The 57,740-nt window shown below is 45.3% G+C and overlaps 3 protein-coding genes across 4 annotated transcripts; 1 reads left to right on the forward strand and 2 right to left on the reverse strand.

The window, feature by feature from the left end:
* Nucleotides 1-3,419: 3,419 nt before the first annotated feature.
* LOC149341121 (lysosomal acid glucosylceramidase-like) lies at nt 3,420-18,633 on the reverse strand. Its single transcript, XM_089542836.1, has 10 exons — nt 18,606-18,633; nt 15,851-16,036; nt 14,136-14,300; nt 13,531-13,664; nt 12,122-12,294; nt 11,041-11,284; nt 5,966-6,190; nt 4,150-4,313; nt 3,855-3,992; nt 3,420-3,543 (listed from the first exon to the last, which is right to left on the reverse strand). The coding sequence occupies exons 1-10, from the start codon at nt 18,631-18,633 to the stop codon at nt 3,420-3,422; spliced, it is 1,581 nt and encodes a 526-aa protein (XP_089398962.1).
* Nucleotides 18,634-28,321: 9,688 nt separating this feature from the next.
* LOC149341122 (lysosomal acid glucosylceramidase-like) lies at nt 28,322-39,430 on the forward strand. Its single transcript, XM_089542999.1, has 10 exons — nt 28,322-28,463; nt 30,557-30,742; nt 31,228-31,392; nt 32,027-32,160; nt 33,078-33,250; nt 34,829-35,072; nt 35,536-35,760; nt 37,783-37,946; nt 38,598-38,735; nt 39,289-39,430. Exons 1-10 carry the CDS (start codon nt 28,412-28,414, stop codon nt 39,392-39,394), a joined length of 1,587 nt encoding a protein of 528 aa, XP_089399125.1. The 5' UTR covers nt 28,322-28,411; the 3' UTR covers nt 39,395-39,430.
* Nucleotides 39,431-43,410: 3,980 nt separating this feature from the next.
* On the reverse strand, nt 43,411-56,671 carry LOC149341123 (lysosomal acid glucosylceramidase-like). 2 transcript variants are annotated; one of them, XM_089543001.1, is made up of 10 exons: nt 56,517-56,671; nt 53,336-53,521; nt 51,606-51,770; nt 50,880-51,013; nt 49,406-49,529; nt 47,337-47,599; nt 45,550-45,774; nt 44,631-44,794; nt 44,078-44,215; nt 43,411-43,560 (listed from the first exon to the last, which is right to left on the reverse strand). In XM_089543001.1, exons 1-10 carry the CDS (start codon nt 56,566-56,568, stop codon nt 43,455-43,457), a joined length of 1,557 nt encoding a protein of 518 aa, XP_089399127.1. In that variant the 5' UTR covers nt 56,569-56,671; the 3' UTR covers nt 43,411-43,454. The 2 variants fall into 2 exon arrangements, with proteins under 2 accessions (XP_089399127.1, XP_089399126.1); XM_089543000.1 differs by having other exon boundaries at nt 47,337-47,580; nt 49,357-49,529; nt 56,517-56,669.
* Nucleotides 56,672-57,740: the final 1,069 nt, after the last annotated feature.

The following is a 57,740-nucleotide window of genomic DNA, read 5'->3' on the forward strand; positions in this document are numbered from 1 at the left end:
TATGCTGGGTTTCCACTCGCTGTCCTGTAGGCAGCGGATATCCGCGGTAATATGCTGGGTTTCCACTCGCTGTAGTCCGATAGGCGCCCATAAAAGGTGATATATGGTTGGTCCAGCGCCTGTGTCACGTGTAGAATTCTTCAAATATAGAAACTGCGCAAAAAACGGGACATGAAAAGAAGCGCACGGGGTCATTAATTAATGTGCAGCTGACATAGCACAGAACACGCGCGACCTTTGCGTTCCGCCTCCATCGAAACGCGGCCGCCGCGGCCAGGATTGAACCCGATACCGCTAAGACAGAACAGTCAACAATCTCTCGGAGAAAGATGGGGAGGGGCTCGCGATCTACCGACGATGTAGTCTGTAGTCAGTTAGGATGTGCACAAATATTCTGTGGAGGACCACGCGCACAGATGTGAAACGAGCTACAGCCGGAATCGTGTGGCTGGAGCTTGTTGCGACGTCCTAAAATTCACTGTCTATTTCGTCGTCGACAGTAGATGTAAGCATGAAGTTCACCGCACCAAAGGTGTGGTGTATTCCAGGACGGTTCATAGGTGGTGGTAGGTTGCACTCGTGTCTTGAGGAGCCTCCCTAATCAAGCACTTTTCTCAGTTTTTCGTATTGGCCGACTGCACTTTCGTTTTTACCGCTGTATATAAAACGTTTTTTTTTTTGTGTGTGTATCGAAATGATACAAACACAAAAACTGAAACGAAGCCAAATTTTGCTGTAATCGAAAACTCGTCCATAGATCATACTTTTGCTGAGGCAGTGAAAACTAAACGTGCCCAGTAACATCTGGCAATCATGCGATCAAATCATCTGTCAAATAAAAAATGAGTCAGGTCCCGCTGATGTATGGATAAAAATGAGCCAAAATGCACTCGTGAGAGCTTTCTCTGTCAGCTCCAGCCTGATAGGTTGGGCTGTTCGGAGTGTGGTTTCATTTATTTCTTCCCCAGCTCCACTTTCTCACCGACTGCGAATGTGAAGGTATGGGCGGAAGATCTAAACCCAGACGACGGCAATAACAATGAGGTCATTAGCCCCGTCTCCGATGAATCAAGGATGCGCCTGTGCTGCAGTGAACGTTAAGGCGTTGACTTGAACTAGTTGGCAGTGCATTTTCAATTCGTTATTACAAGCGAAATAGCAGAGACACAGAGGAAACGACAATACAAGCTATTTTCGAGTTGTTCTGTGCCCTGTAGACGTTCATTTCCCAACGCTGATGAATTTAGAATGCTACAGTGAAGTAAAATATATCCAAGGTCTCCCACACTTTATCCAGATTACTTCTCTACTCCCGACGTGTGTACTCTAGAAAATAAGGTCGCAAACGTCAGTGTTTGTGACAGATGCGTGCTATTCTCATTAAGCTTGCTTGTGTTGAAGCACAGCAGTGCCCCGTATTGTACACGACCCAATTGAGAGATGTGTACACATCTGAATGGGTAAGCAAACAGGATTATGGCACGTTTGGTACAGGTTTTTCGGATTAATGTTTCAAAACGACTCAGGCTATTCGGGCGTCGTAGTACAGGGCTCTGGATAATTTCGACTACCTGGGGTTATTTACAATGTAGTTTAGAGTTGCTTTAACTAATTGTAAAACATATACCAGTAATTTAACAGCTTGGATAGCGCTACGACTTTTCCGGATAACGAGCGTTCGCGTTTTGCTAAGTTTGGGTTTAGGTGAATTTCGTTCATTTCAAAAAAAAAAAAAAAAGCACAGACCGCGGTAGAGAGCTGGCGTAAGCATGCTAAGCTTTGCAGTGCCGGCATAGCTCATTCTAGATACTGACCTTCGTTGCAAGAATAAGTCTCTTCTCGGCCAAACGCAACTATCGGTCGGCAGCGACGCTCGGGCGGCAGGGTGCAATCCTCTTACTGTTTACAACTTTAGTACCAGTTGCTAGAGCCTCTTTATAGTAGGATACAACTTAAAAAAAAAAAAAACAGCAATTGTTAACACTATGCCACGGTCCGCGGTGTCCTATATTACTCCGCTAGCCAATCACAATAGTAAACGAAAACAGGTTTTTACTGTTTTGCTTTATTAAACAAGCCTGGTATAAAAATTCTAGAGCTTACAGTTTTTCTTCTTGTGATTAGCTTCCTGTTTAGGCAACTGGAAAAGTTTAAACAACGTACTACTTTTTTGCCGTGGAGTAATTCTGTGCGGCGGTCCTGAATGTGGGTGGGCTTCGCTGCCGACTTGAGTTGTATCCGACTATAACATAGAACGGGCAGACTGAATCTAAAACCAGTTTTTGAGTGATTCACCTTTACTTCTTCCGGGGCTTGAAGCAAAGAACGTCATATTAGTTGCGCCAGTATTAGCTGAATCGGATATATCGATATTGTTATCGGCCTCTCTCTTAGCACTGAAAAGAGGTGCTTATTACAAGCAAGGTAACGGCCCTTGTACTTCCTGCATACAGCTGTGCTCAAGAGAAGTTCCAATACTATTTTTTAAATCCTTTTTTACCCTATTTCGGTTACTTTATTTCTTCAAAGCGTGAAACAAATACCCTTCCATCTGTGTTCTTTTGTAGCAACACTACGCGAGTCGCCGAGCCATTTAACGGAGCTGACGAAAGGCCATACTGCGCATGCGCGAGGAGCAGTGACGTCACACGGCGCACAGCTGGCGCGCCGCCGCCGTCACTGCGCGGGTGACTCAGAGGTGCCGCCGCCGCGCTCGCCAGTTACGCATGCGCAGTAGCGGCGCATAGCTAGCGTGCCGGAGCCGCCGCCGCTGCCGCGCGCTCTCCATCGCCTCTCTCTCTCTCTCCTCGTTGCTTTCTCAATCCTCCAGGTTTAACCAGAGCTAAACCACTGCCAATTTTTTTTTTTACTAGTACATCTGATCCTGTCTCAAACAATGCGTTCAGTAAATGGATGTTTGTCTTGACCTGGCCTGCATGCATAAGTTCCAGAAGAAACACAGGAAAAAGCTGTACATGCTTAGCTATGCTGCTGTGCTTTTGAGAACAGATAGCCCAACATATTTTGGCTAAAATCAGTGCTTACAAAAGTCGCGATGCAGGGACACCAACCCCATCGCAGCGAAAACGTCGTATTTCTCCACGCAGATTCTTGCAGGCTGCCTTGGTTCTCGGTACAAGCTTGCAGGTAATAAGAAAAGCCGCACCATGGAGACACAGTGACGCACTGCTGGACAGCAGTGCAGCTCCGCAATTAAAACTGCAATTACAGTTGCATTCGAATCGTGGTTAAAAAAGTCAACCCTTCACCTGCTGAGCCACTTTCTTCTTTTGCAGCAGTGGTAGATGCTGAGATCCCAGAACAAGATTCGTGCAACGTGCGGTACTGTTATGCAACTTCACACTAAACAAATGAACGAGAATATATTTGAGAGGGAAAAAAAAGGAAGTCGTAGCTGTTTAATGAGAGCCCGTTCGTCGTGGCCGCCAAATAAAGGTAGTTATTGACCGTTTTCTGATGAACTTGAGAATAGTTCGAGAGCCAAATAAGTCCTTGATCTTCAGCCTGCGTTCTCTGTTAGCCCTGAAAGGGGTGAACAAAATAATGTTGAGTTATTAGGCACTCTAAAAAGTTCTGTTAGAAGGAAAACCTCACATTATGCATAACCAAGCTCTAAAAGTACTTCCTTGTTCGTGAGCAACTGTAAAGCACGATATGCGCGCTGAAGTCATCGTTGTTCAATAAATAAATCCAGCATATCTTAAAAAATGGCGTCAAATTGTAAAGGCTTCCCGAATCTCAGATAATTGCGCAAAACACAAGGGTTGCGGCGCTGGCGATGCTGCTCAGGGACCGGTTGAAGTCGAGCTGATATTTTGCGGCTGTAGACTTACTTGTTGAGGACGACGACGACGATTGCCGAGTCGGGAGTCCTGAAGGCTACATACCGAAGCTTATTCCTGCGCGATTTTTTGGAACGCACTCGCCTCAAACGGGAGTAGATCCTGACACTTCCCCTCGGAATGAACTTGCTGCAGGGGAAAAGAAAGATTAGTGAGAGCCCTGGAATGCAAACTTTGATGAAGAATCGAAGGCAAATTAAGAACGCAGCCCCTAAGCTCGTCTGCAGAGAGCATATGCAAGGAAGGTGCATTTTGAGCCTTCAACGAACGCACTCTACAAGCGTACCTGAAGTGACCCAGGGCGTAGTACATCGGCTGTTTGTAGAACTCCTTAGCAGTGGCGTTGACGATGATGGGTGAGTCGGCAAAGTTTCTGGCCCAGTTGGGGCCACCTTGCGTGTTGAGCACGAGGTTCCAGTCTGTCCAACCGCTAGTCCAATGGTTGACATCCTATAGGTTCGTTGGAGAAGAAAAACTATATCAGAGGCCCATTATCTTTTGAAACTTACTATTAAAATTATTTTTAATGACGTCATAAATTTCTGCGCGAAAGAGGGAACGGGAGAATACTTGGAAATATAAGTTTGAAGGACACCTGCTAGCTGTGAAAGTAATTATAAATTCCTGAGAAGCGCCCTGGTTTGGGGCTACTAATAACCTCGAAATTAGAAGGCGAAAACCAAACCGTGAGTAAAAGAAATTAATAAGGCACCGATACGTTATTAGAGATATGGCGCTTCTAAAACAATAAACCTGAATGCAGACTTGAGATACGTGCTAACACGTTGGTTCAAGCCAATCCTTTCATTTCATGGCGGGTGCTCTCTGCGTGCACTTCCAATAATTTTCGCCCGTTGAACAACAGCGATTGGTGTGTGTAGTCACTCTCTGCTTAACAAACAGCCTCGTGTTTACGCCCTCTGGTGCACTACTGCTGGTGGTTTTACGTCTGGGCATTTAACGTATATTCGAGACTGAGTGACAGGATTCAACGGCACACAATGGGCGAGGGCAATCCTGTTCAATCCTGCCATGCAATGCCAACATGCCTAAGCTGCCACTTCAGTTGGAGATTGAGCTTGCTGCTGGCTGCAGGTAGAATTTGCATGGCGACAATTGGGCCAGAATTCTGCCGGCAATGGTTCCATCGAAGCACCACATTTAATAATAATTAAAGACAAGAGTTTCTGGCACCGTTTAGCGACCGAGCGAGATCTCTGTCACCACGCATACAAGCGCCCACATTAGTTTGCTTCAGCTTTAACCTTTTGTAGCACAGCGCAGTGCCCTGAAAAAAGTTTAGGAAAAAGTCGAAAGTCTCTCTCCTAATTAATATGGCTCCTACAAATTTAATAATCCCTTGCAGAGAACCGTGTGGCATCCCTGTCCTCTTGTCAAGGTGGCCTTTATCAAGCTGTGTGAACAGCTTTTATTAGCCCAGGGTGACCAGCCACATTTTCCTGGTAAATAAAATTGATCGATTGATTGATTGATTGATTGATTGATTGATTGATTGATTGATTGATTGATTGATTGATTGATTGATTGATTGATTGATTGATTGATTGATTGATTGATTGATTGATTGATTGATTGATGCAGGAGCTGCCTTTCTTCGTCGAGGTTTCCTCGGCAGTCCTGTCTTGTACATTCAGGCTGGAGTACGAACAGACCCAGTGCGAATGCGGTGTTGTGGAGAGTAGAATGAGCCTTCCTCAAGCATCCTGTTTACGCAGGGTTGCACCACAGGGATCCGAAGTAGCTTATGAAAGCTTCTTTAAAGAATCGCCTGAAATCTTGAAAAACCTTTGTTAATAGTTCAACAGAGAGCACTTAATAGGCTAGGCTGTACGCCACCTCGTTTCCCATGGTGCTCATATGCTAAGGAACATACTGAAAAGTTATAGAGAACTCTATGAAGAAAAGCGAACAAAGACGTTGAGTCCGTCATGATTACCCCAGGCTGAGCTGAGAAAGACTTAAGTCTTCTCAAGGCCATCTCAGTGGCAGCGCTGTCGGCCGTTGTGGAACACACAACACGGGTAAGAGAGGCAGACGAATCAGCGTCCAGAAACGGCATATATTCACCACTTTTGTCTCACCTGCAGTATATCGCTGGCGTACTTCTCAGCTCGTTCCCAGCACCCCAGAGCCACGTTGTTCCAGGGCGTAATCGATGTGCCGGTGCAGGCTTCGGTACTGAGAATGAACTTGTCGGGGAATCTTTCGTGCACTCTGTCCAGGATGCGTGGGCTGGTGACGCTGTCCAAATACCAGTGAACAGCGATTCCGTGGATGTACTTGGACGCTTTACGGTCGCTTAGCACCTGCAGAACGTGAAGCGAAGACTCTGACTCGAGATCTGTCCGTGGTTATGGACTCTTTTGGGGGGAAAACTTAGGCAAAGGCTCAAGATAAGGTCGCCTCGTGGGAGGGTACAAGTGAATAATAAACCCGCAATAGATTTGTAGCTGTGCGGACGCGCTTTTTTTTTTGTAATTTTAGGTTGTAGCGGGCACACCTGAAACACGCGGGACCTCACAATGACTGACCGAAAGCGCTTTTTTTTTGTTGGCTTAAGTTTTTTAACTGGAAACATGTGCGGGTGTCCCTGGATGCTTGAGGCAAGGAGAAGGGACCTGGGATATCTGGCGGTCGCCTACTGCATACAAGGCCATCTTTTATTTCATGCTAATATAATTATTTATTTGAAATCAGCTAACAAATTATGAAGTTAAGCCAGAAGTCTGGAGAAAGGTGTTAGTGAGCGCCTAAGGAACGTACTAATAGCATAATTTTGGCAAACGTAGGTGCACTGAGACAGGTTTTTATGCTGTTAACTATGGTATCTGTTTGGGCTAACTATTGGTGAGACTTAGAAAGGGTTACACGGCGCTGGGGGTGTACATTTTCTTTTATATATTGGTCTTCCTGCGCTGAGAAAACCTAACTACATATAATGCGCTTTAAACAAGATGCGGAAAATCTGGAATGCCTACTCGTTTCACGTTTTGAAAATTCCTAATTTGGAGACTCCGCTCTCAACAAAGCTTCTCAACTGGCCGTCGACACAATGCGCTCAAGCAGGAACCGGTGCGTTAAAAATTCTATTTCATTACGTGATTTCCAGCGCTGAATGCCTTCACATCGTCGAAAAACATTCACCATGAACCTGCATCTTTATAAAATGCCCCACATATGATTTCTCTTGAAGCTCTATTACTTTTCAAAATCTATTTGTCTCTAGTGGTTGAAAGGGCGATCAAGAACTGTTTAAAAATTTTACAGATCAGCAATAAGTAAAGGATATTCCTACTGGCTCTAAGAGTCGCATACAATACTGCTTTCGTATAACTCCTGCAACATGAGTGAGTTTACTTTAAGCCCTTTCCTCACGTCTTGAAAGGCACTCTGTAGAGTTACTCGTTGTGTAAGGTTACTACATGTTAAAGTTGTACTGAAGAGGAATCTGTACTCGTCTTTTGGCCGCGGGAACTCGATCTACGCGTTCCCAGCATTCTTAGAAACTTCGATTTATTGCCCTGTGGGGCCGCTTCCCCTAATAAAATCGGATTAACGTCCGGCTCCCGCCTTTTTTTTTCTTCTTGAACTCCTCACATACGGTGGGAGGAGTCGACTAACGCGTAGAGTGCCTTTCAGGCAGTCGCGTGGCGACTTTGTTTTGGCTTTTATTTTTTTGTTTTAGGTTTCCGTGAATAAATAGGTCTAGTCATAGACTACATAGCTGCAAATTAGGCTCACGGAAATAAAAATACGCGTGGACTCTTCTTTCACCGACCACTACGTATCACTCTACCGATGGCAGAGCGGAAAGCCGCCACTTTACTGGCTGATAGGTCTCCTCCCACCGTTTGCGAGGAATTCAAAGAAAAAAAAAGGCGGGAGCTCGACATTAATCTTATTTAAATTAGGAAAATCTGCCGCACAGGGCAGTAACTCGAAGTTTCCAAGAACGCTCGGAACGTGTAGATCGAGTTCCAGCGGTAAAAATACGAGTTCAGATTCCTCTTCAGTGCACCTTTAAGAAAATTTATAAAAAAGTTATTGAAGCGAAATTCGCTTCACACCTGGCCGCAACAAAACCTGAAATCAAAGGTAAAGCAGAATCCAAGAAGTCCGGCAAGGGCAGATCACAGCGATTGGCAAAAAGCGTACACTCGCCAAAAAACTGCTTGCAAGAAAAATACACATGTACTACGCTTTTTCTAAACCGCTTATAAATAATTTACGTAACCAAAAAGAAGGTTAAGTTGGGCTAGTTGGTTGTAATCATGGTCTTTCATTACTGCGCTTTTGACAGTACATAAACGCAATAACTGAAGACCATGATTGCATACCACATCATTTCGTGAATTAAATATTCTCCCGCTCAACCACGTCTTGGATTATTCATTTTCACAAGTATTTTTTTTTTCTAAAAAAAAGGTGTTTATTTCCTTAACGGCTGCCTCATTATGCTTATTTCAGTCATCTCGCTTCTCGCATTTTCCAAGACATTTTACAGCAGCGATAAGCATATTGGAAACCTTCTGATCTACTTTTGACATCATCGCAATCCATACTCACGCAGCCGTATTAGGCGCTTGCACGGATTCATACTGCAGCCTGCCGTTATGGAAACACAGATTACGCTGGAAGCCACCTGGTTTAAAGAGGCGTCATCGTCGGCGGCACTGTGACCTGCTACGTCAGCTCTCACGTGATGACCTCATTCACTACAAAATGAGTAGTCGACATACACGGCGTTCAGCAGTATAGCTACGAGCCCGTTGGAAAAGACCTAATCTACTTCTGCCTTCATCGCAGGTTAGTGCAAAAAAACACATTGGTCATATTCATTGTTACTAGACACCTGCCGCTGCTGCCGGGTGTTTATACAAAGTTCTGCTGTTTCCTTTTGTCCGCCGAGTCGAGCCTTATTGAGTGCGCTGTTTCACTGATGCAAACGCAAGATAGCCGATGGTCGTTGAAGGTGACGGACTGGATACCAAGAGGAGGCAAGCGCAGCAGGGGGGCAGCAGAAAGGTAGAAAGAAGTTTGCCGGGATAAGTTGGCCGCAGCTTGCACAGGACAGGGTTAATTTGAGGGATATAGGGGAGGCCTCTTTCGGGAGAGATATGGGAGAGGCAGTGGAGGTAGTCAGGCTGACGATGATGATGGTGATGTTTGACTGTAGGGAGATACACGTTCATTTATGAGCGGAAAAAAGGCACTAGCAACGAAAAAGGACTTACAAGCTGATATTGCGAAGTTAAGCGATGAAACCAAAGTTTAAATAAAGCTACTCCGTAAGTTGATGGAGTGGGAAATTAGGAGCGAAATTCGGGAACTCAAGAGTAATAAAAGGTTTAGCTCAGAGCCTTGAGGTTGCACATGACTCCATCAAAGAGCTTGAGGAAAAGCTAAATTCTGGAATAGCTAAAAACGGGAAACCATGCTGCTGAAAGGGAGACGCTTCGAACAGTGCATACAAGTACAGAATTAAAGGTGCTGAACAATATTTAGCAATACTCAAAAAGAGAAAACCTTGAAATTCAAGGAATCTTCAAAAATGACAGCGAATCTGTGATTGAAATAGTCTTAAAGTTTGGAAATGCAATTAGTGAGCCAATTCAAAAATGGTACTTTTAAGTCTACCATCGAGTACTGACACGAAAGGCAAGATAAGTAGAACATTGTAGTTCAGTTCCGGTCTCGAACCAAACGGGGCACCACGCTCCAAAAAGCCAAAAAAATTGATAAGCGAGCACGCTGGGCTGGAAAACTGACCCTGTGTACGTCAATGAACACCTCAGCCCGACAGAGAAGAAACTGCTTGCATTCGCTATTACAACAAAGTACGATCATCGGTGTAAGTTTGCTTGGTCACCAAATAGAAAGTTTTTCATGAGGCAGTCAGACGACTCGGTGCCGATGCGGTGTGCCGATGACCAGAGATAAGGGCCTTATAAAGCTTTTATCGCCGGAAAGTAACAGTGCTAAGTAAGCAACCAGCGTAGAACCAGGTCATCTGAGCCTAGAAGTCTCTCCTCTTTTTGCTCTCTGATCAAAAACAAGCAAAAAGCCGGCAGAGACAAAGACTGCTTACGTGTGAGAAGGCGTAAGCCCGCCTGCTCACTTTGTGAACGCAGTCGCGGAGCGCTGGGACGTGATTTAACCCGATCCCACGCAGCTAGCAATTCTACCTCTTCATGGCTTTACGTAGCCGTCGCCGCGACGCCGCCGCAGCCCTTCTAATCTGCGCGCAAAGTTCGGGAAGTTTGTCGTTGCCGTACCGCTGCCTGCGCTCCGCCTTAAATGTATACCCCGCGATAGCTAACAGGTTAATGCCCAATATGAAGAACTGGTCTTCCTCTACTTAACATTCATGAGGTCCCTGGGAGTACCCATACCACTCCTAGCGCAGTGGTGCAGCGGTCAAGAGATGCGCCACAGTCCTGCAATGGCAGGTGCTACCACCGGTGGGACTTGTGTAGTTTAGGTTGCCCCGATCAACCTCGTGCGACCAAGTGTTAATTTAACCGCCACCTACGAGGTTGTATGAGTACGCCATCTTTTATAGGCACCATCGAGTGTTAACACACACAAACAGACATACAGATGGGTTTTCGCTTAATGGATCAAGTAAGGCTGACGCCTTAAAAATTACCTATCACGAACTCGTCCTACAACTACAAGTGAAGTTAAAGCATCGAAACTGGGAAACTGCTTTGCATCTTAATGCCCTCTCAGCAAAAAGACAATCATTCTCCCACTAAAACAATTTCTTTCCATTTTACTGCTTCACTAGTTTTACTTATTTTAATGCTTTGACGCATTCATCGTAAATTTTTCGTACTTTCCCGCGTTCTCCTATCTTTTTCTTTCTCCAGCAACGTGAGCGCTCCTCGTAAGGTGGTGCATATGCTTAGATAGAGCTACAGACTGGGTTTAAATAACGCTCAATTGCAAATACACAACACCTAAAAGCTTTTCCTATCGCTCTATGTCTCTCCTATTTATTCTTTAACTTTTCTATCCCTTTCCCTCAGAGCAGAGTAATCAGCCCAATTACTCTCCCATTAAACCGCATTTCTCTCTTCATTCCCTCTCTTGCTCTCAGAGCACGAATGGCTCCTGCTTTCGTTCAGAGTAGTTCGGACCCTTCTGCACCCACCACTTTGGTCCACCATGGAAGAACGACGCGATTGTCGTCGACGATCAAGATTTTGAGCTTGCGCGGTCCGTAGCCAGCTTTAGCTAGCGCCGGCCCCAGGTCGAGCTTGACGAAATCCCTCTGTGTGTCAGCCGTGAATCCCAGGGTTTGCCAGCGATAGCCCTTCAAGAAGCCCGACGTAGGCTCGTTTTGTGTGGTCAGACCCCAGATGGGAACGCCGCGACGCTCGTACTCCTGCACAAACCTTGAGAACGCGAGACCAGTCATGTTTACTTATTGTTAATTTAGCAGTGCTGTGAGCACTTCGCGGGTTCTTACAGCAGAAAACTGATGTACAAACAACAAGCATGGGGAACGCGTACAGGGTTGCTCAAAAGTCCTCAGACCACAAAATCTGCGTAACAGCTGTATGGGCAGGCACTTACGGAGCTTTTGGAGTTAGCAACTGTCTCAAGGGTGGGAATGAGATTGCACCTCATATTCCACAGGATCTGATCTGAAGGGTTTGTCGTAAATACCGCGCCACAAGTCTCAAAGCAGACCGCGTGGCCTGGGGTTTTTGACCAACCCTGCACATGCTAGTTCAATGAAACGCTGTTCCACCATCGGTCTGTGCTATAAAGCATTCATTTCCCCATATCACGCGTAAATGGAGGGAACTCGTGATGAAAGCTCTGAAATTCATCACCGTAGTGCACGCATAAAAGGGCACAGATTCGTCACATTCCACTTTGTCTTGTATATGTACAGAGACAGAAAATGACTTAAACCAGCTCCTTCTTTCCCATCACAGAAGTGTTCTGAACAAGGAGCGCCTTTAACTTCCCCCACGTAAATGGACACTAGGGCAAATTTGGATCATGCCTGAATGCTGCTGAAAAAACTCAGTCATACACTGATCGGCGAGTTGACAGAGCATACTCAATTTTTTTTTTTCATATTACACCGAAGAGGATAAAAGCCTACGACAAAAGCCTTAAGTTGTCATTCTGTGGTACCTTATACCCAATCAGCGTGACGAAACCGTACCTGAACACGGCAGTTCCGAGAAACGCTCGCTGGTAGTAGCAGCGCATCGTACCTGACGTAGTACTTCGCCCAGGACTTGTAGTAACGGCCTCCCGGTTTGCCTTTGAGGACCCCTTCTCCCTCCAGCTTGTTGCTAGTCTTCATCCATGCGGGGCTGCTCCACGCGCTTCCGAAGAACCAGATAGGCTTGCTCGACAGAGCCATGGCCTTCTTGATGTACGGGATCTGCGTAGCGTTCGTGGTTCAGCTGATAATGTTTTTTTTATTTTTTTACTTCAGAAGCTTGTGCAGCCACAGGGCAACCAAAGCGGTGGCCTTTTGGTAAAGCATGCGCCTCACGTGCGAAAAGTGCTGGGTTCGATACTCTGAGCCTCCGGGTAACCAAACATTTTATAATGTGTACAGATTTCCCCCGGTCTAGCTCGACTGTTCTGGGGTTAAATGCTTAGATAAAGGCCTTTGACCAACTTCAGACTTCTTCGATGGAAAATCTATCAGCAGGAGACGACAGTCCTCCTTGTGCTGCAAAGCCCACTGTGGCCCTCTATTTACACAAGGTGGAGTCAAAGACTGATTTTCAAAGCATTTCACCCCGGGATTAGCATCTTTCTTTTCTCACGAAAACAAAGATGCTAGTCCCGACGGTCTGATTACGACAGGATTCCTCATGTAGATCGTTTCTCGACTGGTCACTGGCAGCAATTACCATTACGTTTGCCACATGTGAGATATGCAGGACAGCTTATATAAGTGGAAAGAAACGCTGCAGTGGCGTACGCAGCCTGTCGACGTTTGATGTGTTGCGCTAGTTTACTATGTGCACTTTAGTACTGGATTCAACAGAGTTTTGGTTTATGTCCCAAGACAACAGTTTTATGGCATGATATGTGTGTTTTCTTTCTGGTACTGTACCGTAACTTCTCACTATCGCAGTTGGTAATCGGATGAACAAAATAAGCATAGTAGCATGAGTGCACTCCCCACCTTGCTTCAAAAGTCGCAGGGTGAATATTTTTCTATCACTTAGCTTGGCAGCTTTAAGCGATTATGTTGCAATAATTACGCTCACCTCGCGCTCCTCGAGTGCGATTGCTACACACACCAGCGCCACACACTAGCGCACAACGACCCTCACAGCAGTTATCACGACTCAAACAAGCTCGGCCAGTGGAGTAAGCAATGACCACATCCATAACATAAGAGTAGCGCAAAACCAGGACGACGGACACAAGGGGAGAGAACACACACCAACAACACAGGCGCTATGCCTGTGTTGTTGGTGTGTGTTCTCTCCCCTTGTGTCCGTCGTCCTGGTTTTGCGCTACTCTTATGTTATGGATCAATACCGACTTGCCCAAATTTCCACCCTGGTGAACCACATCCATGTCCCGTGGTGCAATGACTATGGCAGATTTTCTGCTCAGTTCCATTGTTTAAGTTTACAGCCGTGTTTCCGAGTACCTTGAGGTTTAAGTCTTCTGGAGCGAGTGTGAAGTTGGAAAGCTCGAAGTCTCCTGCACAGTCGTCGTAAGTGTACTTTCGCTCCGAGAAGTCGCAGCTCGCTATCGGAATCCTTCCGATGGTGTATCCGATTCCTGTTGCCGTACACAAAAGACACAAATCAGGCATTCCTTTCAAGGAGAAGGCACAGGGAACTTTTCTTTTTTGCTTCTTGTATAGATTTTTTGGAAACATCGTTGACAGGAATTTCGTTCTGCCACGCAACATGCAAAAAATAGTCTATTCCTTTAGCAATAATTGTTCAAAGAAAACTTTAGTGCCCGCTGGACTAACATCGAAGCTTTCCTGTGAAAGACTGCATGCCATCATAGATTTTGTATTAAATATGGATAATCTATTTCCATTGCGGCATCAATTTCTCCGCTTGTGCATTTTTCTCCGTGCTGTCATCTTCGCGATGGCCGAGAACGTTAGAAGTGACTGCATAGCCAGTAATAAGCATCCTTAGTTTTCAGTCAAAATTCCGGCTGTTTTAAGATTAGCTCCAGGGAACCCCACAAAGAGGAGGGAGGATGCTGTTGGCCCAAGAGCACCATTCACGTTACCTTTTGGCGAATAGTAAGACTTGAGGATGTCGTCTCGCATACGGGTCGGCAGGGACTGCAGATTGAGTACAGTTGCATCGGTGAAGGCACCTCCGATACCGAAAAATGTTTGGTACATTTTGGAAGCGTTGACAACGAGCACCTGAGCGTCATTATCGCTGGAACCTGTTGACAGATGAAACAGAATTAAGATGCTATTTCAGAAACATGCGAATTCCACGGAATACTCTTTTTGTCTTTGTATTCCTACTTTATCGGAGTACCCAAAGTCCATTGGGCTTTCATTTATCTACAGACGCACCCTTGTAACACTAAGCTCGCTGAACTGTGGCAAGAAATTTTAGACGCACGATTGTTCAATGGAGTGGGATTTTATGTGCTAAACCCGTTCCGGGTCGATAACTCCCGCTGTGGTGGAAAAATATGGATTGAGTTTCACCATTTGAAATACTTCAACGTGCAATGAAGACTCAGTACGTTGTTGTGTAAAGCATTTCAAGCCTATCGAAATGTGGCTGTATTGACTGGGGTCGCACCTACAAACACATGCTCAAGAGTACAGTGCCGGAGACAGTAAACGACAGCAGAGGTCACAGTAAAGTCGATATAATATGGCAGAAAAAGTGAACTCTGTGGCACCGACGGCTTCTTTTTGGACGTTTAGACTGGCGCCGTGTTGTGATCAAAAGACATCGCGCACGCTAAATGAGCATATGCTCTCTTAAGACACCGTTAAATGAAGGGCGCGGATGACAGGTTAATTGAATATCAAAGAAATAGACAAGCACGGAATACATAGGAGCGCTGAAACAATGCACCCACCGCGACAAAGTGATAACGGCGCATTTTCCAATCCAAGATACTCCTGAGACGATCGTATGGTACACTTGTTGCAACGCTCACTCTCAGCCAACTTGTGCCACCGATGTTTCAGTAATCATTGTTTCCTTGCTACTCAAAAATTAAGGAATGTATTTGATTTGAAACAATGTCTCTTCTCCTGTCTCCTGACTATTCAGTTTCCCTAATCTTCTTTAGAACTCGCCCCCCTCCTGGCACTCGATCGACGACGAGATAGACTGCAAAATTTTTTGTTCGCAGTTCCCTTTAAAATTTGTCCAAATAGTACAAGTGAAAAGTTACTTGACTTAGCTTTTTTATTTATCGCCATGCATCAGTGTGAGCTTCCTTTTGCTTATTGATTGCGTTTGTTTGTTTCCTTTTCAGATTTTTTTTATTTTTGTCATGTACTTTGTTTACAATTCCTTTCCAGGTGCGTTCAGTTGACCTCTCATGATTGGCAGCTTCCGTCTATGACGTCACGGTTGACGGCCAACAAGCAGTGCGTTTTGTCGGCCCCTCTATCAAAGGTAGATCTGACCAGTGGTAAACGTTCAAACAAATACAACAGGAAAATATTGCTCACAAATTTCGCCCCAAGTGCGCGACATTGAGCGACTGGTTTCATGTTCGCATTTATCCTTAATCTGTCGTTTCATTTGGATCCTACCATCTGGGTGTCTTTCTGTTACGATTCCTTCTCCGTGGTCGCTCACAACTGCGCTAACGTGTATTTGATGCTTATTAAATGAATTTCAGCACTGCTCATGTAATATCCAGTGTAAAACAAATCCGGTTAAGCTCCAAGTGAAGCGAAGCGCTCTGGGAACACTGAAGTGTACAATACTGCAAAAACATTCAAAACAGAAACTCACTTGGTGCTTTGAGGAACGGTATGGTAGTCTTGTTGAAACGGAGGCCTTTCTTGGTGCTTTCGAACACAACAGCTCCTCCACTCGGCAATGGTCCAATGTCACCAACAAAGTCGCAGTACTTCGCGTCGCAGACGCACACGACACTGCCCCGGCCGTAGTCCCTCCGCTGGCATCCGACAGCTAAGACTGTGGTTAGGAAGGCATGGTTATGGTTCTATAGTTTCCCTGCAGTTTTGTTCTTAAACCACCCATATTTGTCCTCTCTGTAAGTGCTAAAGTGCGAAGCTTTGTTCCGTGCTCTATCTCAAAAGTGACCGGTAGCCCTGTTTGAAAGACCCGACATGAGCAAATCTCGAGCTCACGTAACGATGGGCACTGCTAGGCCCCCATGATTGGCTGAAACCTCTTCGTCCACGCACAATGCAGCATGGTTTATGCGAGGTAGAGCGCAAGCACCGTTTATCGGGTAGATAAGATAAGATAAGAATTTATTGTGTACAAATCGGTTACATAAATTCAGTATACAGGCGAGGGTCCCAAAATCAAGCGACTGTCACGGGACCCCCGGTAGGTTAATACTAACTTGATTAAAAAACAAGCAGCATCACAGAAAGGTACAATTAGCAGTAATAACAATAGCACTTTAAATAAGTAACATTTATATAACGAGAACAAAATAAATTAGCAGCGCAAAAACAAACAGAGAAGCAAAACAGGAATAACAACCCACTATAAATAATATTGTACAAAATACAGCGTTGTGAAAAGACATATAAAGAAACAATTGAGAATACAAGGATACAGATGTCAAGAAACAAAAAACAAAGTAGAAATTTCTAGCAAATAATTAAGGACAATAATTTTCTAAAGGGAATAGAAGCAGTTCCCTCCACATTTTGCTGCAAAAGAAAACTTTTTAAATTCGATTTAAACATAGACAAAGACATAGGCGATTTTAAACTCAGGGGTAAATTATTCCACAGGGAAATGCATGCAAAATGAGAATGGCGTTTTCCATAATTAGTGAAAACTTGGGGAAGCAAGAAATTTTTTTGAGCCGCAAATCTCGTAGGGTTACAATTTTTCAAAAAACATTTGTCGATAAATTCAAAAGAAAGTGCACTGTTCATTAATCTAAAAAACATGATGGCTAGGTTGTAATCAAATAAATTTCTAACGGATAAGATATTATATTGACGAAGCAAAGGGATAGCAGTAACAAGGTATGAACTGCGGGTAATGATATGAATATCCTGATTTTGAAAGTTGCTGGATAGAGTGCAAATGACAGTTGTAAGTGTTCCCCCATACTACAATACCGTAATTAATGTGAGCGTGAATAAAAGCAAAGTGATAAGAGTGCTGATGATGGAAAAAATTACGAGCCTTTATTAATTCACGAATTCTAAATGCAGTTTTTTCTTCACATGGTCCAAATGATTATGAAATTTCAGTTGAGAATCGAGTTGAATACCTAGGAAAGTCACGCTGTCGCAAGCGGAAATAGAAGTATGACCAAGCGATAATGAAGGAAAGTGTGCTGTGATTGTTTGTTTTGTTCGAAAAAGCATAAACTTAGTTTTAACAGGGTTTATAATTAGGTGATTATCATGGCACCAGGACATAATGCTAACCAAAGAGGCATTTAATTTGGCAGATAGCGAGATTATACATTTATCACAAGAAGAAATTGTAGTGTCATCCGCGTATAATACACAGTGAGTGTCAGTAAGTGCGTCAGGCAGATCATTAATGTAGATTAAAAAAAGCAAAGGGCCCAGAATCAATCCCTGGGGGACACCTATGTTAGTAACCTTAAAATCAGAAAATGCATTAGCCACGAACACCACGTTATGTCTATCTAATAAATAAGTTTTTAAAAAGGCTAGGGCGGGACCAGTTATGCCATAAGCTTCAAGTTTGGCAAATAAAATATTGTGATTAATCGTATCGAAAGCTTTAGTGAAGTCAAAAAATACTGAGCCAACAAGTTTGCCACTGTCCAGTGTTTGCTTAATATAGTCAGTTAGGCAAATCAACGCAAGATTGGTAGAATTTCCCGATCGAAAACCTAATTGACCGAATTTTTTAGTAAGTTAAACTTGCTTAAGTAGTTATTTATTCTTAGGGTAAACAACTTTTCAATAACTTTACTAAGCGATGAGAGTATAGAGATGGGTCGATAATTATTTACAAGTTCTTTGTCGCCTTTTTTAAACACTGGAATGATTTTTGCTTTTTTGAGAATATCAGGAAAAATTCCAGTCTTGAAGACTGGAATAAAAAGAAGGGGGCTCAATAAAAAGAAGGGTGCCCTTAGGTAAAATGTGTGAGAGAAGTAACTGAACAAAACACTCACGCACACTCACAATGCACACGCCCAAAAAGGTAATGCATCTCTTAGCACCAGGATAGTTGCAGAACTAACAATGCGCCCTAAAGAAAAGCACTGAACTGATCTTGAGCGGACGTGAACATGCTAGTGTGGCTGGTTTTGCTGTTCACCATTTCAATGCATTTTGGCGCACTGATGTAGAAGCAAGCGTAAACTACAGTAAGATTGAAAGTGTGCAGCAGGGAAAAAAGGCTGCAAACAAATAATATCATTTACCGATGCGTAAACGCTTGTGTAGTTTTACACATTGCTCTCTAATGCGCAAGCACTAAAACCTCCAATCTTAGATTTCGCTGATGTTTCGCCGAAGCCTCTCTTTTTAACCTTGAGGATGCTCGGGAAGTACAACTTGGTTCTCACAAGCTCCACCGCTGGCAGCACCTGCCATCGCAGGGCAGTGGCGCATCGCTTAACCGCTGCACCACTGCGCCAGGAGTGATATATGAGGACTCCCAGGGATCTATGGATGTAAATTTCAGAGTCACCAATTGCGCATATATGGGTATTAAGCCATTGAAAACATCGCGTCGTACTCTTAAGGCGGAGCTGAAGTTCGATTTCGCCGATCTTTGTCTGAAGCATGATTGACCTTGAAAACCGAGTCTATAAATGGAACCGAAAGCCGAAGTGCAAGCGCACCTAATTCTCATTTGACCTAACTACGCCAAATCGTCCGCCATTTTTTTCCATCAATCTCCACCTCATGCTTGTTCTTTTACGCCGCCTGTCAGTAAACTCCTTGCGCCGTGTACTCATGGCCTCCGAGATCACATGCTGAACTTTAGGTTTGTCGTTTTGACACTGGCACAAGCACGGGCGTCGACCAATGATGTTTTATTTCAAAGGCGCCTTAGACAAGTGCTTCGCTTACTAACGGCGTGAAAAAAAAAAACGGTGGGAAATTAAAAGGGCTGACACTTGAGCTTGTCGGTGCATGATATGAAGTAATGTGTAGCCCAACCAAGACGCGGACTGATAGGACACACACAGACAGAGCTAAGGAACAGTGAGGACACACACGCACAGCGTTGCGTGTATGCGTCTATCTGTCTATATCTTGGTCGCGCTACATGTTCATTGATACCTACTTAAAAGACACATAAATATGTTTTCAAGGTTGGTCAGTGGTATTCAAAGCGCGTCAAAAACATTTATGAGCGTTCGCGGTTGCCGATCGCTTCCATTGATCTTTGTCTGACGCATCAGTTTCGACCTGTTCAACTGTGGACGGATAACGGTGGCACTGTCTTTGTTCTTAGACGATTAACTTACATAAAGAGTTTAAAATAAGACAAAAGAGTTTTTTTTCGGGTACGCAGATTGACATCCTTTTGCCTATTCTACGGCGCTTCCTTTTTGCCTTCGAGTTCGCATACGCCACTGATCTCACCACAGGTCGTTCCTTCGCAGGCTAACGGCGGGTTTTCTTGGACCAAATCTGTATTTCTTTTCTTAACACGTTTTTTTTTTCTTGAAGGACTCGTTTACGCCGCATATGCAGAGCGTTCAGAATAAACGCGGCCTTTTAAGCACACAAGAGGAGATGCTCTTCAAACTTAAGTGTAATACGGTGCGGTACGAAAGTCTTTCGCGCTCCAGATATTGTTCCGATTCTCTGCATTCTCCGTATTCTTCTCGTGAAGGTATACTGTAATGGCACAATGAAAATAACACTTGAAGATGAGCATTACAGCTGGCGACGACTTCACCTGATTCGGTTTAAATGCGATAGCATAGAACCTCAGTGGGGGGGAAAACTGCTGCCTCGTCAACATAAACCTCAGGACCGGATGTGACGTCACCAGGTCGGAAGTGACAGCTATACGTTTCGATATATCTTCACTGCGTCCGTGTCGCCACCTGTATACACCTTCGGGGAAACATGCAACCACTAGCTTTATGATCCTAAGAGATGTTTGTGCGCAGACACACATGTAGGGGTTCGCAAACGCCACCTTAAAAGAAAGGCACGAAACTAGATGTAAAGGCATCAACAAAAGCTATTGTATTGCCAACACATGACATAATTAGGTGTCCCTGTGCATTTTTTTTTTGTACTGGATTTGAAGAATCTGATCCTAACCTTGCTAAGAAGCGGGTGTTTTGCTGCCAAAGGTAGAAAGAGACGCGTGGGAGGATCTTTAGATGAACGATTAAAAACAATTCTTCTGAAAAGATCACACCTTGCATAAGTGCCATCGCCCTAGAGCTTTCAAATGTTGACATCAATCTGTGCGTCGGCATTTCTTAACTTGTTTGCACATTGTGGTCACTCTTGCCTCTCACATACTCAATCTTCGTTGTTGCAGAGTAGTTCATGTTAACCGCGATAGCTAGCACGACTTATGCTCTGTCTTAACCAGTTTTTGATCCGATGACGATAGCTTACCTGATGTAAGGGCCGCTAGCGTGACAACGGCGATGAGTGGGCATTTATCCATGCCAGTTTGTTATCAAAAGGAGTCTTGGCTGCCGGCAGGCTGGAGGTGATCTGTGGGGTGTATCAACGGCAATGAAGATACTTATTCTTGTCAAACGTGCGTGAACAGTTTCTAAACGAACTATCTTCCCCTGGGAATGGAGCTCCGATGGATCTTGGGGCAATGGGTGAAATGAGGAGAAATTCTTTGATTTTGATGGGGGTTGACCACGTTAGACTTCTACGGTGCTGTGACCTGTTAGCTGTCCTCTCCTACTCGACCTCCTTTCCCTGCGCACCAGATCGTCACAGCCAGAGCGAACTGGAACTGGGAGGAGTAAGTCTCCGCGTTCACCCATGTTATACTCACCCTCGAAGAAGAACAGCTGTTTTCAGCATTTGTTCAGTTGAACGAAAGCAAAACATTTTTAGAACTTCTCAGAAATTGAATTGTGAAAATCCCTTCTTTTCGTGCTGTTCTGTGTCACATGATTGCATTATGAGGCAAAAAAAAAAAAGAGTGCACAGAAAAATCGCACTTACTGGCTATACATTTTTACTACCTTTGTCATTTATTCGTTCGCACTGCAAGCTTTTGAGTCACAGTCCTTCTTTGCAAATGCGCAGCATGGATTTCGCAAAACCTCTCCCTGCGATTAACTGATAGCAGCATCAGTTGACTAAGCGAGCGTATTTCTTGACCTCTCAAAGCTGTTCCAACAGTAAGGAAGCCATGTTAACGTTCCTTAAGCGGATACATTGACCGCTATTCTTTTAATCTTTTGGAACGCTTTTTTCTACAGAAGTGAACAGCTCAAGACCACAAACAATGATAACTGTTCATGAAATGTTGTTTACTTTGGCGTAGCACATGGATCGGTATCGTGGTGCCTAATGGTTCTAACTTATGTTAATTAGCTTGGTTTATTTGGTTTATCGGGGTTTAACGTCCCAAAGCGGCTCAGGCTCTGAGGGACCCCGTAGTGAAGGGCTCCGGAAATTTCGACCACCTGGGGTTCTTTAACGTGCACTGACATCGCACAGTACACGGGCCTCTAGAATTTCGCCTTCATTAAAATTCAGCCGCCGCGGCCGGGATCGAACCCGCGTCTTTCGGGCCAGCAGCCGAGCGCCGTAACCACTGAGCCGCCGCGGCGGATATGTTAATTAGTGGCCCCACTGTATTGTTCTTTCACTACATGCCTGTTCACTTATGACTTTGTATTTTTCTATGAGAGAAACACAAATGACATACAAAATAGCATCTACCAAATCTCTGGCTAACGAAATGCCATAGAAGATGGAAATCAAGACTTGAAAATACGGGTTTTTTACACGCTTCCCAAATTCGCTTCTTCCTGCCACTTACTTCGTAATCGCACCATTCTAGTGCCTGCACCTTCTTGCCGCTACGTTAGGGCACACTTTAATTCATCTGCAACCTAATGCACCTGGTTGGGAGCGTAATCAGTAATGCCAGTCGCATGTGTAGACACATTATTCATAAGCTTTTTATCAAGATTTCTCGTGTACACTACAACCCATCGTTCCAAACTCGAACAACCCTCAGCCATATGAGAGTAGGAACCGACAACCCAATCAAGCACTTAACTGCTTTAAAATCACGCTTTCCACTTCATCCCTTTTGTCTTTAGTCAAACACAAGTTACAGTTTAATAATAAAAAAAAACTCTTCATATTTATTGCATCTTGCTTGCTGTAATTTCTCCTCTTTATGTTTGTTCCGTAAAATCTTTGCTACCATACTTCATCATTTGTCAGACTCTCAAAATGTTTCCGCATAAGCCGACCATTCGCATAAAGCAGTCACCTGCTGCTAGGAACTAAACGAAGCAAGCGTTCTTTTATCCCCAGGTCTCCCCATGGCTGGAACCACCTCCCCTGATCAACAGAGGTAATCTAAGTTAGTGCTTGTTTCTTACCCCCTAGATAATTCTCTATACTGTTTAACCTGTGCGATGTCAGTGCACGTTAAAGAACCCCAGATGGTCAAAATTTCCGGAGCCCTCCACTACGGCGTCTCTCATAGCCTTAGTCGCTTTGGGACGTTAAACCCCATAAACCAAACCAAACGCTGTTTAACCTAGCCGTATGACTTAGTGATTAATGCTATGGTTCAACGCTAACCTTTCCTTGTTTGTACACCTGTAATCGCTCCCCTCTACAATGTGTATAGATTGGAGGTACTCGTATACATAATAATAAGTAGAAATAGTTACAGATTAATAAAATTAAAAGGCCACATTCCAAAAGAGAGGGTAAGAAAAGGTGAGCAAAAACGTGCAAGTTCCTATGTTATACATTCTGCAACGCCTAGCATCGGAGGCAAGGAAGGAAACTACAGCTAGGCTATATACATGTTGTTTTTGCGGCAGGATATGCAAGGCTGGCGTGCCTCATCGTGCCATACAAACAAATGGAGACATCTAGGATTTGAAGGCACTTTTTTGTTCACTAATCACATTTCTTTACCGCTGGCTGCCGAACACAAGTGACAAGAGGCATGCAATTAAGACGCAAAAAGACTAACAAACTAGTGCCTAGAAGTTAAGAAGAAAACGTGGCAATTCTATGCTACCAGAAACCGGCATTCTCGATGGTGTCACAGTGGTATCCTACCATTATTGCATTCAGTGTGCTTAGGTTATAGTTAGGATTATTTTTCAGCCCTCTATTAGCACGACTTTCGGAACGTAAGAGCTGGAATGGTGCCAAATACTGCAAAGTAGGCCTTACCTATGTAAATACGCTTTGCAGGCTATAAAATCCAGGAAGACTGAGAAAGTTGCGCGGAACATGTACAACGGGGTGCCGTTCTGACGCCCAACATCACTGCGCCCATGCGAGGAGAAAGAGACGAGCTGTAAATAATAAAATTGCGAGAACGGAACCCACACCTGCCCTTTGTGCTCGATTGCTACAGAACTTTCTCAAGCAGCGAAGGCTCTCCCTAGGCCGAATGGACGCAATAAATGCGCAACAACACCAAAAAAAAAAAAAAGACTGCTGCTTTTCTTCCATTGAACAAAGGATACTAGCGCAATATGGGTTGCAAGGACTCTTTCTGCATGACATCTACGTATGAAGCAACATGTCTCTCGTAAGAAACGTCTGTTACGAAGGACAGCGGGCAGTGCTTTCCGCGTCGCTGAGAAGCCGCCGGACATAGCATTTCGCAGGCTCGAAAAGGGGCACATATATCTGCGTAAAGCACATTCTTCACCGAAATACGAAAAGCCATGTCTCTGGAAACTGCTGCAATATGGAGAAGACTTCCAACGGGGAAAGTAAACAATATTGCAAAGAAGAAGGCGCATACTTCGTCACAAACAAAGTCTGATTATCTGCCGCATCAAAGAGGTGTCAGCTGCTGGCGTCAGCCCAGCAAGCGACTCAACCTGTCGGGGATGCTGAAGAGTCAGAAGCCTCTGCTCGCGCAGCTTTTGAAGCTTTGGCACAGGGTGACGACTTCAGCAACGGTGCGCAAGTCGCGCGCTAACAGCATCTGAAAGGTGTCGTCGTCAATACCCTTCAGGATGTGTTTAATCTTGTCAGGTTTGCATAGGTTGAGGACATGTTCGATGCAGCTTGTGAAGCTCTCACCGACCTGCTGAGAGAGAAAGAGAAAAAAATGAATAAGTGATTAATTCAAAATGTAATGAAGCATAAAAAAGAACATATTGTAAGCTTTAGCAAGACAGTCGATGAGATTCCAGCAATGCGGCTGAAGATCAGGGCCAGCTTCGTCTTTTGCCAGGAGTGTGCGTCTTCTTCTTTACAGTATGAATATCTATCTGTACGCCTCAACGAGTTATTCCCGATCCTAGCCAAACGGCCACACTCAGACTGATGTTAAATGAATCTATTTCACCGTATATATTTTGCTGCAGCTCGGAACGTTTCTCTAGACGCGTTGAAATGGTGTTTTTAGCGCATCGATTTGTCCTATGCTGGCTTGCCTTGCCTCTTTATTGCTATGGCGGGGATGCAGCTGCTGTAGAGCAGCCTCACCGCTGACGCCTTACCTTATTTCTGCCTCAATTCTGTGGTTGTCGCTTGGCGGCGCTAGCGTAGTGACCGCCGCATTTCTCTTGAAAAAACATTTTGCCAGCTGACACAACTAAAAAACTACTCTCTTTTCTTGCCTCTGTTGTGCAACAAAAGGGTTTGGTCGGACGAAGAAGCCTGTGTCTGCAGTGCGCCTAACCTGGTTCATGGTGGTGATAATGTTATAACGATAAAATATCTCTCGTTTTGCTAGCTTATCCTCGAAAGCATTGATATAAACCAAAAGTGCGTGTATGTGAGCGTGCGCGGCCGCGCCCGTCCGTGTGTGTGTGCGTATGTGTGTGTGAGAGAGAGAAAGAGTGAGTGAGTGAGTGAGTGAGTGAGTGAGTGAGTGAGTGAGTGAGTGAGGTAAGATGAGGTGAGGTGAGGTGAGGTGAGGTGAGTGAGTGAGTGAGTGAGGTGAGTGAGGTGAGTGAGTGAGGTGAGTGAGTGAGGTGAGTGAGGTGAGTGAGGTGAGTGAGTGAGTGAGTGAGTGAGTGAGTGAGTGAGTGAGTGAGTGAGTGAGTGAGTGAGTGAGTGAGTGAGTGAGTGAGTGAGTGAGTGAGTGAGTGGGAAATCAACTACAGCCGTCGAGCAAACACAGCTCACGCCTGCACTGTCCCTGTCGAGCAGCGTGGGCAAAAGAAGGAGAGACATACTAAGAAAGCTAGACTTTCAGCTAGAAGGCGCTAAAGGCCCCGCCAACCAGAAAATTCGCTGTCGGTGTCGTCAGCATTGCGTGCGAGGTGGTCCCCAGAGAGCAGTCTGGGAGGCAGTCTGGGAGAGGGTGGGCCACCTAGTTAATGTGATCTTGCAGCGTCATCACAGCCTGCCAACGGATAGTGAGAAAACTGGCCACCCAGGCTGTTGACAGTTATATTAATGGTTGGTCGCGCGGGAAGAGCAACCTGGGTCGCACAAAGCCCACCGGTGGGAGCACCTGCCATCGCAGGACAGTGGCGTTAAGCGCCGCACCACTGCGCCAGGAGGGGTAAGAGGACTCCCAGGGATCTATGAATGTGAAGTGGAGAATGACCTCCTGTATATATGGGAATTAATCTACTACGCTATGGAGTCATACCCTCATGGCCATAGAGTTTCTTACTCTTACCTAGAGGGAAAGCTGGCGACGCTGCACTTTAGCCACCATGGACGCTCAAAGCATTATGTGGCGGTGAGCTACTTGTTGCGAGACAGTCGTATTTTTTTCGCGAACACGGAGTGGCACTACTGAGATGTTTCATTCCGAAAACGCTGTTTGTGTGTGCGCAGACGACTCGCGCGAAAGCAGTGTGCGAAAGCCATAGTAGTGAAAACGCAACGACACACGACGCCAATAAAAGGTTTCACTTTTCCGAAATGCCATTAAAAAACCTCTTAAAGTATCTAAGCAACAACATTTTTTTTAAAACATAATTTCTTTTAAAAATGCGCCTGTTAATCACGAAATATTAGTTTTTGCAGTGTTCATTACTTGGCCAATAGGAAAGGTAGCCGTCTCTTATTTTGGGCAAACTGCATTTACATGCTTTTCTGCTCGTTTGTTGCAATTTACAGACAAGATATTGAATGTTAGGACATTCGTAGTAATCGAGCAGCTTTATTTTTCTATTATTTTTTGACCAAAAGTTGTAGTTATGCAGTCGGTAGCTCACCGCCCCATGATGCTTTGAGCGACCATGGTGGCTGAAGTGGTCACGTGGGGTCTCCATGCAAACTCCCATAGACGGGGCGCCAGCTTTCCCTCTAAGTAATAGTAAGAAACTCTATGCTCATGACAGAGCTTCAGCGTCCCCTACAATTTTTTTTGTCATGGCTGGGTCAGCCCCAGCAAGCCGCTACAATATATGGAAAAGCTACACAAAGTCTGGACACACACCAACTGACTTTAATTCGCGCGTCGTTGATATTGCCGCGCTTCTTTGTACGGTTTGTTCTTTGACGCTGAAAGCCGCAGGCAGGCCACTTTATCAATTTATCATTGAGCGCGGCCAAGAGCTGCAGACATTCTGTTCGACGACCGCCGAGCATGCCTGTTGCTTTCGCCGCCGCCGAGTCATTCACTTCTTTGTGGGCGCAGATATGCCCCAATAAACAGTTTTTTTAAGCCTTTTCGCTGTCTTCCTGTTCCCCGGACTGCCGTCACCACTACGTCGTAGTAGTAGTAGTAGCGATGGTTTATCTAAAAATAATAATAAAGGGATGGACAAGATTTTTGCTAGCCCCAGCATATGCCATCGCTGTGGGAAGCACCTGATCTGGGGCTGAGCAAAACAAAGGGATAGCAGGTCGACTGCAGAATTGAAGTGAAAGAGGTGAGGGGACAGGCCGAAAGAACAGTGGGGAGAGAGGTACAATATACAGGTGACCTATTTACACTATAACATATGTACAGATTGGGCCAATGTGGTGTCCATAACCAAAGAGGACCACTACGTGACAATATTTCTTTATTGCATACCGAACTTACAAAAACGCCAAACACATCTCTAGTAATTTCGTTTAAGTTTGATTACCCCATAAAAATTAGCAAAGCTCCTGTTACGTGAAGTATAGCAAGTCGGCGATTAGCTATTATTTATGCGAAACTACATGTAGATGGAGTGAAGCACCTTTCGGTTTTTAGCAGCAATAGCAGCAGCAAACACCGACCGTCAGGAGCCTATTTTTAGCCCGACCGATAATGACTTGAGTGCTGTCTCCGCCGTGGCGTTCAACTCAGGAGCATTTGCAGTCTGCGATTGGTTTGTGACGTAACCACAGGCATGAAAACAAGTTGGTTGAACGCTTGAAGCCATTCCGGCAAACAGATTGGGCACTCCCCAGGTAGTAGTGCGCAATCTGTTCTCTCTGCCCTCTCTCTTCTGTCACGCTCTCTCAACACCCCCCATTACCACTCAGAGAGATGTTTATTCTGAGTGAGATGGGTGTTGTTTTCAAGGCGTCCAGCGGTACTCCCACACTGGGGGTCAGCCGACAATCGGGAGGCGTCGCGATCGCTGTTGGTGTCCTCAAATTAAAAGCGAGGCATACATGCACTCTAGTGATTGGTCGGAATTCGCGCAGCTACGATTATAAGGTTCGAAATTATCTTCCTGCGCTTATAGCCTTTTTCTGGACGTACTTGCTGCACCCGATAGAGAACTAATAACGCTACTCAAGGTCACCCAGCTTCCATTTCGCTGATATTTGTTGTGGGAGGGCGTACCGGTGTTCTCTTTTGGCAAGAAAGTTGTCGTTCTTTTTCTCATGAAGGCCTCGTCCCCGTCACTGCTGCAGGGCTCTGCTTAACGCTGCGTTTTCTACAACGGTCGCGCACGCGGAATAGAGCATTTCATACCTTAGAGCTGCTCGCAGTTAATACCACGATGCCGCTCTCAGAGCGGGAATCGTTTTTTTTTTCTTTCAGGTGTCCGAGCAGCCATACACACCCCTATGCAGGTAAGCCAGAATTCGTTTTAACTTTGTTTTGACTGATAGCAACGTAAGAAACACTAATCTCTGGTTTTACTTCCAAAGAGCGAAGATAAGGCCAAGTCGGGGCGAAGTGTAATCTTATCACCTCGTTTGCATGGCCTTTCGAATGTAGGATAAGGGAAGACTTCTCTGGGCACATGGTTCCGTTCAAGCAGACTCGGCTGTTCGCTTTCGAGACTCCCCTCTGGAAGCGTCGTGACGTATGGACAAGAGTATCCTCATCGTAGCCGCTGCACTTGCTGCGCTAATATCAGGTGAGTCAGTGCATCACTCCTGAGAACCCGAGGAAAGCCAGAGCGCAACAAGTGTGAAAAGCACCGAAAAATATACTGCTTTGCAAAAAACAACGATCGAAAGTATGCCGCAGCAAAGCAGCAATATCTATACGTTGAGTAGCATGCCCTTGTCTGATCCGCGTTTTCAGTCAATGACCACTGCGACTTAAATCTGTGTTCTTGTGTATGTGTTTGTGTACCCACGGTACTCCTGTGGACCGGAGAGCCCTCCTCTTTTGGGTAAATTGGCAAATTGGTTTTTGAGGAAGGGAAATGGCGCAGTATGTCTCACATATCTTGTTTTGGGCTCATCTTTTTTCTGTGTGCGTGCGCGCGCGTGTGCGTGTGTGTGTGTGCGCGCGCGCGTGCGTGCGTGTGCGTGCGTGCGTGCGTGCGTGCAGTCTGCAGCGCACTTAACTATAGGGCGCTCAAGCAGTAAGCAACAGTGATAAATTGGTAAATTGGTCAATTGGTTTTTTAGGAAAGGAAATGGCGCAGTATCTGTCTCACATATCTCGGCGGACACCTGAACCGCGCCGTAAGAAAAGGGAGGAAGGTAGGAGTGAAAGAAGAAAGAGAGAAAGAGGTGCCGTAGTGGAGGTCTCCGGAATAATTTCGACCACCTGGGGACCTTTAACGTGCACTGACATCGCACAGCACACGGGTGCCTTTTGCGCTTCGCCTCCATCGAAACGCGGCCGCCGCGGTCGGGTTCGAACCCGGGTACTCCGGCTCGGTAGACGGGCGCCTTACCACTGAGCCACCGCGGCGGGTAAAGCAACAGTGAATAAGGTGCAAATTTAGTCCACAGCTGATCGTTTTTGGGCACCGCACTCTCACCACCTGGTTTCTAAACCTTTACCAATGATTATTCTCCGTATTCGTGGCATTGGTATGGCATGTTATGTAGTTTTAACGTCCCCAATTCGCGCGCGTTCTATGAGATACGCCGAAGTTGTGGTTTCTGAAAAAACATAGCCGACGCTTAACCTGCCTTTAAGTGCACTTTATGAAAGCATCGACCACGCCGACGCTTAACCTGCCTTTAAGTGCACTTTATGATAGCATCGACCACAATTAATTAAATTGCCACCTGCCAAATTAGGCAGGTTGCTCACAATCAGTTGGGCAGGTTGTGATGACGACACAAGATCACGTGACCTCTCTCGACCAATCAACATGGCCCACCGCGGCAGGTGGGCCATCCGCTTTTTTCGTGACACGGACGGACGCCGGCTTTTCTGACAGAATGCAGAACGAGGTCTACGTTGCAAAAGAAACCATCGTTAACCATTAGAAATTTCTCGCTTACTCAGCCGCCATAAGTAAAACGTCAATTGAAACGAACAAACCTATTATTTCAAGGAATTATTGAATCTAACGAACTCGCTTTCTCGGCCCCTTCGGTCATGTTTCCGAGGTTTTTAATACCCGGATTTTGACGTGCAGCTGGAGAGTTATGTAATTCTTTTTTTTACAGCGCTATATAACATGTAATATTAATGGGCTAAGCCAAGATGCTCTTCCGGGCCTTCAGTACACGCGCGATCGTACAATCGCAAATAAAAAGAAATAGGACAAGTGACCAGTCATCAGAACAGGGTAATCGCAACTCGCGGCGCTGCAGGGTTCACAAATACACCGATAATGAGAGGGTCAGGCCGTTCCCTCTGTAGTTGTGGGCGGTTGAGGAGAGAGCCATCGCCTGCAAATAATTCTTTTTATGACGGCGCCGCGCCCGTCGCCGGTCATTGGTGCCATTCTTTTATTCGCCACTGTATACCATAACGATTAGTGATGTGCCCCCAAAAGTGCCAAAAAATGGGCTTCTTCGTGTAAGTGTCCGTGATTATAATGAAAAATTCTGCCTTTATTATTCAGTACAAATAAGCTTCAGCCAGTACGGGCGGAGGATCCTGAATATGTTTAAGTTAAAACGAGTGATTTGTGTGCAGACATCTAAAAAGAGTATTTGCTCTCGTCTGAGGGTGGCCAGGTAATAACGGTTTTTGCCTTTGAGTAATGTGTTGGTTTTCAGTGAAGTACTAAAGAGTCCGCCTTCCCAACCACAGGCGCAGCCCTTGAATGCCAGCGCAGGGGCTATGGCCGAGGCAGCGTTGTGTGCGTCTGCAATGCCACGTACTGCGACTATGTGGGCGACATTGGTCCGCTACCCAGCGGATCAGCCGTTGTCTTCGAGAGTAATAAGGCCGGCCTTCGGTTCGACAAGACCACTATTCCTTTCAGTGGAGTATCTGGTCAGTTTTTTTGAGTATATAGTGTTGCGTCTCGTTTCCAGACTCGTACTGCACCAATTTGCATGTACTTGTCGTTTGGCTGAAAAAAATACTGAAGCCTCGTTCTTCTATTTTTACATAGTATCTTTCACACTTGCTTACTTAATTATTGTAAAAACACAAGTTAGTCAGGCATTTTTTTTTTGCTGTTTCTGCGCCACTCGTGGCTGCAGTGCATACATTTAGGGCCATGCTGATTCTCATTATGCTTATGACCGTTATGCTTATGGTCTTTTATAGCTTTTAAACGGCTCTTTTGGTGACAGTTTAGCTTTGTATTGCACGCCTATAGTTGTGAGCTACACAGTTTCATCGAAGAATTTTTTTTTCAGACTATGCCGATCAAAAATGGCTGAGTCCGATGTTTGGACCCGGCTGTTAATTGTAGATTCTGAACCGTTCATGCGCTGTACGCTTGAATAGTTTATTGTTTCGCCTTTTCACAGGTTCCGTAAGCAACGACACGTCACTGCTTGTCGTCAACTCCTCGAAGACGTACCAGAAGGTGTTTGGCTTTGGCGGTGCTTTCACCGATGCCACTGGAATTAACGTGAAGTCACTTCCGAGCAACATGCAGGATGACATCATGAGGTCGTACTATTCAAAACAGGGTAATCTATATGATGCATTGATCTGATCTGCGAAAGATAAATATTGTCTGCGGTCTCTCATTCATTTGACGTCATCATCAACAGTTGAATATAAGGTTGTGCGCTTAGTGTATATGGGTTTTCGTCGATGGCTTGGCTTCTGTTTTCTTTTCTTTTAACTTTCTTCGTACATTTTTCGTTACATAATATGTGACTGCACGCTAGTCCTCGTTAGCCATTGAGCCTTTTCCCAATTTATCTGAAACACTCAAGCTATCATCCATTATCAAAATCAAAAATTATTAAAGTTGCATTTATAACTAGATCTCTGCTTTCTAGAGATGACTAATGGCTACTGCTTGTCACAAAAGCTCACAAACAAGTGAACAAGATCTGATCGTACCACTCAGTAAAGCAGAAGATCCAACTTCGGAAAGCCACAAAGAACATGAAAATCATGTCCCCCCATTAGACTTGTAGGTATTAATGTGTGCTGCATTTTGTCCGCTTACTGTTGCTCCTCTTTAATCGCTTCTTTTTGTGGATGGCACCCTCATGCTACTACATGGCGTTGCAAAAAACAACGCGTTCATAAACTGTTTATGATTGTTTCATAAGCATATCACAAATACGTAATATTGCCTTCTGGCGACAGGGCTTGGATATACCATAGGAAGGATTCCTTTGGCAAGCTGCGACTTCTCGGCGCGAAAGTACACCTACGATGACTCGCCTGGAGACTTCAACCTGTCGAATTTCACGCTTGCTACAGAAGACTTTGATCTCAAGGTACTGGCAAGACGGCAGAGACTCAGCGCTCATTGGTTAATGATGTCATTGCACTGATCTGTAACATTCATTCCTTTTTACTGCACGACAGGCAACTCATTAATTACATCACGCTCGTGCTCTTGCCACGTGGTCGCAAGTCTCTCCATTGCATGAGGGTTCTACTATTACGCTGGCGTGTCTTACTTCTGCGGTGTTAACTTGTTTGCGGGAGACGCGACTATAGAAATTGGCACCTCCTTTCTTTTCCCGTTGGCAGCCCTTCGAACAATATGCCTTCCCCTTTCTCCCAAGGTATAGAGTGGCAAGTTGAGGAATGCGTCTCAAGGTGAACTATAACTCTCTATTTTATGTTTTTTTTTTTTGGATTTGGATGGTGCCGAAGGTTTAGGCGCAGGTAATATCTTCTTATGATTATGAAAAATGGGTGGTATAATTGGTAGGTCATCCATTAAAATTAAAACCAAATGGCCATCTGCTATTGTTCGCAATAAGCACAACGTAAACTTTGGAAAAAACACATTCAGGCTGCCTTAGGGTCGACATACTTGGATGTATTTGGAAGTCAACCATCCTTTTGACTAACGCCGTATCCTTCCGGAATTACAGTGCAAACAAACGAACACCGTGCATTCTTGTGTCGTTACTCCAGCTTCAGGGGAAGTTATCAATCATTGGGTTAAAGATTATTTTTCTTTGCTATATAATCGCTATACTATCGCATGATCACTAGGTTATCAGGTGCTTCGAGGCAGTTCAGCCAAGTAAAGGTGAAAGTCTGAAAAGGCAAAGCATGAACAGGTGTAGATGCTTAGCTGGTTTGCAAGTAGGGGGGGGGGGGGGGGATAAATTGCTCCGGCTTTAATCTTTGCATAGAAAACATCTTGGCGGCAAAATTCATTTGAAGCACTTCGCAGATCCCGTACATCAAGAAGGCCATGTCTCTGTCGAGCGATCCCATCTGGTTCTTCGGAAGTTCGTGGAGCAGCCCCGCATGGATGAAGACCAGCAACAGGCTGGAGGGAAGGGGAGTCCTCAAGGGTGAGCCTGGAGGCCCCTACTACAAGTCCTGGGCCAAGTACTACGTAAGGTACCGTATGCACTGATGAACCCCAAAAGCTTTTGTCGCATGAAGTTCATTCGTTTCTGGCGAAGTCAGAGGGCCAGGCCTACTTGACAGCAGTTAGAGCGCAAGCGCTCATAAAGTTAGTTCCACGACATTTCCTCAGATTAGCAAGCGTTTGAAGCTCTGTAGACGGGAATCTTTCTATGCCAGTGCCTGTCTGCAACCTGCATCACGGTATCGCGCATAGACACAAAGGAAAAACACTTGAAAATAAATCGAGAACAGAGCACCGAGGCATGGAAAAAAAAAATGATATGGTCAGCATTGAGTTTGGAAGAGGCGGCCAGCGTAGATTAAATAACGAACTTGAAATTAAGGTAGGTTAGTGGTAGTAAAAAGGAGGAAATCAACATTAGTGGCACATGTAACAAGCAGATCAAATACCCGAGTGTCAGTCAGTATATCAGATTCCCAGGGAAGTAAAACTCAGCCAGGTGCGGCAGAGAATGAAAGAAGAATTTTTTCCAGATTTTATGGTCACAGCTACTTAAGGACATGACCAATCGGAGGTTTTGGCGGGGACAGGGGGGAGCCTTTGTCCTGCAAGGGGTTCAAGGTCTCTGTTTATTTTCATGATGATAAAGAGGAAAGTTAATTGTTATGAAAAGATGAGATGAACGAAAGAAGCAAACCAGTGACACATTCGCGCGAAACACACCCTTCAAAATTAAATGTGCAGTTCCCATACACGCAGACTACGACTTGTGTAGCGTGGCATGTACGGTGTAACATGTGCAGCATAGACATGCAAGATAAGCAAATATCGTTGAGTTATCATAGAGGAACTATAGGCATTTGGCGCCATCGGTCTGATTTTTTAAGACAACCGCTAAAATGCCGCTTAGTAAGTAAAAGACTGGAGCGGTTTCCGCAATTCTTTTTTTTTTCTAAATCTACCTTGCTGCAAGCCACCATGCGAAGGCCGCACAATCATAAGTAGTGGCGAGCGAAACGATACCCAATGGCGACTGCCAACAAGAAATGCTGTCCACAGTTAGCAACCGGAGTTATGCGAATGAGAAGCTCTTTGAACCTCACCCCCGATTTCCAAACCGCTCTTCGTACAACGTCCTCACGCGTAAATGATTGTTTTTTTCCGTTTTCCTGCTTTCCGTTTTCAAGGCGCAGGAAAGGCGCACCAGCAACTGACGAATTGATTTTACAAAGACGTGCGTTCGAACAGTCTTGTGAAAGTCACATTGAATGCCCGTGCGGTGAACGGTTACATGGTGATATAAGCAAAGATATGCCTCCAGTCGGTCGTTTGACAAACCGCAACATTTGGAATGCTACTCTGCACACTATAAAACTTTTCAGTCTTTTCATACCGGTGCGGTCTGTAACACTGTCCCCCGCACAAGTGCTCTTTTGACGTCACGTTGAACACTTCACTGTACGAACTGTTCTGCGTCCTCGCCACTTCCTTGATCTGCTCCGCTTGAATTCCGACTGGTAAACGTTGGGCGTGGTTAAGGAGTCGCAAACACCTGCAAGTGCATTGATGACCTGGATATATCCGGTAGCTCTCTCGTGTTTTTTTAGGTTCGTGCAAGAGTATGAACGTCACGGCGTTCCCATCTGGGCTCTGACGACTCAGAATGAGCCCACGACGGGCTTCGTACCGGAATTCCCCTGGCAGACCTTGGGCTTCACGCCGGCCACGCAAAGAGACTTCATCAAGTTTGATCTGGGGCCGGCACTGGCTGAGGCTGGACACGGCCCGGACAAGCTGCAGATTATGGTCTTAGACGATAACCGCATCGTTCTTCCTCACTGGGCGGACGTGGTGAGCACAGTGTTGCCGCAATCACTCTGATACTGCCTACCACTTCTCAGTCAAAATAAAGAGGAGAAGCGCAGGTGCATCCAGTAGTTTTAAACACGTAGACAAGAGCCATATAACTGCGAAGGCAGTGAAGAATTCAGTGTCTACGTATGAGCGCTATTGCATTCTAAGTTTTCTCGCATCTCGTTATGGTTGAAGCATCGACATCCCAAGACATCCAACCATCCATGAGCAGTAAGTGAGAAAAGTAGTGAATAAATCAAGGTTCGAATAATTTACTCAATTACTAAACCACCTGTGTGCCCACCCTGAATTTTTTTTTTCTGTCATGGCTGGGATTCGTACCAATCCACCTCTTTCAGCCTCCTAGCTGTAATGGTGTTTCTGATTAAGCCTAACGGTACGCCCTATTGCGAAGTTAAAACTAGTAATGTCTCACATCAGCGTTATCGTCACTGCGCAGGTATTTGGAGATGCTGAAGCTTCCAAATACGTTCACGGAGTAGCGCTCCACTGGTACATGAACAGCTTTGTCGGCCCCTGGGTCGTGGACAAGGTCCATGAAAGATACCCGGACAAGTTCCTTCTCGGCACCGAAGCCTGTGCTGGCTACTCCTTTATGGACAAAGATAAGGTCATCCTGGGAAGCTGGGAACGAGCCGAGCAGTACGCCAGCGACATACTACAGGTAAGGCTTTGTTTACCGAGAAGTACAATCTTTGCATATACTGCTACGAGCCCAAACAAAGTGGCAACGTGCGTTTAGGAGGCTTGAGCAGAAGGAAGTACTACAGTTGAGCGAATTTTGTGAAAGATGACCTGACCTTTGGATCAGCAGAGTGTGACCAGATTTGCGCCTAGCCTTATCAACACGAAAGAGTGTCTTTTTTTCCCGCACTCCAATAACCAATATTTTTTTGTTCGTTCCATGTGAGAACAGTCAGTATGAGGCCTTGTTCTTTTGTTTTGTTTGGAACTGACAATGACAGCACTTAGTGAAATATACCAGTTCTAAAAGAGAGCACTCCCTTTTGTGTGCTCGGCTGCAAGCGTGAAGCTAGTAACTGCCCAAAGTGTGGAAATAAATGACGTTCATTAAGTTACTGTAGACAGCAGTAAAGTTTTTTGAACAGGGGCTCATCATAAGAAAACTTTCTTCCTTGCGTAGATACTGTGAGACGCATATAAATGTCAACCGAGTGCCACAGAGGCCAACGCCGTGGGAGTAAATTTTAACCCCGCCTCTCCACGGCTACTACTGCTTTTGAAAGAGTCTTCAGCAGACACCACGCTGATGAAGCACGCTGTATCGCTGAAGATGAGCTTTCCATTGGCCATTAGCATTTCAATGCCGCTTCTCGCCAAGTAGGCTATCCCCTATCCCTTTATGAGGCATGAAGTTGTGAGCAATGCACGCCCGCTATTCAGGGCGGGCGTGCATTGGCGTTCTTATCAGCTTCTTGTGAAATATGCAAATATGAGTTCTCTAGAGTTAGCGGTTTTCGAGATAAAAGTGGGACATAGGAGTCCCACTGCGCCATGAGTGCGTTTGAGAAAGTAGGACATATGTGTCCCGCTGACCACTGAAGCACACCCGCTTAAGAAAAAAAAGTAGTTTTATTTTGTGATGTGAAATTGCTGTGGGCATACAAGCAACAAAGGGCAGAGCATACAAAAGCCTACTTTCAGAGACGAAAAATCTAAAGAATGTCATTCTATATCCATGCTCTCACTGTCACATTCGGAGAACGAACAAGGGGGCGCCTTTCGCTGTCTACTTTCTGTCGTGGCAAGGCAAGAAGCTTTGCAGGTTAACCGTGTTCTTACTTCTTTGGCTTTTTGTAGAATACCACCTGCATCTTGGTGGATCGATTTAATTAAGACACAGGTATGTGCTGCCACCACTCAGCTGCCTTCTAAACAGGCATTAAGAAGCTTCTCTGAACATCCACGCGGTAGAAGTAGAAGTTAAAACGACATCCATTCGAGCGGTTTTCACCTCAAAAGTCAGTGTAACCACGAAAAAAGTGGGACGTATGAGTCGCTAATGATGGATTTGCATCATCCTCGTTCTTTGCGCAGTCGGCAGGGATTTCACTATCACATAAGTCGTTCAAGAGTCTGAACACCAGCTCAGCAACTTCCTACATGGACAGAGACTTCCGTGCATGAAGAAGAATGAAACTCCCATGCACCGATTAGCGGCACACAACGTTAGACTGGATATGCTTCATGAATTACATTACATGCTTCATGAACTTGACTTTGCTAAATTTCTTTTTTTCTGCAAACAGTACAAGCAGGACAAAATAAAATGATGTATAAAGCATATTTAAGAATTAGTCAGTAAAAAGAAAACTTTTGAAACTCATCGTTCGTAATGAACCGGCTGGGCAGAGCGCCAAAGTCGGCTGAAACCAATACGCAGCGCGCGCAAGTGGAACGGTTCGTTTGGGACACATGTATGAGCTGTAAGCGCGCTGCTACATTCAACATAGCTATTAAAACAGCATCTTTAGACATCCACGAGATTGCAGTGGAAATTTAAATTAAATTAATTCAGTGGATTTCAGCTCAAAAAGCAAAGCATGACCATGAAAAAAAATGGGACTTATGAGTCCCGCTGTCCCACAAAGGGAAGGAGGGCATTGTTACGTCGTGAGCTAATGCCTTTGACATAATTTTCCCCCTCCAATGCACTCTCATATAGGACCTCAATCATTGGGTAAGCGGTTGGACGGACTGGAACCTAGCCCTAAACACAAAAGGTGGTCCTAACTGGGCTAAAAACTTTGTTGATTCACCCATCATTGTCAACGCTTCTGCTCAAGAGTTCTACAAGCAGCCCACTTACTACGCCCTGGGTCACATCAGGTATGCTCATCATTTATTGTTATTTATTTAAATATACCCCTAAAAGCCCTCGTCACTAGGGTATTACATAGGGGGTGTTAAAAATTCTAACATGAATCTACAAGAAGGAACATTAACATGAGTAACAGAGCAAAAAAACAAGAAAAGCGCAATAACTCATCGTCAGCAAGTGTCAAATGTGGCGAAATAAGAAAACGCAAAATGAACATAATGAAAAAAATAAAACCAACGTAATAAACAGAGCGAAAAAACAAAACCCAAACACATTACGGTGAGCAGAACAGAACTAGAAGAAAACTAGACATCGCTTTGATTTTTCAAAGTTCACGGAATGATGTTGCATTCGTTTCAGTTGCAATTGTGGAAGGCAGCCGGTTGCAATAAATAATTGTTTTGGGTATGAATGATTTAGGAAAACTTGAAGTGTGACATGTGATGCGTTTGATCTTGAAAGGATGGTGATGGCGGGGAAACACTGGGGGGGGGGGGTAAGTGAAAGAAATCATCGTGAAGCAACGGATGATATTCTTCAGGACTTAAAATTAGAGTCCTTTGTTCTCGCTATCGCTGAGAAAATTTGTGTCATATATGCTTACTGAAAGCGATTTTTAAAACTTAATATCTCATAATACGTCTTCTTCTTTACCGCAGTAAATTCGTTCCGAGAGGCAGCGTCAGGATTGACTCACGTTTGAACGACGAACTTCCTGGACACCGGTCTGCAAGTGAACTCGAGTATGCAACCTTTAAGACTCCAGACTCAGCTGTCGTTGTGATCGTCCTGAACAAGTAAGCAGCAGCCCTCATGTTTGCGGATGACAGGCACCCGTTTCCGTTCGGCAGCGCAAGCCTCGGAGCTTACGTTGTATATCGTACCTATATGATATCATGATGATGATGATATCTACCAATGTTGAATACAAATGTCTGAGTGTGCGCTCCTCCTGACGCCCACCATCGCTGCAAAACATTGTCTTAAAAGTGAAGTCTCTTTCACTTTTGCTTAACCTGCGCAAACGTTATTCTTCGTACCTGCAGACAAGGCAGTGGCGGACATCATGAGAGCCGGCGAAAAAAAGTTTCTGTTGAAGTTACGCACAAACGGTTGTACAATGAGAATGAAGTATGAGGTATAAGTAATGACGAGTTCATAGGTCTGTCTTTATAGAATGTAAACTAAGAGAAAAGCGTGTATATCAGCTGTAAAAGCATATATAAGTAAGTGAGTTTACATTCCTTTGTACTTTTGGGCAATCCGTATAGAGCATGTTCTACTGATCGCTTTTGAGTGATGGAACTGCAAGGCTCAAACAACGTTGACTACTGCATTCTCATCTTTCAGAGGCGACAAGAAACTCACGCTGGAGATCAAGGACACCTCTCGGCCAGGTACCATTCAGAAGGTCATCAGTGAGAGGTCGATAACTTCGTTTATTTGGCAGTCGTAGATAATGCGCTAATAAAAAGTCATGGATTTGTTGCTTTTTCTGTTACATGAACGAATATTTATACATCGTATCTCTGATGCCGAAAGTCGCACTGTGCTCTACCGCTTATGACGGAGCATCTACACCGTCACTTCAGAGGTTGCAAAATTTTCAGCCGTACTGGATACTTCTGCAGCCTGTTGAAGACAGGGAAGGCTTCCATACTCGACACATCAACGCCGTGGTCATCTTTATTGCCATCTTCATCACCAACCGAGCTATATTAATGCGATATCGTTAAGGGTCCCATCTCGTTATTGTTGTTGTTGCCTTAGTGACATGGCATATACCCATGATAGGAGATAGGACAGGGTTCAGTGAGGAGGGCCAAGAGAAAAGGGTAAACTGCTGCCAAGCTAGTGGTTGTGCTTTGGGTAATAACTCAAAGATTAATTGAAGAGAACAAAAAAAAAAGGCGAGACAAAATCAGAGAATCTACATCAAAATTACTGCAAGGTCTTTCGCAGAAAAAGGTGGCGTCGTCATCGTCGTCGTCGACATCGACATCGTTGGCTGCGAGCAAAAAAAAATCCAGGAAAAATCTTCAGAGGAGCAACCTAGGCGACAGGCGGACCACAAAAGTCACGTGACCCCGTGACATCACAACCTACCGACTGGATTTCGAGCAAACTGCCCACCGGGGCAGGTGCCAGTTAGATTAATGAGATTAATGAGATTAATTAAGAAAGATGAAATGAGATTAATCATTGGGGACGCGAGATTGCTCGGGAGGAGTAACTTAGGTCTCACAAGCCCCACCGATGGCAGCACCTGTCATCGCAGGGCAGTGGTGCATCGCTTAACCGCTGCATCACTGTGCCAGAAGTGGTGTGAAGACTCCCAGGTATCTATAAATGCTGCGCATTAACCCATTGATGTTGTCGCATAACGTCAACACCCAAGGTTGAGCTTAAGTGTCTCCTCCAGTTTTTCAAAGCAGGACAAAGAACTCTCGGGTGATCACCATTGAGCCCTCTCCTTGGTCAGCGGTAGTTTTCTACTGGACATTTCAGGGAATCATAAACCCACCTGGTTATCTGCATCAATAATTATTAAACTGTCTTTCGCTTGTTGGGATCTCTCATTTTTTGTAATTGTGAACGAAAAAAAATGTCCCGCTGCATAAATATTTTACTGTGAAAGGTCAAACGAGGTACACCATGCAATATTCTCATCCATTTTACCTATATTACTTTAGCGTTGGTAGCATTGGCAAGTACTATTTGCGACAGAAATTGAAAATTGGTTTTGGTTTTAAAATAATTGTTTTCAAAAAATTCCATCGCGTAGCTCCCATTTACCGATACTATGTCGCACTATTCAGTGCCACTTAAGTTCAAACTACGTCTGAAACCAGTAAATCAGGGGTGCGTGTGCACTAAGATGTCCACATGTTATAGCGCTGTGTCCTTGGTCGGCAATTATATCATCGCATGCGGTGGTATGTATCTCGATTGGCCAAGCGACGGTTTCGAGCTAGTATTGAATCTCTCCTACGTGTGAACAGTCTTTATGGTTCGACTACTGATTCACTGTCGCGAGCTTAACATTGCCGCGGTTCTGTGTCAAGGCTTCTCAGAGCAATTGTCGTCTCGGAGCAATTAACCGTGCCTTGTGGTTTCAGTTTGTTCGTGAGCTGTAGATGGAAGGCACGTATAGAATACAGGGTCGCTGTGGCACCGTTCTTTTAGTCTGATTCTATTCTATTCTTGTCACCCGCCCGTCTGCCTGCTTCACTTCAGGGAGAGCGCAGACATGGGGCTATTAGAGTGCTACAATTAGAATGAAGTGGAATTTGAAATAAATCATTATATCGCCCTCCACCCAACCTCCGTGGATAATAAAACGACATGCCCCCATACGCGCATGCCTAAATAAGGTTCGCAATTACGGAGACAGTCCTGCGACAACTCTTCGCACTAGAAATGTGCCCGTTAGTCATGTTTATTCAGGGATGCAACATAACAAACAGCGCCGCATATTAACATATGCCCTTGTAGTACAGGCAAATCGTCTGTTTAGAAATATATGCTGCGTATGAGAACTGCATGTCATGGTCCTGCAAGCGTTTAACCGCTGTGCGAAACGTCTTGTTCCCGTGCTCACTCTGCATTGCTGCCACCAGAAAACTGACGCAGTAGCAGGGAGAAATTACGGATGAAAACCAGCAGCGCTGTATGCACAGCTTCGAAGAAACGCGATTCGCCTGAATTACGCACCAAAACGTAGACTATGTGCCATTTTGTCCCTTGTCTTTGACGCAACGTTTTGGTTTATGCGGGTTTGGCTTCCCAAAGCAACTCAGGCTATGAGGGAAGCAACATTTTATGCTCTGAGTTCTTGATTACTGGGCCGTGAGAAAAATTTGTCGCAGACAAAAGACATTATTCCAGTTATGAATGGTACGACAACAACCGGGCGCACAAAATTGGATCTGACTTGATTTTTGAGTACAGGAAGGGACCAAGTGCGACTATTCCTACTGTGTTCACAGATTTAGACAGAAACTTCGTGCAGTGGTCTGTGCACTTTGGAAAGAGAGGTTGACTTTTCTGGGTCTGGTATAATTTAAGAGCACGGTTCCAAACGGCCTGAAGAAAGACTGCTTACGACAACTCATGGCTACAGCGCTGCAGATTGGACACAGCAAGATGTGAAGGACACAGCGCTGACTTTATATTTGTCGTACCTTTCTGTCTGCCTTGCCATGGTCAGCGCGAACCGGTTCTTCCAACGGGTTATCTCGTCTTACGCATAGTTCTAAGTAGAACAATTTGTGAAACAAAAAGAAGGCAGAAATCTTAAAGTTACTGGTTGGTAGAAGATTTTAATCAGAAAGAAAAATGGCGAGAAAAAAAAACCTTTTTAAAGTACAAGAAAACCCAAATATTTTTACTATAATAAAGTAATCTGATCTAGCCTGATCTAGCCAAACTTTCTTCACCAGTCCTCAGCCGAGGCACAGTTATTCGGCTCCGAAGGGATCTGTCATGACAAATAAAATATTTGTGAAATTTTCTAAGTTATCAGCCAGAAATATGCTACAGCTCCTCTATCACCGAATTTAACGACTAGACCTTGCCTTTTGGTGAATATTTTTTTTTTATTTAGAAGATACGACACCTTTTTGGTTTGGTTGGTTTGGTTTATGGGGTTTAACGTCCCAAAGCGACTAAGGCTATGAGAGACGCCGTAGTGGAGGGCTATATATGATGTGCGTCATATGATGTGCGCCATGACCCAAAGGAGCGTAGCCAAGAACCATGGTGAGTCTTATATCGATGGTGGCCAAGCGGTGATGTTACGATGTTACTGCCGTCACCAAAGAGGTATTTTCATTCCTTGTAAATCCAAGTTTGCTCTATGACTAGTTTGCTTTCAAGTTTCCGTCCGTACGTCTTGCTTGACCGTCGTCAATGTAAATTCGCGCTGTACTTTGTTTGTGCCCCAAGTATGCGTGTGATCCGTATACGTTGACATGTCCTCGCCATTTCGGACAACCACCACTAGCTGAGGGAGTACAGGCGTCCGACCACACTCTAAGTTGCGAAAAAACGAAAGAGTATAAGTGCGTCTTGCTCACATAGCACAGATTCGAGCCACAGCAAGCTGAAAGCACAGCCAGCGTTCATCACAGGCCATCGCTCACACTCCGAGGGAAAGGGTGAGGCAAGCAGGTAAATCTGCAGATTGCCTCTCAGCATCAAGAAGGAAAGCCGGAGTGCGTTCTTGCACTCAGTCTAGTTTTACTGACCGTTCAAAACTGCCGTGAAGGTGAATTAATTTTATCACCTTAGACTGTTTTGCTACGATGATTTTAGAAGGTCTCGATATTCCAGCAGGGGCGGTCATGACCTTGCAATCCTGAAAATCACGCTATTTGGATAATCGCTGCGCACATGCGGCGGCATAAGTGATAGGTTATTTCGATGTCTCAGCAGCACTGTTGCAGGATATTAGAAACAGAAGAAACAAAATTTCCTTTATGCAAAAAACAAACAATTTTTATTAGCGTATTGTCCTATGAACGCCAAATAAAGGAAGTTATCGACCTCTCATTGATGACCTTCTGGATGGTGCCTGGACCAGATGCGTCCTTGATCTTCAGCGTGAGTTTCTTGTCGTCTCTAAAAGATGTGAATGCAGAGGTGATGAGTGAGTAGGCATTGTGATTCCGCTGTTCAAGGTCAACTACTGAAATTTGCTGCACGGATGACCCAACAAAAACAAAGAAGGAGACACCCACTAACCTGAAAAGCGTTTACCGCTCACATCAGCGCATTACTGCAAGATCATGGACCGTAAAAAAAACAACAAAAAAACTCTTGGCTCTTCTTTTCCGATTCCTTCAGTTTTCATCTCTCATCACACAACAATTTGTACGCATTCTTGAGAGATTATGTTGTGCGTGCTGTCCCGGCACGGTAATTATACTGCCGTTGCAATATCCGAGTATACAGAAATGTCCATGCTGCAGTGACGCGGATTTAGCAGTAGAGCTCACTGAGACATTTATATCTAACATGGCTAGATACTCAGAATGGACAGATCACACCGAGATGTGATGGCCGGCTCAAGCTCTGGCTTGGGCTGCTGAGGAAGTACGGATGCTGGACATACGCAAACAGAAGAGTAGCTGCTTACTTGTTCAGGACGATCACGACGACAGTTGAGTCGGGAGTCTTGAAGGCCGCATACTCGAGTTTACTAGCAGACAAGTTTTCAGGATATGCGTCATTCAAGTATGAGTCAATCCTGACGCTGCCTCTCGGAACGAATTTGCTGCGGGAGGAGAAAATGGGTATTAGCAGACTTGTTCTTGCAAGTAATACCGGTCATTAGATGTACACGGTTGAGATAACGCACGAAAATGTCATTCTTTACAATGCAAAGCAAAATGATCAAGGGTTGTCCGTCGGTATATATGTAACACTGAAAGTCTCAACAAACAATTTCGCCATGGTCGTGGGTTCAATCCTGGTCGCTGCGTCCGTATTGGAGGCAAAATACAAAAGTGTTCCTGTGTTGTTCGATGTCAGCGCACATTAAAGAACCCCAGGCAGTCTAAATTAATCCCTAGCCGCCCACTACATCGTCCATCATATCCCAAGTGTGGCTTCGGGATGTTAAACCACTCACTTCAAAATTCATTCAAAGAATTCAATTAAAAGTCCTCAAAAAGTTGTGATGAACGAACCTGATGTGACCGAGGGCGTAGTACATGGGCTGCTTGTAGAACTCCTGAGCAGTAGCGTTCACAATGATGGGCGAATCGACGAAGTTTTTGGCCCAGTTAGGGCCACCTTCTGTATTTAGGGCTAGGTTCCAGTCCGTCCAGCCGGCAGCCCAATGGTTGAGGTCCTGTTAGAGTTAATTGGAGGAAGGCAAGCGCGTAAACAGCATTGACACTTTTATTCGGTGAAAGTTTACTCGACGAACGCAGACTCCAGTGACCAGCGACTAGAATTTTCCTTTTGTGATTATGTACTGCGTGGTCGTTAGTGTACTGCTATTGACTCGTGCCCTAAAATAGTAGTAGCAGTAAAGAGATGGCATTACGAAATTCTGACGCCTGGGCTTCTTTGATCGCTCCAACTTCACTGTGCTTGCCTCAGAGATTGTGAGTCGCACAGCACTGATCTTGTCGCAAATTAGACATGTTAAATTCCTCTGTACAGCATCACATAGGAACGTCACTTGTTTCACTCATCTTGGCACATTTACCAGCTTCGTACCCTAGAGTTGTGCGCATACGCTGCCCTTTTGCCGCTGCCACGAAATGTAAATCATCATTAGACCATAAAAAAAAACAAGAAATAAGCTTTCAGATCTATTGTTATCACCCAGGAAGAAGAACTCACAATGATATCTGTAGAGCCTGTAAAAAAAAAGAAAAAAGCTGTCTGGAGAAGCCTAGGGGCAAATCTTATGACACTTTGAGGTTGCAAAGTCCAGGCAACAGAACCGCAACATTCTGTTGCCTAAAGTCAGCAACGTTCGCTCAGTTTAAGGTTATTTCTTAAGCTTATATGTCTCTTAGATGTGGTAAGCCGCAATTTTCTTTTTTGACCAATAGCATTATGCAAAGCTCCCACCGCACGTGGAGCAGCCCTTACCGTCAGTATATCGCTGGCGTATTGCTCAGCGCGTTCCCAGCTGCCCAGGATCACTTTATCTTTTTCAAAAGGTGACGGGCCAGCGCAGGCTTCGCTGCCGAAGAGGAACTTGTCCGGGTAGCGCTCGTGCACTCTGTCCAGGACCCAGGGGCCGACGAAGCTGTCCGTGTACCAGTGCAGAGCCACCCCGTGGACGTATTTGGAAGCCTCGGCATCTCCCAGCACCTGCGCGGTGATGGGAGCAACGGTGTTGAGGAACGCTCCTTCTTTTAACTACGTTATGGGGGATATCGTAAAGGGGGTCCGAGGACAAATCCATCTAATTTTTGTTCTCAGTAGAAGTAAACTCTATGGGTATTTCTTTTAAGGTTCATGATTACTCGGACTAGAAAGTTGCGTTTAAAAATTTTCCAGCCTCTCGATTCAAACTTGTGACGCCTACAGCGAAAAGAACTCAGCGGTCGTCGTTTCAAAGTGAATGGCGGTGTAGCCTTCCCTATGGGATCCCGCATTAAAAACTGTCTCGACGCACCGAAACTTGTTTGCGAAATCGGCCAATGGTGGCGGTGATGGCCGGTGGTGTCTCCGTTAGCATGGGCGACGATGATAAAAACTATGCTCATCTTGAGCGAGAAGACTCTACCGTAGTGTTTGCAGCAAATCACTGCGACAAGTAAGCTGCAGGACGTAAAACGATATTTCTCACTGATCACCAGCTAATGTTCGGCATCCTTGGGCGACAAAAACCAGTGTCGCCAGTCCTGTCTCCCCGCTTAACTGGTAGGTGCTTAAAATAATAATAATTGTGTGTGTCTCTGTGTCTTTTCTTCGTGGTTCGTCCCGTGGTTGTTCAACCTATACCTTCACAAGATCATGTACCAACTAGGCCCAACCCAAGTTTTATTGAGGTGCTTAAAGCTCTCGGCACATACTTCGACCAGTGACCCGAACCTGGGACGCAAAATAAAGTTTTCTCTGCATCTCTCTCAGCTTATGACTGCGACACAAAGTAATGAGCTGGAAAGCAGAACCAAATTGCAGATGCGCTCAGAAGGTTGCTTCTTTCAGGAAATAGAGAAGAACCATATGTTCCGGGCGGCATCTTCACGGAAGAGGCACTTAGCTGACTTACACAGGAAGGCGACACCCTTAAAGCTATACGTGAAAATCCAAAAGGCACAGCTGAACAGTTCAGACACGATGATTTCATCCACTAGATGAACCACAAGGCACCCTATTAAAAAACGATGCCTCATATGGGCCTTTTCCAACAGTAGCACTGGATGAGGTCATGTCATTCATTCACACAGGCCCCCGTACCATTGTGTACCATCAGCAAAAAATGAAACGCGAACAATAAAATTGAGCCACAGACAGCAATATAATAAGCTCTTAGCTAGGGAAAACTCAATACTAGCTCACGTTATTTTAACTTCGAAGGCGCGAAAACTCTTCTTCAGAATTTTTAATCAACCTCGCCTGTATTTGCTCTCCAGGAGCTAATATGTTGGGGTTTCTGTGTTGCCACCTGAGTTTTCTTGTTCCCATTTAATTCATTGGCGATGGTACATATTGTTTTATCCACAGTGCCTAGCAGCGAGTTGTAGTGGTAGCGGAGGAGTAGTAGGGCAAACGCTGGGCCATAGAAAGCAAGAAAGCTCGAAACAGAATGAACTTCCACACCAGGCCTAGATGTGTTCAACTCTTGGACAGTGTGCTTTCTCCAACCTTTTATTCAGTGCGCGAACAGCTAGGGATTACCGAACTAGCTGCACAACTGCACTCACCACGTCTGCCCAGTGCGGAAGGAGGAGACGATTATCATCGAAGATCATAATCTGCAGCTTATCGGGGCCATATCCGGCCTCAGACAGTGCCGGCCCCAGATCGAGCTTGATGAAGTCTCTTTGCGTGGCCGGCGTGAAGCCCAAGGTCTGCCAATGATAGCCAGGTACGAAGCCCGTCGAGGGCTCGTTCTGTGTCGTTAGAGCCCAGATCGGAACGCCGCGATGTTCGTACTCCTGCAGGAACCTAAAGATGCAAGAGAAAGCTGCGTATATATCCAAGTAATCATTGTACTGTTGAGTGCATACAACTGCTTGTCCGTGCTAGTTAAAATAATAGGGTCATTTTAAGCACGGCAGTAGCGGCGTGTGGTCAGCACACGCAACATCGCTCACTGAAGCATTGAGTCCGATGTCAAAACAGCACTGGCTGAGGGCACTCTTTAAACGCGAGGGTGTTAGTATCCCCATGTCGAAAAAAGTTGTCCGGCGTCGGCGTCGGTGGCCATTTGAAGCCTTGAAGCCGGAGCAGCCGAAGTAACTGGCCGCTCCGGCAGGTGAGCCACCTGGGTTGCGTGACCTTCTGGCGTCATTACAACCGGGCCACCTGATTGTGAGCAAACTGACCGTGGCCGCGAGAGGTTGCTCAGGAAGAACAACGCTGGTCTCACATGCCCCACAGGTGGCAGCACCTGCCATAGAAGGGCAGTGGTGCATCGCTTAACCGCTGCACCACTGCGCCAGGATTGGTATGAGGACTCTCAGGCATTCATGAATGTAAAGTCGAGAATTACCAATACCGCATATATGGGCATGAACGCTATCGCGCAATAACCTTGAGGCAGAGCTTAAGTGTCCCCTGCAATTTTTTTCGCGCTGTTTCGGTATACGAAACAAACGAAGAATAGGGCAGTGTGAAGAGTGGCGCCCTAGAGATGGCTTGTTAAACGACGAACTGAATGCATGTATTTCGGGCTATGCTATAAGGAAGCCGTTCATTATACGAGGTGTAATAACTGGGAGTTTCGCATGGCTGATCATGGGGGTTCTCGCGTATGATCAGTTCGTCATTTGCTGGCCATGTGTGCCCGCACACTTGGCTGTTATATTTGCAAATATATGGCCAGCGAACGGGAACTGTAGGCAATCCCAAAACCAACTTTATCAACTAAGACGTAGTATGAGTAGAGTGCCAATAACGGGGGACTCCCTTGGGCGAGACTTGTGACTCCATACTCCTGCTTTTACGCGACATTTTAGCGGTTGTCTTATGAAGGAAGACCGGCTATGCCAGCGTCCTTGTTTTTTTTTACCAGTTACAAAGCACTTTCTGTTCACCTCAGGTGGATAGTGGATATGTGACACAGCGGGCAAAACGAGCTACGAGGGAAGCTGTGATTCAGGAGCCGTATTCACCGACGTGGGCTGGGACCTGCTGCATCTCGTGTCCGTGCCCTCGCCAACGTGGCTTTAAATGGCATATAGCCGATGCACATGACCATAGAGAAATCCTCGAAATTCGAGCCATTCATACCGGACCTTGGAAGCGTTACAGTCTACGGCTGAAAATTGTGCACTGCAGGTAGGGAAGCGTGCACGGGGCATACGGACTTGAAATAAACTTTGAAATCAACTTTGACACCCCAAGAGACCTTGGGTCATAAGCTCTACGTATTCCGCGCCCCACTGTATCAATTTCCTTCTTCTGACTTCTTCTGGGAAGTCATTCATTAAAGTGAATCCTCTAATACTCACTGCTGCCTTTCATAGCTCACTTCGCTGCCAATTCCAAGCATTTTCTTTAGCCTCAAGTTTCGGCAGCTGAAAGAGAATAGGTAAGCAGGCAACAGTTGCCATTTTTCCTTAGCAGCCTCCGAAGTGTTTGTTCTTATGAAGACAGGCCAGGAAATCTACTATACAAATTCCTTCTGTCTGGCTGGGATGAAGTATATCTCTCCATCTTTCGACATGTGACTCAGCTTCACGTGCGGATAACGCGCATGAGCATCAGTGTATGCCCCACCTGACGTAGTACTTTGCCCAGGACTTGTAGTAGGGACCACCCGGTTCACCTTTAAGGACTCCACTCCCTTCTAGCTTGTTGCTAGTCTTCATCCATGCGGGGCTGCTCCACGAACTTCCGAAGAACCAGATGGGATCACTCGACAGAGACATGGCCTTCTTGATGTACGGGATCTGCGAAGTATTCGAGATGAGTTCTGCTGTTTTAACGAAGTTTCTGCTGAGCGGATTACCGCGATAAAACACTTCGATTGCCCAGTTGTGGCAGTGTCAAAGAAATGGACCGCTTAGCAGGGGTGCATTCACTTATCTCAAAGGCGTTAATAGTCAGTAAGGAAGGTAACAGGCAGCGCTGTAAAAACGGTAGGAACGCGTTGTTAAAATCCATCGTACAAAAATTAAGGTCGGAGGCATGTTGCATTGCTGTTTTAAAAGCAGGTGAGCTCTGCCACGTGTTCATTCATACCAAGCCGAAGCACATAGGCTGCTGTTTTCTCGTGAGAACATTCCTTTAACTGCGGCATTCTCGGCTGCTGAACTTTGCCTACTGAGCCATTAATTTCCACACAAGACATAAAAACGCACAAAATTCGTTTCTTTCAATTGTCGGCAGTGAAAACTGCTATCATAGCGGAGTGAAAATATAGGAGAGGCTCTATGCATCCCAAATGCATTGTGAAAACCGTGGCGGAATTAATGTGCCATTGATAAGCCTACTTTATGGAGCAAATAACAATGGCGTAATTGTGGCTATGGGACAGCATGGCGGCCGGAGTGAACGGAGTGAACGGAGCAGGGAGTTGCCTCACGTACATTGCGCGACCTCATCTTCTGATCGCTGGACGGCTTCTCGAAAAGTTACGTCAAGGCCTCTTTCAATTTTTCCTTTCCTCTATGAAGCTGCCATTGCTAAAGAGAATGGCGACTTTAGAGCACATCGCGTAGTCTGTGCGCTATTGAGGCCAGTGTGTGTTGCTAACAGAAGACCTGATATTGATTTTGATGCCACAGCATTTCTGTTTGGTTTTAATGTAAATTTTCACTGTCAACACTGCCACCTATTTAGCCGTAATCATCTGTCGGAATGAATTGCGCCTAAACTTCAACTGCTGTCGAAAGTAAACGTTGACTACACGAAGTGCAAAAAAGAAAGGGAGGAACGCTAATACGTCGATGCGAGGTGCATACCCTGCAGTGAGAATGAAGACGACAGAGTGTTATTCGGGCGGTGATAAGAAAAGAGGAGAGGTGTAAATACGTAACCCATAGGTATGGTCAAACCAGTGAGCCAAGGTCTACCTGCGTAAGGTTCGAATGGGGTGGAAATCTGGTCATAATGTAGGACGGAGCCAATACACGAGACCTCGAGTTAGCAGCCTGTTAACAAGAGCGGCAAATTAAGCAGCCAACAACTGCAGTTCGCGCAAATAGAGGCAACATTTTTTTTTAATTTTGCAGGTCGCTCTAAAGACCTTTTTATCGACGGAGTGCTTGGTTGTTGCCTTTTAGTTTTTGCTTCAGTACCTTGAGGTCGAAGTCTTCCGGAGCAAGCGTGAAGTTGGACAAGCTCAAGTCTCCGGGCGAGTCATCGTAGGTGTACTTTCTCTCTGAGAAGTCGGTGCTTGCCAAAGGAATTCTTCCTATGGTGTATTCGAGTCCTGCCGCAAGTAGCCTTTATTAGAGATTCATCGTCAGATCGTAACAGAACTCAGAATACTTTAACAGGGCACTTTGTTAGATGTGTACGGCAGCATGCGTGACCTAAGCACCAAAAAGCAAAACAAAGCAGCTTTTTCTCCCGCCACCTATTTCTTGTTCAAAATAAGAGCTCTTGATTGATTGATTGATTGATTGATTGATTGATTGATTGATTGATTGATTGATTGATTGATTGATTGATTGATTGATTGATTGATTGATTGATTGATTGATTGATTGATTGATTGATTGATTGATTGATTGATTGATTGTAGAGAAACTGTGGTGGAAGAAACTGCGTCATGCAATTTTTATTTTGATAAATGATATATTGAGTGTCCGTGACAAGTGAAGAAAGTTGCTGTGCTAAACTAAGGCTAGTTCCGCAGGAAATGCTGTTTTTAAAGAGAACTCGAAAGAAAGTTGAAGCACAAGCGAACTACCGAGGTATAAGCAAACTGCTCGCCCTTATACTGTGCTGTTGACAGCGAATTAGTTAGATGGGGAATAGAGTATTTTTCATTCAAAGATCCCTTGCATCGTTTAGATTACCCTGTTTTGAGTAGTACGACTTCAGGATGTCATCTTGCATGTTGCTGGGAAGGGACTTGATGTTGATTCCAGTTGCATCGGTGAAAGCGCCGCCAAAACCAAACACCTTCTGGTATTTCTGCGAGGAGTTGACTATGAGCACCGAATCATGTTCCTTTGTGGAGCCTGTTCAGAGGAAACACGTTGGAGAAACTTGTAAAGCGCACGTCACGGGAGTGCTTCAGGACTTCATCATTGGGCGGCCCACGTTTGCTCCGCAGAAGTATAAACAAAATATTTTGTGAGATTGCTTGTGACACACTTTCTAAAGTTGCGGGGCGAATATCGCCATTCTTATTTACCATAAAGCGCTTTTTTGAACTACAGTTTTCATCTGTTTCACAGCCATTCAAAATTTTCTCATGAAGCTTGATAATGATCTGCAGAGTAGAAAGGAAGAAATGAGTTTACTTAAGCCCTGGTGTTGTGCGTCTCGAAGAACTGCTCGCGAAAGAACTTTCCGAAGTGTGCTCACTGCGCTTGACAGGGACTGATTCGAGTTACCCCCCCCCCCCCCCCCCCCTAACTCTCTTTGTGTGTTCCCGTCACATCTGTATCCACCTTTCAGGAGGTCGCATGGGAGCGCGTGCATGAAGAAAGACCACTTTCGCAGAACAACACACTGCCTCTGGGAATGGCCTATGTGGATACAGGTGTGACGGGGACAAACAAAGAGAGTTAGGGGGGGGGGGGGGGGGGGGGGGGGGTAGAGACACAACAGCACCTTCGTTGGACGAATCCTTTTTTCCATTTTCCATTGCACGCGAGTGCTGTTGCACGGTATGCAGGACATTTTATTTTAATATATACCGATTGATTAGGCATGACACTTAAAATATTAATCGTAACATGTTCGTAGCTAAGCAGTTAATTTCACTAATATGCTTGAAGGGCATGTTCACTTGGCCAGATAACCTAACCTCAATACCAGTTCCCTGCGGCTTTATCAAAAATATCTATAAATTCAAATGAAACGAACAGCACAGCACAGCTTGTTCAAAAGCACCTTCTGGCCACATGAAATACTAAAACTTGTAGAGCAATCATTGAAATATATAAAAGGTAATCTTGAAGCGAGTTTTTGAAAACATCTGTTCTCATACTCAAGTTCTTGCTTCTCGAGTCCGTTTTGTACAAACTGCCCACCTAGTAAAACTAGCATCATGTTGGGGGATAACAAACAGATTATTCGAGCACTGTATCTAGCATTCAGTGTGAGCATGTTTTACAAAATATTCGCTATTTTTTGACCAAATAAATAACGTTTTAACTTGTACAGTCACGCAAGAAGAGCAAAGTGGGCATGTTTAGAAGATAGCATTTCTCTTTATTTACCGTAAATAGCACACTGCTTGCACAGTTTACTACTAGGGACTTTCCAAGGTTCGGCTATCGCATAAGTATGAGAAAATCTCTATTATTTTAAGAACCATTGTTTTCCTAATCAGGTGCGCTAACTTTCCCCTTCCTGCGTTTATAACTTCGCAAAAAGCTTAGCTAGAATACAGTTTTTTTTTTTTTTTCAGAAAAGAACGCAGCCCTACTATACACCTACCCTGAAAATTCAATTAAAGCAACCGAATGAGAAAACAAAGTATTCAGGAATAAAACGAGGGTACGGTTTTTTAATAAGCCCAGGCACAAATGACAGCAAATGGAAGCAGTATGCATGCAGTGCTGAAGGAACTGACCCGATGCTCCACCGAACGGTATCGTGGTCTTGGCAAAGCGAAGGCCGGCCTTATTGCTTTCGAAAGCAACTGCCGCTCCACGGGGTAGGGCGCCGATGTCGCCCACGTAGTCGCAGTAGGTGGCGTTGCAGACGCACACGACGCTGCCTCGGCCGTAGTCCCTGCGCTGGCATTCGGGCGATGCGGCTGTGGTTGGGAGGGCGCGCTTGTTAGTGTATACGAAGACTTCAGCATCTTACTCTCAGGCGAAATGCGATAGGGGAAAGTTGGGCTAGTTGGATTGAACTATACATCATAGCGCTAAACAATGAAGACAACAGAGAAGAGGGCAAGACAGGCGAAAACCTTCGGCACATTATCATCATCATCAGAAGAAGAAGATAGCAAATACGCTGACATTTGTTTCCGGTAAAAGCTCACTTGAGCTCCTGCGGTGCTTCGGGGTGCCGACGTCATGAACAAACACCACATGAACGTTCCGACGTAGAGTGGGGCCGTGCGGATGAACACACTTGCCATAATAAAGTTTTTCTCTCTCTCTTGAGCTCCCAGTTCTGTTAAAATTATATGAAATTCGCAATGGCTGAAACCAATGTATGCGCAATGCTAAAGAAAGAATTTATTCGCATTAAAGGTACATTTGTACGAAACGCCCACGTTTGACACTGTCTGAGCGTAACGGTAGTTCTTATCGGATACCAGTTTTGGCCGATGGAATTAGCTCGAGAAGGATGTTCGCTTAGCCCGTAAATCGCGCGTAATTTTAGTGGAGCAAGAAAACAGTGCGTTGCTAAGCTCTTGAACCATACATAAGAATTCAGAACAAAGGATTATGATTGAAACACTTTGCTCGCGAAGATATAAACAAGGTGACCGCGAAAGAAAGCAGGTGACATTCAAAATTTCGTTAAATAATGCAGTTCTTTAAGGGCCTGTTTTACTCATGGCTAAGTAAGCAACATGTTTTATGCATTTCCTTCCGTATTCTGTCCTGCACGTATTTACTGTGTGATAGTTTCTGTTTTTGTTCATGTTGAAGGTATACGATGAGTACCATGAACACCGGAAAAAATCATGTAGAAGATTGAGCCCTTTTTTCGGCTGTAAAACCTTTGGCCGGCATCCTGAGTATTAGCCAGATTTTATTATTACGACTTGATTTATGCTGACTGACACTATCATTGCGCGGTTGTGCCGGGGATATATGTTAAAAAGGTACTGTTAGAGCTCAAACACATACTAGCCTCTTATATCGTCAATTCTGAGGCACGCAGGACCATGCTAGTTTGGTGGGAGGTTATGTCCTGTACGTGTCCCCCCTCTGGGACACAGAATGGGCTTACGTACCACTTCTGCGTCTAGTCTACGGTGAGCAGTTTACTCGCATCTTTTAGTGCGAACTTCTTCACCGAGCTCAGATACTGTTCAGAAAGTATTCAGAAGAAGTCGTTCAATGTTGATGTTTGGGAAACATGGTTTTCATTTTCATGTTTTCACCTTAGGAGACTGTATTTTATCGCACCTTCACTGCGATAGCAGAATCCATACTGCCCGACGATACGAAGCAGACCCCGCCGCTGTAGCTCGATGGTTACGGCGTTGGGCTGTTGACCCGAAAGACGCGGGTTCGATCCCGGCCGCGGCGACCGAATTTCGATGAAGGCGAAATTCTAGATGCCTGTGTGCTGACTGTGCGATGTCAGTGAACGTTAAAGAACCCCAGGTGGTCGAAATTTCCGGAGCCCCTCACTACGGCGTCCCTCATAGCCTGAGTTGCTTCGGGACGTTAAACCCCAATAAACCAAAGCAATAAACGACACGACACAGGTCACGAAGCTCAGGTCTGATCAGTTTGTAGCTGTGTGTAGCTACTTATTTTACGAGGATTAAGTTTTCGGTACATGTCCGCTTGCTCAATTTTCTTCGTTGCGAATTTCGCCCAAATTTTATAGCCAACTATTCATATCAAGCGCCGAAGCTGGGCACCGCAGATACACAGGCACTGCCTTTAATTGCGCAATCCAGCGTGTTCTGCACAGGGTTAAAGAATACGAAAGAGAGCATTTAATTCGCATGCACTCAACGATTACATCACTACAGCATAACTAAGAAGCATTGTGGTTGCAGCTTTCTTACCAGTTTTGTTCTAGCCACATCATCACTTTAATGCCTTTTCAGGTGTCCAATGCAGATGTAAACAGATGTTCTGCAGTTCACATTTATTTTCCTTTCATGCATTTGGCACCTATGTAAGCTTGCATCATTTAGAAGTCTCCCTTGCTGACGGTAAAACCTGGGCTTGAGGTTCCCTGGAGTTTCTCTTCATAAATCTCCTTTCATTGTCATGAACGATCGCTGGTTACGCGTAGGGCATTCCTAAAAGATGTTCCCGATGTTAGTCGATTGCGTTCTGTTTAATATGGCGCATAAAAGGGGTGGAGGCTCTCACGCGCCATACACGGAGTTAAACTTATACATCCTTGGTCAAAAGCCTTTGGGCCTTTTCTCAGCCCCAGGCAGGGCTCCAGCCCTTAAAGGCCAAGAGACCTTAAACGTTGTTATGACCGGGATGCACACCAGCCGAAGGGATATTAAGGCACAGATTCCATCGACCGGGATGACCACGGTGGCGGCAACAGTAGCGGCAATTTCGACAGGTCGTTTGACCCCACGATGACCGCACCAAAAAAAAAAAGGATGACTGGCTAGGAAGTAGCCTGTGGAGTTCTTCCCATGCTCGGCTCGGTGCGAACGACCTTCCCTTTGGGCACTCAAGCGCGATACCGCTTGACAAATAAGGCGATGCCTAGATCTAGCTATTAAGTTTAGAGACCACGCTCGCGCAAGAGTAGAGCCACATAGAATAAGAAGACAGCTGGTCGCGAGTAAATTGGCTCAAAGCCACGAGCCGAAGTCTAATTTCAGTTTTTGCAACCTGCTGCTCGCTGTTCGAGCGTTCTACCCAATAATGAAGCCTACTGTGCAAGCAAATACGAACACCGACTTAGGACGTACAAGTGTCTAAAAACGCGAATAGAAAAGGGCACATTACTGGGCGCACAGATATTGCACATTCGCTGCAAGATGCCTGCAATCATTGTTTTCGGTGATCCCTAAGTGCTCTGCACGCCTCTCGCAGAGTGGCTCTTTTCGGTTTGGCAGGAATGATAGAAGCACTCACCTGATATTAGCGCGGCAAGCGTAGCAAAAGCGACGAGGAGGTTTTTGTCCATGTGTCACGATGTTTTCAGGCAGGAAGCTCGAAAGCGAACAGCCGAGCCTTGTTGAACGGGACGATGTAATCGGAAAACTGCCTACTCTTATCCTATACACGAGAGGCCTGGCCACACGCACACGGGGTGATAAGATCACAATTCCCTCCAACTTGGCTTTATCATGGCGATGCGGAGGCAAAGGCAGAGACCAGCGTTCCCCATGTTCCAATCAGTGAAAAACGAAGTTCAGACCAATCACGGCTTGCCACCAGGTCGGAAGAGGTTATTTTTATCGGATACGTGTTTGCACGACTGAAGTTCGCCGAAATAAAGGGTTGCCGCACGTTCTAAGGTGGTAAGCTAGTAGGAATTGTTGAGGGCACCTTTCAAAATGAGAAGCCCTCCGTCGCGTACGCAGTCCTTGTAGAAACAAGCAGAGCTAAGCAGACCACCGCGGCATTTGATGCGAAGAGGTCTTAATGACGATTTGAGGGGTAACTGTCTCGCTTGAAGTGCACCACCTGTATGATACCTCACAACCTACGCTAGGGCAGCGATGTGAAAAATACGAGATCGAGGGAAGGGCGCCCACAAGTATGCCGTCGTCTGGTTCTTGCGAGATTGCTGAAGATGTCTGGAAGGCATCGACTCGCGCTCATTGTTTTCAGTTCTCCGCAGTAAGAAAGCCAAGAAAAAGGTTATATAGGAATTAATATATTCTTGAAAATTAAGACGCCCAACTCTTGGCTAATCCTTTGCGGTGGGCATGTGTCGTTTCAGAGCCGTCCCTGGGCAGCACATAGACCCCGTCCACAGTGAAGCATATGCGCCTCGCGCTGCCCCCGTCCGCTCCGAGTGAGGTGCGCGCTCACGCCCGATCACGTGACCACCCTTGCAACCTTCATGCAACCATCGTCGTCAGCGCGTAGGACGCGCGGCCACTTACCGCGTTATGCTTCTAAACGCCTCTCGGACGCAGCCCGTTAGCGGGAGGCCATCGTAATTTAACTGATTAGTTGTTTGCGAGGAAAGGAATGGCGCAGTATCTGTGTCATATTTCGGTGGACACCTCAACCTCACCGGGAGGTGAAGGGAAGAAAGTGGGAGTGAAAGAAGAAAGAGAGAAAGAGGTGCCGTAGTGGAGGTCTCCGGAATAATTTCGACCACCTGGTGATTTTATCGTGCACTGA

Source organism: Amblyomma mixtum, chromosome 5 (assembly GCF_055824585.1).
Source record: "Amblyomma mixtum isolate Tamu chromosome 5, ASM5582458v1, whole genome shotgun sequence".
NCBI classification, from domain to species: domain Eukaryota; kingdom Metazoa; phylum Arthropoda; class Arachnida; order Ixodida; family Ixodidae; genus Amblyomma; species Amblyomma mixtum.

Excerpts from the sequence above, each read along its gene's own strand:
- LOC149341121 (XM_089542836.1), bottom strand. The coding sequence starts at position 18,633 with ATGGCAGGTGCTGCCAGCGGTGGAGCTT. Across the intron at positions 16,037-18,605 it reads TGCTGCCAGCGGTGGAGCTT|TCTTAGCTGTCGGATGCCAG; the intron begins GTGAGAACCAAG and ends TCCTAACCACAG. Across the intron at positions 14,301-15,850 it reads ACCGTTCCTCAAAGCACCAA|GTTCCAGCGATAATGACGCT; the intron begins GTGAGTTTCTGT and ends ATCTGTCAACAG.
- LOC149341122 (XM_089542999.1), top strand. The coding sequence starts at position 28,412 with ATGGACAAGAGTATCCTCATCGTAGCCGCTGCACTTGCTGCGCTAATA. Across the intron at positions 28,464-30,556 it reads ACTTGCTGCGCTAATATCAG|GCGCAGCCCTTGAATGCCAG; the intron begins GTGAGTCAGTGC and ends TCCCAACCACAG. Across the intron at positions 33,251-34,828 it reads TGGGCCAAGTACTACGTAAG|GTTCGTGCAAGAGTATGAAC; the intron begins GTACCGTATGCA and ends GTGTTTTTTTAG.
- LOC149341123 (XM_089543000.1), bottom strand. The coding sequence starts at position 56,568 with ATGGACAAAAACCTCCTCGTCGCTTTTGCTACGCTTGCCGCGCTAATA. Across the intron at positions 47,581-49,356 it reads TGGGCAAAGTACTACGTCAG|GTTCCTGCAGGAGTACGAAC; the intron begins GTGGGGCATACA and ends TTGCATCTTTAG. Across the intron at positions 43,561-44,077 it reads GTCGTGATCGTCCTGAACAA|AGACGACAAGAAACTCACGC; the intron begins GTAAGCAGCTAC and ends CACATCTTTTAG.